Source organism: Pongo pygmaeus, chromosome 4, assembly GCF_028885625.2.
Source record: "Pongo pygmaeus isolate AG05252 chromosome 4, NHGRI_mPonPyg2-v2.0_pri, whole genome shotgun sequence".
Taxonomy (NCBI): domain Eukaryota; kingdom Metazoa; phylum Chordata; class Mammalia; order Primates; family Hominidae; genus Pongo; species Pongo pygmaeus.
In genome coordinates, this window is record NC_072377.2 from 83,636,824 (window position 1) to 83,708,912 (window position 72,089).

General features: G+C 39.8%; 1 protein-coding gene and 1 pseudogene across 5 annotated transcripts; one reads left to right on the top strand and one right to left on the bottom strand.

The window, feature by feature from the left end:
- Positions 1–16,731: 16,731 nt before the first annotated feature.
- On the bottom strand, positions 16,732–31,263 carry MTX3 (metaxin 3). 5 transcript variants are annotated; one of them, XM_054489064.1, is made up of 9 exons: positions 31,156–31,260; positions 30,592–30,661; positions 30,152–30,228; positions 29,142–29,234; positions 28,452–28,634; positions 28,219–28,295; positions 26,915–27,072; positions 25,547–25,635; positions 16,732–23,768 (listed from the first exon to the last, which is right to left on the bottom strand). In XM_054489064.1, exons 1-9 carry the CDS (start codon positions 31,234–31,236, stop codon positions 23,658–23,660), a joined length of 939 nt encoding a protein of 312 aa, XP_054345039.1. In that variant the 5' UTR covers positions 31,237–31,260; the 3' UTR covers positions 16,732–23,657. The 5 variants fall into 5 exon arrangements, 4 of the variants coding, with proteins under 4 accessions (XP_054345039.1, XP_054345040.1, XP_063521010.1 ...); XR_010126407.1 differs by lacking the exon at positions 16,732–23,768 and adding an exon at positions 26,433–26,529 and having other exon boundaries at positions 25,566–25,635; positions 31,156–31,250; XM_054489065.2 differs by lacking the exon at positions 25,547–25,635 and having other exon boundaries at positions 31,156–31,263.
- A 40,176-nt stretch (positions 31,264–71,439) lies between these two features.
- On the top strand, positions 71,440–71,823 carry LOC129036204 (RING-box protein 1-like; annotated as a pseudogene).
- The last annotated feature ends 266 nt before the right edge of the window (positions 71,824–72,089 follow it).

Here is a 72,089-nt window from a genome sequence, read left to right on the forward strand (position 1 = left end):
AGACCCTGGAATCCAGGAAACTGCAAGGGAAACTGTGACCACTTGAGGAATAAGCTTTGTTGCTGCCATCTGAGTGCCTTCCGGGCCTGGAATTTGTCTTTTATGAATGAAAGAGTTACAAATGGTGGTTTGTTGCAATTGGGATATCAGAAATAGTCAAGTACTTCAGGCAAAGTTGTGTGTTAAATAAGCATCTCTAAACTGACCTTGGAATTTGAACCACCATTTATACCATCATTTCTGCATGGAAGTGTAATGTGATTTCCAAGCAAATGACTTGGAGATGAATTGTGAGCTCAGTCTGATCAGAAGTTGGAGGCAGCCTAGATTCCTTTGGCCTCCTGGTCCCTTTGGCCTCACTGTGCATTGTTATCCTCATTCCTAATCCCCAGATGCAAATATTGATTGATGTTTAAATGGCAGCTTTTCATTAACGAGCTTAGGGCACTTTGTGAAAATGTGTGCTCTTGCCACCTCTGGGACATCTGCCCAAGTTGTGGTAAGGGTTCTGGCTAGGAGTTAAGAGCCCTGGTTCTAGTTCTGAAGCTGCCATACATTAGCTTAAAGCCTTTGGGCAAGAGAGAGGAGAAGAGCTATACCTTTGAGATCCTTGCATTGCCATTGTCTATGATTTATGATTTTATGGTGAGTAGATCATAGACAGTGACAAGATCTTTCCATAGCTCCCTTTTCTGGTCAAAATGCAGCAAGAATAGTCCAACCACTTTATTAGGATGTCTTTATTTTTATGGCTTTTCCACCAAATGCATTGCTTTCCTTAGCTGGCCTGGGTTTTGGGGACAGATATTTGGCTATTATGTCCACAAATGCCCTTGACAACAGGCAACGGAGGAGGTAGGAGCCAGAAGCTTTGTAAGTTTCATAACTTACAGTTCCTGCTGGGATTTTGATTTGATGAACCTGTGTCACCTTAATAAATTATGAAGGCTTCTCTTTTCCTTGAATCTTTCCTTGTGTCTTTGTTCCAAAACAGGCCAAAGAATGTGCTCTAGAAATCGGCCGTCTCCCTGTTTTGAAGGTGAAAGATTGCTGGGTGTCACCCCCAAAAGGAGACCTCTCTATTATATGTTTCTGTGGTTCCAAGCTCACTGTGAGCTGTGCCTTTGACTTGGCAAAGGAATTCATCGTTTGAAAAGCTATTTCTAGCCCAGCACAGCTGTTCACTGCTTAAGTTCAGCAAATGCCACCATTTTTGCAGACTGTCCTAATACCCCCAGAGAAATTATGGCAACCTAAGTGTGTGACTTTGATGAGTGAACAAAGAATGACCACTCGTCCAAGGTCTCGCAGAAGTCATCCATTGTACCTTTGATTATATTCTCTCTTCTCTTATCTGGTGCAATGTAGGCTCTTAAAAGCAAAACTCAAAGAGGTTTTTTGCACTAGGTTCTTTCCCTGATCTTTGTGAAATCAAGGAATCAGATGATAATAGTGATAAACTAATAACAGCAACAGCAATTCTGATTTATTTGATGCTTCTTATGTGGCAGGTAATATACTAGATACTTTATAAAAATTATCATGCTCATTTACAGATGAGAGAAAAGAGGCATAGCAAGATCACGTTATTTGCCAAAGAAACTTCTTAACTGGGAAATTTAAACCTGGGAATTTAAACCTGGGTTCACCTTGGTAAAAGGCTCATCGTATTCCACTATGGCATGTGGATTAAAATACGGATGTGGAGATATGGATGTGGATGGGGAGCTCTGTAACTGCCCTGGCTCCGTTTAGCTTACAGATCTTTGTTAAGGTTCTTTAGCAGTTTGCCCCTAATTCTGCTAAAATAAGAGCCACCTCTCTAGCCCGTTCCCCTCCTACACAATGACAGAACTTCTTCCCTCAGCCTTTCTTCTGTATCTCTGGGAATACCCCAGTGGCAGTGGCAGGAGGTTGCAGCACACATAACTCATGCCACTGCCTGCCCTTCCCTAGCCCGCTCTGCTGGCCTCCTGATCACCTAGATGATGCTGTCTGTAGCTCCCGCTCCAGAGCTCCCGTCAACCTGCTAAAGCTCTGGGATGGCGCTACACCACCTGTGACCTCTAGTTGACCTTGGGCCATCTCTCCTCCCTTCTCCAGCTGCTTACAAGCCCTTGATGTCCCTGCTCATCCCAGGTCTCTCTCTGGCTGGAGGGGAAAGAACTCAACCTTCTGTACCCTGCCCTTTTGTGTGTTTCATTTTGTGTGTGGATGGTGGAGGTGGGAAGGTGCAGGCCAGCAGCAGCCTTCCTTGGGCCCACTCTGGGGTTACAGTTTGTTCTGTTTCTCCCTATACTCCTCCCGTCCAGTGCATGTAAGCCCCAGGGGTGCTGGATCAGAATGGTTCACATGGTGGAGTGCTGTGCTCAGATGTGTGGCTCTTTTTTTGGTCCTGCTACTGAGTGACTCTCCAGGGCTCCTTCTCCTTTCTCAGTTAAAGGGAAGTTTCTCTCCCAGGGCTCCATGGTGTCCATGTCTGTATATGAAAACCCACAGACTCCTGGAACCACAGAATCAGGAAATGTGGCTCGAGGGGGGTGAGGTGGCATTTCCTCACAGACACTGGGTGTGCAAATTCCAGGGGTAGTCAGGGGAGGTGTATGTGTGTGGAGTGCTGGCTGGATAATATTTTGAGCTAGCTAGCTATTGTGATTTTATCCATTTTATCCCTGTTTTTTCTCTTGCCCTCCTGCACCGGCCCCCACCCCCCACCTCCCATTCAAGCAGATAATAGCTGACTCTGTGCTCAGGCCTCACAGGAGGTTTGTAGCAAGGCACAAAGCAAAGACTTTGCTTCTAAGCTTTGGAAACAAAAGCCTAAGCCCTTAGCAGAAGAGGATTCAATGGAAAAAAACAAAAAACAAAAAACAAAAAACAAAAGACAGATTATCCTGAAGAAACATGGAAGGAAAGAAGCAATTTCCCCAAACTAGAAAGAAATCCCATTTGGTTAACAGGAGGTGAAGGCAGAGGTGACAGAGAGACAGATGGGGCTCCAGGAGCACAGAACCAAGCACTGCTTCCGGGAGAGTGATGTCAGCATGACTCGAAGGCGGCCTCAGCAGAGATGCTTGGGGACCCGGGAGTCACAGCACAGAGTGACTAGGCCTGAGGGGTCAGGCCGGCCAGGCAAGGGCAAGGCTGTCTCAGGGATCTGTAGACAGAGAAGCGAGGACCAGGTGGGCCTCACCCCAGAGGCCTTGGCACTGCGTAAGCTCCAGAAACACTGGCATTAATAACCATGGGCAAGGGATTCCTAGGAAAACTGAGGTTATACATTTTTTGTTTATTTATTTTTTCTGCCAGCCAGAAGAAATAAGAGCTTGGCATTATAAATTAAGTTGTTACAGAAAACAAAAGAAAACTTGTAAACCTTGTGTTTGTGGACTGGGATTCATGCCCTCTGTCACCTGCCCTTGTACACCTTGTGTTCACCCAGAAGGGGAGAAGAGAGCCTGTGCTCATGCTCTATCCTGGGCATTTGGCTAGACTCAGGCCTTCTGTCCTGGACCCAGGAATAGGTAGCCTTGACCATGAATGCTTCGTATTACACTTTCTTTTCCGTTTCAATAATGATTCAACAAAACAGTTTTAAATGAAAAGCATTCGGTAAACATTGTTCAGTTTTTCCAGGACCTTAAACTTCAGAGGGATGCCACAAAATCATCTTCAGAGAAGTTTATGGTGCTTATAAGGCTGAGAAAACAAGAGTCCTTAAGAAAAGCTCTAATTAAACATTGTAGAGCATTGTATTTCCTGCCTTGTAATTGTGATAGATGGTATGGCTTTGTTTTTAAACAACACCTCATCTTTAAAATGACTCTGCTAAGAAACCTAGCATTTTCTTTTTCAGAATATGTCCACTGTGTATATTAAATTGACTAAACATTCAGAAGAAGGAGCACAAATCAGACCCAGGAGAGTCTGTTGCAAAGTGTAAGTAGGAGAGAGGAGATGTTACCAATACTGAAAATACACTAAAATTCTGATGAAAGTACCAGATTCAATCCCATGCAAGCCTCTTAGGAACACTCAAACTGTTGAAAATAAAATGGAAAAAAGTGATTACACACTGGCACCAGCATCTAATTGTTTAATGAACATTACATGGCCTGGATCCTATTACTAATGTTTCTCTTCTTTGACATATGTCCACTGATGAAGGAAAGTTCTTTTTGGGTTGCAAAGTGGCTTTCAGAATTTGGACGCTCTGAAAGATAACAAACAGGCAACATCTTTTACTTCTTGCTCACAAGTAAATTTCTGGCAGTTTTTGACAGGTCATAAACACACATGAAATGCTAAACTTAGTGGGTTGTTAGATGCTTTCCTTAAAGTTGAAAAACATTTTTAAAATAAATTTCCTTATGTCTACTTTTTTCCACATTCTCAACTCTGACATTCAAATGCACTTCACGAACCGACATGTAATAACATTTGAAAACCAAATTTGGAAAACCTTCACGAATTCAGACTTTACTCTTAGAGAATTTTCAAAGCATTCTTGAGACAAGTAAATCGAGGCTGTGAATAAGATTACTGAGAATAATGCTTACTTAAGAGAAATATTCATGTTTGTTAGATATTTCACAAGCAGTTAATTACATTTAGAGTTGTGCTTGTTTAGGTCCTTTTGTGAGAGCACTGACACTGGTTAGAACTTTCTAGAAAAGCTTTCATCCATTGGTTTCTGTGACTTCACTCTTCCTTGTATTTCCAATGGGCTCCCTGGACGCATCTTCTCAAGCTCTTTTGTGGGCTCTTCTTCCTCACCCAGCTACTTCAAAGGTGGAGTTACTTAGGGTTCCATCTATAAACCTCTTCTTTTCTCACTCCACAAACTCACCCAAAGGTTTGAATTAATTATATGCAGACAATGCTCACGTTTATGTCTCCAGCCTCAATCTCTTCCTTGAGCTCCCTCATGTGTATCCTGCCTTAGCAGGTGACTCCACTATCTATTGCTAGTCTAAGCCTTAAACCTGGAATTTATGCTTAATTCCTCTCTCCCTTCCCATCTTCATCCTAAATATCACTTTAACCATCCACCCTGTCTCTTCCCACTGTTGTCAACTTATTCCTGCCATCATCCTTTCTTGTCCAAATTTCTATAGCAAGCTCTTAACTGATCCATCTGCTTCTAAAACCTTTCTCCTGCTAAGACCACAGAAATTTTTCTAGAATGCAAATCTGAACGTGTCACTCCTGGGCTAAAAACCTTGTTCAGGGCTGGGCGTGATGGCTCATGCCTGTAATCTCTGCACTTTGGGAAGGTGAGACGGGTGGATCACCTGAGGTCAGGAGTTCGAGATCAGCCTGGCCAACATGGTGAAACCCTGTCTCTACTAAAAATACAAAAAAAAAAAAAAAAAATTAGCCGGGCATGGTGGTGGGTGCCTGTAATCCCAGCCACTTGGGAGGCTGAGGCAGGAGAACTGCTTGAACCCAGGAAGTGGAGGTTGCAGTGAGCCAAGATCGCACCATTGCACTCCAACCTAGGTGACAGAGTGAGACTCTGTCTCAACAACAACAACAAAAACAACAACAACAACAACAACAAAATTGTTCAGGACTCTCATTGCCCTCAAGATAAAGCCCACACTTCGCTTAGGCTGACAAGGGCCTTCATGATGGAGACCACATTCCACCCTCAGCATAACCCTTGCACACCAGACTGAATGCACTGTTTGCATTTTCTGTTCCATCTGCTTAGAATGCCATCCCCCTCACCTCCACTCTCCCCTGGATCTATAAAGCTTTCTTCCATCTAAGATATCACCTCCACTGGGAAGCTTCTCAGCCTTCCCAAGATTGAATAAGGGACCTCTCCTATGTGCTTCTATAGTACTTACATCCTATATTACCTATATCACAGCACTCACACTCTGAATTTCAGCAGCAGCTTTACTCATCAGTTTTCTCAGATGATTGTAAAAACCTTCAAGGAGAGATGTATCTTCCTCATCATATCTCCAATAATCAGCTCATTCTAGATTCTCAAAAAACATTTGACAGATAGATGAATGCAGTTACTTTAAAGATCTGTTTCTCAGTTTCCTGATTCTAAATTCTGAACAGGGAGAATCTAATTTGCCCAGCTTGGGTCAGTTTCCATCCCTGGTCCAATGAGCTGAGCTAGGGGTATGACAGTATGGATGGAATCTCTTAGAAAGGAGTGTGGGGTTAGAAGCAATGAGTGGCATGAATAACCGAATTATACAATGATCTTCATTGAAACAATAAAACTGCATTGTAGTTTTTAAAAGTCATATGTTATATATTTTTCATTAATTCATGAGCCTCCTTTCATTAGTTCATTATAAAAAGTTATCACTGTACCTTCATTTTAATACATAAAATAAAAATTATACAGTCACTTTTTACTTATTATTAGGGACTCATTCATCCAACTGTTCACAAATATTACTAAGTACTTACTATGTGTGAAGCTCTGTGCTAGGGACGCGGTAGATAGCAGAAAATAAAATCAAATCCCTGCTGTCATGGTGCTTACTTTAAAAAATGTAAAACACAGATGTAGCATTTTAAATTAGAAAACTTAATATGAAAGAAGACAATAGGATGCTCTGCAGAAAATAACTGGGGGGATGTGATTCAGTTATGACAGCCAAGGAAGGATTCCCAGTCGGGAGAAAGAATTACATCAAAGCCAAGATCTGGCTTCTCTGGGAAGAATGCCTGGGATTGGAGAGTTGGGGGAGGACAAGGACGGAACTGGGGATCCCTATGGAGTTATCTGATAGTTGCAGCAAAAGACTATGACGCCTACAACTGTTGATGAATTCAGGAGATTTTGGGAGCCGGAACTGATTGCATTTTGATTGTTTCTATGTAGGGTGAATTAAAGGTGCTAAGAATAACAGTTGGGGTAGAGGTTAAGCACATGAACTCTGAAGCTAGATTGTCTGAGTTTAAATCCCAGTTTCATTAGTAAGCTATGTGACCTTGGGCAAATTACTTAACCTCACTGTGCCTTGGTTTCCTCATCTAAAAAGTGGGTGATAATAATAGTAGCTACCTTGAAGATTTGTTGTGAGGATTAAACAAGTTAACATGCATAAAACATTTCAAACATTGCCTGCATGTCGGTTTACTTACAAATTGAAAAAGAGAGGTAAGTTTCCATGCTTCTGGCTTGAACAATGGAGCGATACAGGTGACATTTATTGAGATGGGAAAGACTAGCAGAAAAAGAGACTTTGATGGACTGAAGATAACAGTTTAGCCTTAGATACAGGCTTGAGATTGCTCAGACCTCTTGGACATCTCTCTTTGGGCAGGAGTCTGATCTCAGAAGAGATCCCTGGGCTAGAGATGTCAATCTGTAAGACTTTCAAATACAGGCAACATTTGAAGCCCAGGGAATGGAAAAGACAAGCAAGGAAGAGTGTGTAGAGTGAGCAAAGTGTGAATACAGGGCCAAGGACTGACCATGAGAGTTCCGAAAGCCAAGTAGAGAATGAGGGGCCAACTACTGGTTTATGTGCAGTGCTGTTATACACATGCATTAGACAAGTGGAAATAGAAACATCTGGTATAATTTGAATATAAGGAATATTAAAACAAAGGACATCTTTGTATTTCTATTTTAATGGGGCTTAAAACTCTAATTTTCTGTTTAGCCCTGTTACATTGATTTTGTGGCTTCTCCTATCCCTCATTGGAATCTCTGATCCAGAGATTTAAAAGAAAGTCTGGAGAATTTGGAGATATGAGTAGTTTCACGGCTGGATCTTCAATGGCAAAGACAGAAGGTGGGGCATAAACTAGAACCAGGTGATGAAATGTCTTATAAACTGTCATAGGAGTTTAAACTTGATAACAATAAGGAGCCACTCAAAGTGTTAAGGAACAGTGAAGCATGATTATTTCGTATTTGAGAAAGATCTCTGTTGAACAAGGTAGAAAATGCATTGAAAAGGAGCAAATCCAGAAGCTGAGAGGCCAATGGTGCATCTGTAACAGTAACCCAGGAAAGAAAAGGCAAGACAAAGGCAAAGAAAAGACAAACCAGGACTCTGGGGGAGGCCAATGGTTCCAATTTAAGTAATGACCACAGCAAGAAACAGATAGGACGAGGTGATTGACTAGTTAGAGAAGGTAAGAGACAGGATGACGCCATTGCCTCTGCTTTTGTTCAGACTATTCCGTGCCTTTAAAATATTACATTTTTCCTAATCCATCCTTATGCTCCATGCAGCACCCTCAATGTCTTCTGTAGGGATAACCCTTTAATTTTCAAATATGTTCTCATCCTGTCTCCTGATGAATGCATGCAGTCATTAATTAGCTCAAGTGGAAAATAAAGATGCGACTCACTTCATATGCACTCTAGGTCTCAGGCCTGGGTAGTAAAAAAAAATCTATTACCTAAACCACAGAAGCTAAAATCCTCCACAAAGAAGAAAATACCCCAGTGATTGACTTGGTCTCCACGTCATCTGGCTTAACTAAGTATAGAAGTATTAATATGCTAGACCCTATTTATTAAAATAATTTAGCTCATCATTGTGAGAGAAAGCCCATGTTTCAAACAGCAATATTTTTGTAATAATTTAGAAGTCCCTCGACAAACCTGGTTAAACCCCATGTGGATTTCTGTTAATGGGGAAGATTTCCCAGTGACCTAGCTTAACACTGCTGCTGCACATTAATTTGCTTTCCAGCTATACATAAATAAATAAGTGGCTGCCTCCTTGATGTGAGCCGGAGGACCCAGGGGAAGGCATTTTTACCTCTAGGTATCTTCCCCAGACTTCTTATGCCGTTTATAATTATCATATTCATCATTTTTTTCTTCTCTCTCTTCCCAATTTCTTTCTTCCTAGTCTCTCTTGAACCTATTCCTATCAGACTTATGCCCCCACCATTCCATCAAAACTGCTTGTCAAGGTCACCAATGACCTCCATTTTGTTAAATCCAATAGTCAGGCATCAGTCCTCATTTAACATGATCCATCAACTGCATTCAGTGCAGCAAATCACTACCTCATCCTTGACACACATTCTTCATTTGGCATCAAGAATAACACATTATTTCCATTTTTACCTACCTCATTGGGCTTAGCCTTCCTTGCTGGTGTTCTCCGTGGTCTCTTAGTGTTCAGAATACCCCAGGGCTCAGTTCCTAGTCCTCTTCTCTATAACTTAAACCCTTGATCATCTCATCCAGTCTTACGGTATTAAATAACACCTTTACCCTGACAACTCTTCAATTAGTACCTCCTGGTCTCCAGCCTTACTCAGCATCTCCACTTGGATGTTCAATAGACATCTCAAACTCAATGTCTCAAAAATGGAACTCCTCATCTCCCTTCAAAAACTGTTCTACTCATAGCCTTCCTTATCTCAGTTGATGGCAACTTGATTAAGCCAGTGCTCATGCCAAACATCTTGAAGTCATCTTTCTGTCTTTCTCTCACAATCCACATCTAATCTTGTTGACAGTGTCTGCAAGTTACACCCAGAATCCATTCTCTTCCTACCTTTCCACTGCTACCATCCTGATCCACCAACTCTCGGCTCAAAGTCACTGCAGTATACTCCCAGCTTCTCTTCCTGCTTATACACCCTTGTCTAGCACCAGCACCATAGCTCGAGTAATCCTTCTTAAAAAGTAATCAGTGGCATCACTTCTTTACTCAAAAACTGCAGTGACACAGGGTAAAAGCCAAAGCCTTACAAATGCCTTCAAGCTCCTACCTGGTCTGCTCCCTCCCCTGAGTTTCAACTTCATCTCATGCTCTCCCCTGCTCACTCTACTCCTGACCACTGGCCTCCTTGCCGTTTCTGAGACATTCCAGACAAGCTCTATGTGTGCCCTCTGCCTTGAATGCTGCTGGATACTAGAGGCCAGCCCCACACTTCTTTCATGGCTTTGTTCAAATGCCATCTTCCCAATGCCACCTATCCTGCCATATTTCATACTGTCACTTGCCCCAGCCCCAGTGGTCCCAGCCTCCTTGCCCTGCTTTACTTTTTTCTTTTTCCATAGCACATATCACTTCCTACTATGTGATGCAATCTGCTTATTTATTAGGTTCACTATCAACTGTCATCCCTGCTGGAGTGTAAGAATCACAAAGGCAGAGGTCTTTGTTTTGTTCACTGATGTATCCTGAGCACCAAGAACAGTGCCTGGAACATAGGAGGCACTCAGTAAATGCTTATTGAATTAATGGATAGATTGTTTTATGCTTCAATCACAAGGGGCTCCTAGTATACAGCAAATATTATTGGACAGGTGATACATTCAGCTTCAGGTTTCCAATCTGAGCCGTTAACATATCTTACCAGTTGAACGAACTACAAGTGAGATGTCTTTGATCCATTTCCTTTCTAGCTCACTCCTTCGACACATTTTTCATCCCAGTGCTCTGGTCCTCTCCTCAGGATGGGGAATGGATACAGTCAATAGTGTCTGCTCAGGGTTTATCCTCCCTAGAGTAATTTGGCCCTCTTTCTCCTTATCCCCATGAAATCCGAACTGCGATCCAATTTCTCAAGGCCTTAAAACTAAAAAAAATGAGAACTAGTGACTCCATTTTAAGAAATATTGCAGATTGTAAATTAAGCCAATGCTGCTGTTAAACCAGATTTAGCTCATTGACATCTAGAGGAAATACAAACAATCGCCAGAACTTTATGGCAAGAGAGAAGGACATGGTATAGTGGGAAACCCAAGCAAAGGGCTGGGTTGGGAGCTCTATGTTACTAGAGGCTAACATGAATGTCCCAGAGGAGCGAAAAAGAGGGGCATGACTGGAAGGAATAGATCATGGGGCACACATCTTATTTTTGCCTAAGCTGGACAACTGGGCTAACTCACCAAAGGTTTTGTGAGCCCCGCACTGTGCTGCTGGCACCTAGGATAGCCGGGTGGAGGCTTCTCCAAGAATTCTAAGAAATACCCATGGAATGAGAAACGCCCAGGCAGATATGTGGCAAGTGCTATCTCCCCTGGAGCTCTTCTGGAGACCCTGGGCCACTTCCACAATGCTTTCTACACTGAGAACACTCTACACTCTCACTCTACACTGAGAACACTCATTAGGATCAACTAGAGGCAGGTTGAGTTTTTATTTCACTAAGTACCCAAGCTCTTGTGCATAATTAATCCTCAAAACACTAATTTCTTTCCCAGCACTGAATTAACCTTGGTCAAAAAGAAATCAACATGATAAATACTAGGCACATAGTGGGCATTTGACATCCTTCTTCCCATGTCTCTCGTTTTCCTCTAGTACCCACCCTCCCAACCTCCTTTGAGATGACTATTTTCCATATTTGCTTCTTTCATGGCATATCTGTATTTCTTCGTATTTGGCCCCAGATGTCAGATTGGCTTGCATTACTCCAGGCTGAATCATTTGATTTCCTGTCCGTGTTTCTAACCTTTCCAGATCCTCTTGTATCATTTCTCAGTCATTCCCGCTGTTTACAATACCTCTCAATTTAAAGCCATCTGCAAATCTCATTAACAAACCACTGACTCCTTCTCCTTCACAATCATAGGACATGTTGAATGAAACAAGACCTGACAGCAATCCTCTCCTCTCCATTTGAGGCACCATTTCTCTGGGTTACTTTAACTTATTATCATTTTTATATTATATTGTTATTGCACATGTACTCCCAGTCTAGGCATATCTAATATGTGAAAATCAGGATTCATCATTTTTTGAAATTAAGTTATTCACAGGCTGGGCGCAGTGGCTCATGCCTGTAATCCCAGAACTTTGGGAGGCCGAGGAGGGTGGGTCATTTGAGGCCAGGAGTTCCAGACCAGCCTGGCCAACATGGTGAAATCCCATCTTTACTAAAAATACAAAAAGTAGCCAGGTGTGGTGGCCCACGCCTGTGGTCCCAGCTACTCAGAAGGCTGAGGCACGAGAATCGTTTGAACCTGGCTGGTGGAGGTTACAGTGAGCTGAGATCTTGCTGCTGCACTCTAGCCTGGGTGACAGAGCAAGACCCTGTCTCCAAAAAAAAAAGAAAAAAAAAAGTTATTCACCCTACAAAAACTTAATTATATTAATCCCTTTACTAGTGACTTTTCCTAGTATACTTACAATACTTTGCTTACAAAGTAATAATTACCCAACTTTTCAAGGCTGGTTACAGCCTTGAATATAGGTGTTTAATACCCTTTAGCTACATCTGTCTGTAAGAAATTTTTTCCTAGTAGAGTTTTTGAATAAGATTCAAATTCTTCCACATCAATATTAGTAAGCATCTGAGGAACACACCAGTTTTCTCACTGGCGATTCATTGGATCTTGGCTTCAACTTTTCTCACCCCTTTTCCTGATATGCTCAAAATATTTCCAAATCTCACTATTCTTCCTTCCTTAAAACTTTTTGTGTCCCTTCTATGTGCCAAGCACTGTGCTCAGTGCTGGGGTACAATAAAGAAAAGAGTCTCTATTCTCTGGAGCTGTTAATCCAAGAAAAAACTAAAGGGAAATAGTACTTTTGAGTACCTGCCATATTCTGGACCTGCAATGTGTATAATCCCTTTTACACCCCACAGAAACCCCATCTAATAGCTGAGAAAACAGGAGTTCAGAGAAGTTAATTAATTTGCCTGTGACACAGAATACAAGTAGACAATTTGCAGAAGAAATACAAGTGGACGATAGACATATGGAAAAAATACTCAACCATACAGTTATTAAGTAACTGGTTTATTAAGTAAATAAAATGCTACTTTTTTACCTATCAAGGTGGTAAAGAGAAAAATAATACTCTACGCGGGTGGGGTTGCAGTAATACAGGCTCTCTTGCATAAGGCTGCAGGGAACATAAAGGGGCATAATCCTCCTGAGAAACTGTATAATATGTAACAAGGACCATTATAAGAGGAACTCACCTTAGTGTCCATCGCAAGGGAATGAAATAAACAATGTTACATCCATCCAATGAAATTGTACATAGCCACTAAAAATCATATAGAATATGTAATGACCTAGAAAGATTTACCAAATATTAAATGAAAAAGGCATATTACAGAATAGTAGATACTATTGGATGACAATATATACAGGATTGTGTGTATGTGAGTGTGGAGAAAATAAAAGACTGGAAGAATGGATAATATGTTAACAGGGGTTATTCATAAAAGATAGGACAGAGTTCTTTCTATTGGTATCTTCTACATTTCAATCATTTAAAAAACCCAAACATAAAAATGTTCATACATTCAGATCTAGTTATGCAACTATATTGCAATAAACAGCAATGTAGACTAAGAGTCAAGTAACTTGCTCAGAACCACCCATCTGGTATATTATGTTAAGTCTCGCTTAAGTCTGAAATCCATTTTCTTTCTACAACCTACTCATTCAGCTCCATAATCCCAATTATATCCTAACTAGAGTAATCCCTTGATTACCTTTCTAGTTTCTAGGCTTTTTATCACGAGATTAAGTTCTCCCACCAAAATGGTTTGCTGTTCTAAAATCTCTAAGCTGGCACTCTTTCTGCATTAAGCAACTCTTTCTTTTTTCAAAGCCTGCTTGCTGGCAGGTCATCCCAATTTTCATCATCTACTTTTGTTCTGTGAAATCTGACAAGGGCTTACGAGGTCTTCAGCATCTCTCAACAGCAAACATTGGTATTTGGGTTTGAACAATTCTTTGTCGAGCAGGGCTTCGTTAGCCCTGGCCAGCTTAAATGGCTTCAAGGCTTCACTGTGACAACAGAACTGCCACCACACATTTCCAAACACATCCCAAGGGTGGGCAATTGAGAACCACCCTATGATCGGCCACAGCTAACCCTCTGACCTCATCTTTCTCTACTCCCTGGCTCTCTGGCTCCATTCCAGCCACACTGGGCTCCTTGCTGCCCTTCTCATAAGCCCACAAAGGCAGGGATTTGGTGGTGGGGAATGGGGTGGAGGGGTGTTCCTTTCATCTGTACAACCAGTTCCTGTATTCAATTCCCTCTCTTTTAAGCACTCGATTTGTTTTTGATCTCTTTTAAATTTGATTCGGCTTCCCCAACTGTAAATGAACTAACCAATGAAACTAATCACTGATTCCACATGTTCCCAAGCTGTGCACCTCTACCACAGGATCTTCCAAGGTCTGAACTGAAAACTGCGTCTGCATTTCCTTTTACCTTCTATGTTTTGGGAAGGTATCTCTAAACTATTTCTTTGGGACAGAAAAGAAAAACTACATGGATGCAAATCAGTCATACTGCATTTAAATTATGTGCATCTCTCTCTTATTTTTAGTTCCTTGAGGGCAGTCTTTGTAACCTTATATTCTCCCCAAATAAATGAGTGCCTGGAAATCATAGGTACTAAAGACCTCCACAGCAGCCTCCTCCCTGAGAGATTAGGTGGCTGGAATGTGATTAGACACGTGGGCATCTCCAGGCTTCCACACAGCAGCCATTACTGAGTGATAGATGTCAATCTTGGCATGAACGTGATTTGCAAGGCTCCAAAGCGGAGATTGGATTAAATTTGCTTAAATTTCCATTAGGCTGTGTGTGTGTTATTTTTTCCTTTCTTTTTGGTCTTTTTCCTCTTAATTTCTACATCTGCTATATACACTCCCCACCGTTTTCTAAACCATTTTAGCAGTAGTCAACCCTGTGAATTGGATGTCATATGCAATACAAAATGTAAATCATGTTCATTAGATGAAAAACGCAATTTCCCCCCTCATGGAGAAAACTGGGACAACACATATCAGAAGGGGCACAATATGACAGTCTTCAAATAAGTCAGTGTGCTTCCTGCATTTAAAGCTGAAATCTGTTTGGTCTTAATTGTGATATTTGTAAAGTGTCATGCTTTCTTCTACACTGAAAGATTTCTTAGCTTCTTCAAAATGTGAATTCGTGAGCAGACTACCTTCTCCAAACTAGGATCTGGGGAACCAATCCTAATTGTATTTATAGATGTTAAAGTTCCCCTGTTCTTTCCACTCACTCAAAACGCAGGATAAATATAATAGCTTCTCTTCCACTTGGAAAAGCACAAGTTTTGGAGCCTTGAGTTGGCTGCACTGGAAATTAGAAATGTCTTTGATGAGGCACAGCTGTCTTCATTTCTTAGTCACAAATGTCTAAAGCATTCCAGGAGGCTGACTCATATACCTGGAGAGGGACCATGGTTTCTCATTCTGTCTCCTGAAGCCTTTGTCTGGTCAAGAAGAGACCAGTTTCTCCTTTGTTCTACAGCTAGGAACTTAACTACAGCATGATCTTGAGTAAGATAAAACCTGACATTTCTTCACCACCATTTGCTTTTCATTCTCTTACATTTGTCTCAAACATAATGTGCAGCACTTAGTGATCTTTCTGCTATGCAGACTCACTGAAGACAAGATCCCAACATGGCAAAACTTAAGAGTTTTCCCACCAATAGCTGCTATCTGCAGCAAAGGAAAGAGAGTACCTTGTGTTGTAGCCTACCATCCACTGAAGGAGCTCAGTATGGACATCTAGGAGTTTCTGAGTTCCCCAGATAGTCTCAGATGAAAAGTCAAACCTCTGAGATGAGCACTTAAGAACCAAAATTTCTGAAGCTCTTTGTCATATGGTTCCTAGCTTTGTGACTCTAAATAGTTGTCTCTCCGCAAATAATTCCATTATTCCACAACAGCAACTCCTCTTTTCTGTTCTCTTGCAGCAAGCAATCATTACTCACCACCTCAATCCACCCAAGGGCTTTCACCTGGAACCCAAAGTGCATAAGTAATTAAGATTTGTGTTCTTTGGGGAAAGGAGTATCAACAAAGATGTAGCTGGCTTCTCATGTGAGAAAAGTACTTACATACCTACACAGTTCTACTTGGAAGGCCTATGCATTTTACTATAGGTAAATTACACCTCAATTTAAAAAAATTCTACTAGGGAAGACACCCATTCTCTCAGGGAACTTGCCCTTATTTAACTTACAGCTATAAATAACAGGGTTCTCTAGAACCATATACTTTGTCCCATAAACGAAGCAGTAAAAAAATCTGAATATCTTCCCTCCAACTAAAATTACATTATTTTTCTCAGTTAAATCTTCCATTCAATTACAATGGATTATCACCGTACTATCTGGGTGAGCAAAAGGTATAATTTACAAGAAACTTACAGAGCTGAAGGGATGAGAGAACTATAACCCTGCAAAGTTGTGTGAGCATCTGAGGTTCTACACAAACCAGTGGCCTAGAGAACAGGCCTCTAACCTCCCTTAGCCTGGAGTGGCAAGAGCACAAGTGGTCTCAATGCATAACAGAAAGAATGGACATTTTCTGGCCAGGCACGGTGACTCACGCCTGTAATCCCAGCACTCTGGGAGACCGAGACGGGTGGATCATCTGAGGTCAGGAGTTCAAGACCAGCCTGGCCAACATGGTGAAACCACGTCTCTACTAAAAAAAAAAAAAAATACAAAAAAAAAAAAAAATTAGCCGGGTAAGGTGGCAGGTACCTGTAATCCCAGCTACTTGGGAGGCTAAGGCAGGAGAATTGCTTAAACCTGGGTGGCGGAGGTTGCAGTGAGCCGAGCTCACACCATTGCACTCCAGCCTGGGTGATAAGAGCCAAACTCTGTCTCAAAAAAAAAAAGAATGGACATTTTTTAAAAACCTGCTATGTCTACAGCTCAGTCCCAGCCCTGAACAACTACATTCAATCACCAAAAAACTCTTCGCGATGAAAAGATTTACCTCAAAGAATAACATTAAATCGAGAATTAATAAGCAGTCAGGAGATTTGAGATTTTTATTGAGAAAATAGCTATTTTGACATTATATCCAGTTTCTCATTTATCAGAATAAATTCTTTACAATATTGATCACCATCACCACTTTAGTGTATTTATAGTCTCTGACTAAAATATATTCACACTCGGCAAGGCTAGAATATTGAAATTATGGCCAACATTGCTTACTTTAAGATTGTTTACTTTATAATGAAGCTAGAGTAGTTGTGCAACTAGAACAGATGTTTTTAAAATGTTTGCCATTCAAAGATAGGCTTGGTGGGACAAAACTAATATGCATACTACATACATATATTTCTTGTCTTCTTTACTGTCAATCTTTCAGAACAGTAACATGACATTACAAACACCTCAAATTCCCACTTCAAAATGAACAGAAAAATGGAAAAACATTATTTCCCATTTCATAAAATTAAAAATCAAATCAGAAGAGAAGTAAAACTCATTTTTATGCATTTAACTTAAAAGCTTGAGTACATGACTCCTCCTAGAGAGAAGGAAGCCAGCACTTCAGAAGTAGCCAACGGTCCAAAGAATAAATGGCCCCATGGCCTTCTCTATGGTTCATGACTTATTGAGGGCTGATGCAAACTCTGGCAAGTTATTTTTCATGATTTCCAAGGATCTGGGATATGAAAACGAAATGATTAAAAGACATTTCTCTGAATTTGCAAGAAGACGACTGAAGAATCAGAACAAAGATCCAATGGCCTTTCACGTGGCTACATGTTCACCATTACACCACAACTCAAAACCCACAGGCGAGCTTTCTCTCAAATACACACTCAAAATGGTGTTCCAAATTATGCAATTGTATACATTGCAAAGACACACAAAATGCTTCCTTACACATGATTAGTAATCTGGTTTTAGACTCTGAAGTGATATCAAACATATTTAGCTAACCCTCTCAAAATTGAAGGCCTAGTGAGGTTTAAATGTTTCAGGATATAGAATCTGCTTAGAATTTAGTGAAAACTATGAACCTTAGACTGTCTTCGGTAATGAACAAAACTGGAAAATATTAAACTTCCTTTGCTTTGTCACTGAGCAACTATAAGCTTTCTATGATGTATGTATCATACTAGCTTGTATGTGACTTTATTGTCATAAACATGCATTCCCTTTTTGGCACTTTTAAAGTACAGCCAGAAAAGGTTTGGAAAATTGTTCTGGAAATACAAGTTGATTCCCTCTATCTCATGGATGCTTAGGAACTGGGTAGTCTGCTGAAACCACCAGTTCAAACCCTTGTACAGCTGTTCCCAGCCAACTGGGATTCTAAGGAAACAGGCTGGAAGAGCCAGGGGCTCCCCTCACAAATGCCTAAATAACCAACATATCTATGCCAACAGCCATCCCTCTCTCAATGCCATGGTCCAAGGGAGTCTTGACCTGTCTCTTCCCATTTTACTACCACTGGCTAGAGGGGCACCCAACAATAAGAAACCTTTGTAATGAGTATAAACTAGCAAAAACACTGTAGGGCAGCATTTCCTTAGGTGTATCTCTCAGAACATAAATCCCAAAAGATACCTACTTTTAAAAAAATCCGGCCGGGGACAGTGGCTCATACCCATAATTCCAGCACTCTGGGAGGGTGAGGCAGGCAGAATCACCTGAGGTCAGGAGTTCAAAATCAGCCTGGTCAACATGGTGAAACCCCATCTCTACTAAAAATACAAAAATTAGCTGGGCGTGGTGGTGGGCGCCTGTAATCCCAGTAAATTGGGAGGCTGAGGCAGGAGAATCGCTTGAACCTGGGAGGCGGAGGTTGTAGTGAGCCGAGATCGTGCCACTGCACTCCAGCCTGGGTGACAAGACCAAGACTCCATCTCAAGAAAACAAAAACAAAAAATCCATATTAAAATAAATTAGGGAAATGATGTATAAAATAGAGGTGCTTCTTGGAGATTTAAAATGCACATTAGCGTATCAAAGGTCTGAAAGGCCAACAGTAACTCAACTTTGTCTAACTCACTATTTCCCAAACTTACTTGGCCACAGAACCCTCTATTCACCTAACAATATATTCTGACAAAACACTCCTTTAGGAACTGCTTCACCCGGAACCAAAAAGGTGAGGTTTAAAAAAAATTATAGCATAATTTCAAATGATTAATAAGGATACAAAGAGACTTATTTTCCTGTCTTTTGTTATTTTGTCTATTTATTTTGTTCTGAATAATCTTCTATCACATTTCCCTTTCTATTCACAAACCTTCAACTCGAGTTACCCTTTCTGATACCTTTGTTCAAGAATGTTAATTCTTATCAGAAATCCATGGCACACTAGTCTGGAAAAAAATAATTTTGTGTCTTTTTAAACTCCTAGAGTACCTCTCCACTTCAATCACAATTTAAGTCCAGGGCAGGTAACCTGGGCTCCTAGCAAACACTACACCCCAACAAGAGTTTGGGAGCCAAATTATTTTGCAAACCCTTAAAAACACAAACTAAAACTAATTTATCCTCATATCTCTGCAAAAATTAGCATTTTGAACATCCAATGAAACTTCAAGTTTGAGGATAATGGGATTACTAACTGACCTTTGATTTCATGTAACTAACAACAAATTTCTTTAAAATCTGGTTAAGAAATATGAAAATATTGAAAAGTAAACATAAATTCCACAAAGCTGAATGGCAGCAAAAAATATTTAACATCAAGAACATATACAAAAGATGATCATTACCACCCAAATTATCTCTGTTGCTCAGGATTTCAGTTATAAAAACAGCCAAATCAAGACAAAGACAATTACAGCTTAAAACGAAAAGCTACACCTTCTTCATTAAAGGTGAGCTTCTTGTCACACTGTGCATATGGAGAGAGAACAAGTACAAGGCACGGGAGAACTACCACATCAAGGGACAGAACTTTTTCAAAATATTTTATCCTCAGAAGTAAACCCCGCTACCACAGAAAGAAAAAAATATAATTAGATATTTTAAATCACAGCATTTTTGACATCCTAGGGAAAAGGCGTTTTTGGTTTTAGGGTTTTTCTTTCTTTTCTGGTAAGGCAAAATAGATCTTTAGATATCATTTGTTACAAACATGAGTTTTTCTTAAGAATGAAATAAAAATTGTATTTAACTTCTATCATATATTTATTCAACTAAGTTGAATACTATGTTTGGAAAAGTAAAGTTTTAAATCATAGTTTATATAGATAATGATACATTTAATCTATGAATTTACTTTAAAACCACTTTTATTTTGAAATACTTAGACTCACAAGAAGTTATAAAAATAGTCCAGAGAGATCCCAGGTACCCATTGCTTAGCTTCCTGTCTTTACATGTAAGCATTTATATCTAGGTTTTAAAAGGGTTAAAGTTTTTGACAGTTGATGAAAAACTGTCAAAAATTGTAACAAGGCTGGTAAATGCATATTTTTGGAAGAGGTTCTAAGGAAACACTACCAAGTTCAAATACCACTTTTATCACATGCAGCTGCCTTAACCAACAGGTTTTCTAAGATACTATCGCCATTACTTATTTCTGTCTCTTTCAATGGTGTTTTTCCATTTTTACAGACTTCTGAAAATTTTAGCTTTGATTGAAATAAGTTTCCCCGTTCCTTCATGTTAATATATCTAGCAATATTGAATAGAAATTATAAATGGAAATAAAAATGCTTGCTTTTATAAAATCTCCAGTCTTGCAGCACCCCCAATATAATACAAACAGACTTAAGTTGAAATTTGGTTTGTTAATGCCCACTTTTTGTGTGGTCAAAACACAGTTCTGAAGGAATGACCACCTTCAATGTTCTTTATAGCTTCTCTAGTGTTACTTAAAAAAAAAAAAAATCAATCTGATGGATGATTGATGGTAGTTTGTTCATGGAAGATCTTCATCTTATGGGAATTATCTAGTTTTTCTAATCATTAACTACCAACAAAAATAAACACAAGCATGTTCCCTTTAATCATATTATCCTCCACCATCACTTCCAAAAGGCATTGGCTCACAGTATTCTGTTTAAGATTGTGGACCATTTATCCCAATGAACTCAAACTTTATCCAAAACATATCATGACAGGCTGGTCCTGCAGTCTGTTCAGTCTGAAAAAATGTTCTGTGCTCTGTTCAGATTGACAAAATGTTCTTTTTGGCCGGGTGCAGTGGCTCACACCTGTAATCCCAGCACTTTGGGAGGCCAAGGCAGGTGAATCACTTGAGGTCAGGAGGTCAAGACCAGCCTGACCAACATGGTGAAACCCCGTCTCTACTAAAAAAAAATACAAAATTAGCTGGGCGTGGTGGCACATGCCTGTAATCCCAGCTACTTGGGAGGCTGAGACAGGAGACTTGCTTGAACCCAGGAGGTGGAGGTTGCAGTGAGCCGAGACTGCACCACTGCACTCCAGCCTGGGCAACAACAGCGAAACTGTCTCAAAAAAAAAAAAAAAAAAAAAAGTTCTTTTCTAAGAGCTTCCTATTTGTGTGGCTGGTCCCTAACGTACTTTGTGCTCAGTTACAGCTTCCTGTCATCTCATTTGCTTATACATAAATAGCTCAACTAAGTAACCCAACGTATAAACTCTCACTAAAATCACACGTTGCATCTTAGGCAAAGGTGATCTGGAAGCATTATGGACTACAGTGAGAATGTAAGGCTAACGGCAGTTTGAAGTAGGGATGACACAAAAACATATAAATCATATTGACAGTCATTCCCTCTACTAAAAAAGACAAATACTTGTTATTCTAAAATGACCTCTTTTGATTAAAATTTCAGTTCATAAAACATTACAGTATGCTTCTTTATCAAAGTCTACATATCAGAAGAACATGAGCTCCACGTTCCTGTAAAACTTTAAACACATTTTTCTTCCTAATAGACATTAGCAGTTTTATTGAAAGAAAAATTGACATAACCTAGCATTATCTTTTGACTTTGCCCATGGAGAAACTTGGAGTTAAATTTACTGCTTAATTTTAGAATCTGTCAGTGTTGATATGGTTCTACAAATTTTTAATTTTTTTAATTTAAATTTTTAAATTTTTTTAATTGTTTAAAATTTAAAAATTTTAAATTGTCCTGTTTTACATGTAACATACTTGTAATATACATGTAATGTACTTGTATGTTATAACTGTAATATATTTCAAATACTTTTTGGAGGGTCTAATATAAATCATAATTAAAAATGACTGGCCTTGACCAAAGCATAAGCAGATGTCTGATGAATATGCTAACCACCCTTCTCCAATATACATCCATCCTAGAGGACAATAAAGTCTCACAGTCTTGATTTCCAATATAAAATATTTAGGTTTCAGACTGCTGGAATAATAGATTTCAGATTGCTGGAATCTAACAATCTGCCTTTGAAGATCAATAACACAAACACACACAAACACACCCTGTTGTAGAAGTAATGTGCAACTCATGAGGTACTTTCCCTAATCCAAACAGATGACCAAGATTTTGAAGACTACCTTATTTCTTAGTTAAAACTTTCAAGAAGAAATATTTACAATGACTTAAAGACTCTTGTATAAATAACTACCTAAATACAGAACAAATTGGGAGGATGTGGGTCAAACACAGCTGAGCTCCACTCAGCTCAAATTAGATGAGTCTTTTGACTACAAAGCTCATTTTCTTAACATATGGGTTCCTGCACGACTTGATAAGATCTGCTGAGCACCACAGTAATCTTTTAAGACACTAATCAAAAACATGGTTCTACACTTTAAAAACCTCAGAAGTGGTTTTAGGACACCAGAAGCACCTCAGCCACTAAAATAAGCAAGTTTCTATTATAAGTAAAATTACCACACAGCAAATCCCTTAACAGTTCAGCAACCAATAAATAGAAAATATTTGTTAAAAGCTGCTATTTCTGATTGTTCCTTTGTATTCTTCGACTATAAGTGAAACGTATGAAAAATAATTGGTTGTCAGAAAGCTTTTGACTACATGATATGCATCTTATGAAAGAATATTAGCCTGAGCCAAGCATAGAAAACTTGGACCAGATGCACAGTATTTCTACTACCCTGGCCATGGGCTCCTCCTGAGTAGTCTAACAAGTGGGCAATTTCAGTAAGATTTTACAGCCTAGCATAGTAACGATAACCAGTACATTCACTTCTTCTGGAATTAATACAAGAAAGACAACTAAAGATGTACTACAAAGACATAGGTCTAAAACTGCCACATTCGCCCAAGTAAACTAAAAGAACCCTTCCTAACCTATATCAAAACACATCAGCAAAGACCAATGTTATATTGAAATGAGTATTATCAGATATTATACGTTAACCACCTTTAATATTTATCTATGTGCTACTAAACCCCCAAAAGATTAGACTTATGAGAGCATAATTAAAAAGCACATTCCTCATCACTTTTTAAAGTTAAATATGGTCTCCTCTAGTGAAGCAATTTATCTTTTTCTGGTTCCTAAAATAGGCATCAAATTTCTAAACAGAAGTAAAAAGCCTCAGCCAAAAAGCCACATATTAGGTATTCAGCCTGGTCTAAGAAAACTAAGTTAATAAATTGAATAAATTAACTCAAATAAATTAGGAGTGCACATTCAGAACGAATTGTAGCTTTTGGTCAGCAACATGTGAACCAAAGGCAAAAATCTGCCATGATTAAGGCAGTTCTTTGTATACAGTACCATGTGTTTTTCTTCCCCTCCCCCAACCAAGTTCATTTAGCATTCTCTTTGATGTTATTAAAAATGCAGTGCCAAGCTAGAATACAAGCTTCCTAATAATAACAGTAAAAATAGATGGCATAGAAAGTTCCTTTTGGTTTAGAGTCTTCCTTAACACCTATTATGGTATCTTCTTGTTGCCTTCACACACTTGGTGTAAGAGATTACTGCAACAATCATTTGACTTTGGCCACAAACCATGACTATTGTCAGGGTGAAAGCCGTTGGAAGGAATTATTTTCTTCTTCTGCTGGAGTCAATTTAAGTGTTGGCAGTTTCCGAGGAGGAAGCTGAGGGCTTTGGCGAAGATTGTCATCCATCTGTAGAAAGTACAAAAGATACATCTGACTAATGCTGTGGCACCGCTTATGTGGACTGTGGCCTCCCCATCCAAACTATAGCCTAGAAGAGAACAGAACCATACGTTTCCTGGGCTGCTAGAGAAACCTTTTTCTTACAAATAATCTCAAGAATTCTAAATGTCATACCTCAAATACCAGCTGACTCAGTTTCTGTAAAAAGCAATGTGGCTCATTCCTGATACCTTCACAGAATTAGAGTTAATTCCACAAAATAAATATTCTACTGAACTCAACCATAACTTAAAGAGGTCTTCTGATAGTAAGTGTAAAAGCAGTACTGTTACACTAAGCTCCAGTTTGCAAACTATGTTCACATACAGTATCTTATTTGATCTTCCCGATACGCTATGAAGAAAAGGCAGACACAGACCTTCCCTGTTGTACAGATGAGCAAAACGAGACTCTGTAAGGTTAAGTGATTTGCCCCACGTCACAAGCTAGTATGAGAGCTGAAACTTGAACCCTGGTCTTCTGATTCCAAAACTATTATTCTTTCAACTATACTTCTTTACCTCAATGAAAATGACCTGTACTCCAATCAAAAAAGACCAGCTTTTTAAAACTGAGAGTATGTAGACCAAAGGAAGCTAGGACATTAGACAAAAAGAAAGATAAATTCTTTAAATCTAATCCAGCGGTTTTCCAAACACTGGATCAGTTCTAAATGAGGTAACCCACATCAAGCTCAAATAACACAGTGGCGGACCTCAAAAACTGTTAGCCAGTGTCATCAGGCCTCATTGCCCTATGAGTTTGTAAAATAGTAAGTATTACTATTTGTATCAGGAAAAAAAAAAAAAGGCAAGCTTATCAGTCACTGGGGAAAAAATATGTAACCTCTTGGTATTTTTCCTACTAGAATCACACTTGAAATTTCCTTTGTTGGCTCTCTCCCCTACCCAGTTCCTCAATGTTTCTCTCATGAAAAGAACACCCCAAGTGGCAAAATACCTACACTGGTGAAAAACTATAAACTATATCTAGAGCAGAGAAGAACAAGAAGGAGAAAAAATAAAACTTTCATGTGGAAAGAAGAAAAGAACACGGTGCTGTTAATAAGAAAGGATAAGCCCAGTGCTTACTATCTTAAGAAACATTAAGAGACAGAGAGGCAGACACACAAGCAAGAAGTGTTTTTGCTTTGTTTTTTTTGTGTTTTTTTCAGATGGAGTCTCGCTCTGTCGCCCAGGCTGGAGTGCAGTAGCGCGATCTCAGCTCACTGCAAGCTCCGCCTCCTGGGTTCACGCCATTCTCCTGCCTCAGCCTCCTAAGTAGCTGGGACTACAGGCGCCCGCCACCACGCCCAGCTAATTTTTTGTATTTTTAGTAGAGGTGGGGTTTCACTGTATTAGCCAGGATGGTCTCGATCTCCTGACCTCATGATCTGCCCGCCTCGGCCTCCCAAAGTGCTGGGATTACAGGAGTGAGCCACTGCGCCCAGCCGCTTTGTTTTTTTTTTTAAAGCCAATCTTTTGGATTTCCTAGCTTAAAGGGTACTAATTGTGTGGCAAAAGTAAACCCAATACTCTTATCTGATCTTTCCCCAATCAGGCCACTATTGGCTTCAAAACACTATGTTACATACAACTTTAGTGAAAGTATATTTAAACAGTTTTCTGAAAAACAAACTCTATAAAAAAACTAAAAGGGTACAGTTAATGCGTGACCCAAATGACAATATTAGCTACAGAAAGGAAAATACTAAACTATGATAAAATGATTGAAGTAGACTTGACCTTTTCAATCAAGTTGGATTCCTTATTTACAAGTTGTGTGAGTTTCTGCAGATTTGCATCTACCGTTTCTTGTCCAGCTGGAGAGATGCCTAAGAAGCCAGGACAGAAATCAGAGAAAGACAGGAAATTTTTAAAGCCTTTAAAGCTATTTAGATTGAAAGAATTTTGAGTCTACCCACCCTGTCCAGTGCCCCACCCTCCCCAAAAAAGGCACAGAGGAAAACCATTCTGGGTTTAAAGGTGAAGAGAGGGATTCGAATGCTCCAAAACTAAACCCTGAGCAAAACGGACAAAAATTTATCCACTAAGTAGACACTGCTAACCAAGTGTTCTGCAATTGGCCACAATAATTAGTATTTAAAAAAAAAAAAGCACAGTAGTCCTCATTTCCTTCTCAAGTTTAAGCTATTCCTTTCTCGCACCCATTTCAAATAGGTCTTTGGTCACAACTATCTGGATAGTTTTCTAAGGCAGTAACTCCCAAAAAGCTGCCCACCAGACATCCAAAGTATTTAGAAGAACTTAAAAATACAAATTCCTAGGATTGATGCCTATAAGATTCTAATTTAATAAGTCTGGAATAGGACCTAAGATTTTTTATCTGTCAAATAATCAGGTTTGCTAACCACTTCTCCCAAGTTAACAAGGTTGAACATTAATTTCATGACTCCCAAACTACTAACCCCTTCCTGTATACAGAATACATAACCCACCATAAAATAATAAACTGTCCACCTAAGCCAGCTATCTTTATAACCTGTTTCTTAAAAGGACAATTTCAGCCAACCCTCCCAATAGAAATTTAGTATCTGAATCACTTAAGCACAAGGCCCCACTCTCTCAAAGAAGCACATCCTAAGTAACAGGTGCCCTCTATTTACTATACCTCCATTCTGATGCAATCAGTTTTCAAGTAGTGGAATCATGGGAGTGTACCTCACCAAAATCAATCTACTGCTGATTTCTGTTCATGCAGGAAAATGCTAGAAGCAGCAGGTAAAAATCATTTAAAGTAATTGCCCATTTGCATTAGGATAAATATTGTTTTTCAGCAAAGACTTAATACCTGTGGTTTTAACCTTTCAGAAGAAAATGACCCACTTCAAAGGGGTAATATTTAAAGAACAAGAAGCAAGAAATGTAAAAATCCAGACGAATAGATAAAAGGCAAATATCTATTTATCTATTTAAATAAGAACTAACATGAGAATAAAAATGAAGTCGGAAAAACACAAATCCTTGAAGTGCTATAAACCACTATTTAAAGACAATACGCAAACTTCTAAAATTAAAATAAGTAGTGAATTTTGCTTATACATACATAGGAGAATATGCAAACAAACATTAGCTGAAAAACAGCCAGCTTACCTCCAAGACTAAGCCTAAAATAACTGCTCAGGATGTCATCACAAAAGCGACAGAGGTTGGAGAGCTGTTTCAGATGTTCTTGTAGCTGAACTTTAGGAAACCGTACTTTGTAAAGAGGTGCAAGAAAACCAAAAACATAGGCATCCAAGGTAGAAGGCCTAGAAATAAATTAAGGATTTTTAAAGCACATAAGACAATATTAACTGAAGGCCGGGTGCAGTGGCTCACGCCTGTAATCCCTGCACTTTGGGAGATCAAGGGGGGCAGATCACTTGAGGTCAGGAGTTCGAGATAAGCCTGGCCAACATGGTGAAACCCTGTCTCTACTAAAAATACAAAAAAAGCCAGGCGTGGTGGCAGGCACCTGTAACCCAGCTACTTGGGAGGTTGAGGCAGGAGAATTGCTTGAACCCAGGAGGTGGAGGTTGCAATGAGCCAAGATCATGCCACTGCACTCTAGCCTGGGCGACAAAAGCGAGACTCCATCTCAAAAAAAAAAAAAAAGAAAAGAAAAGAAAATATTAAATTAAGGATTTTTTTAAGCACATAAGAAAACACTAACTTGGGATGGTGTTTAATTTTTTTTTCAAAATTCTCAATTCTGAATTACACGGTAAAATCTCTTAAAAGGTTTACTATCCATTTTAGTTCATAAAAATGATGCAACTAAGGTTTTACTCATTGAGTAGCTTAGACTCTAGAAGAAAATGAAATTGTCCTTATAGATTCATCTTTACTCACAAATGTTAAATAGGCTGGAGGCAGAGTGGGAACAGTCTTAGGTGTTTTAAATTCACATATGCAGCCTATTAAGTCAATGTTAGATTATCACTGGTAGAAAAAGTTTCCTATAATAAAAGCCCATTAAATTTTTTTCTTGTTTGTTTTGGTTTTTTGACATGGAGTTTCACTCTTGTCACCCAGGCTGGAGGGCAGTGGCGTGATCTCAGCTCACTGCAACCTCCACCTCCCAGGTTCAAGCGATTCTCCTGCCTCAGCCTCCCAAGTAGCTGGGATTACAGGTGCCCACCATCACGCCCAGCTAATTTTTTGTATTTTTAGTAGAGATGGGGTTTTGCCATGTTGGGCAGGCTGGTCTTGAACTCCTGGCCTCAGGTGATCCACCCAACTCGGCCTCCCAAAGTGCTGTGATTACAGGCATGAGCCACCGCACCGGCCTAAATCTTGTTTTTTTTTTAAGTGAAAAACTCATCTTTTGGGGAGATAAGAGGACTTGCTTTAAATAGCTGCTCACTGAATATATGTGCACAAAATATCAAAATGATTTTTAAGGGAATACTCACGTATCTCCAAAGAAAAACTGAGATGTTCCCAATCTGTTTGATAGAAGATTTAGGCACTCCTTGGCATCTCTGTATATCTAATAAGGATGAAATTATATCTCAAAAGTAGAAAAAAGTAGAAAAAATACTCTAAAACTACTTTTGAGGAAGGCATCTCTAGGTAAACTCATGTCTGCGTTTTATCTTGTCCTTTCTCTCTAGGGCCCTTGCTTGAAGAATAATCCATACTATACCTGCGCTTCCACTTCTCGGAGGTGGTAGAGGGGAGGCTGTCCTCTGGTCAGGAGAATCCTGTTCAGTGCTCCCTTAGACATTCTTCCAGGCAGGATCAAACTCAAAGGAAAAGGAATTTGTGAAGCAAACCATGGCTTTGTCACAGTAAAGTAATTGTCACTCTCAACCCAGAATGTGTGAAGCTGCAAAAGAAGAGAAAAAACACTACAAGGATGTTCTTTTATTAAATGAAAGATCACTCAATCAACATGAGAGTTTTTCATAAATATCTTTACATGAAGTGTCTTCATACAAATTTTCCAGTTAGAATGACTCAGGATAAAACAAGATTATTTTAAATGTGTGAGTTTTGTTGACTGCTATCTTCCAAACACCCAGAACAAGGCCTGACACACAGCAGGTGTTCAATAAACATTTGTTGAATGAATGAATTACACCCAATTCTATACATGGAGCAAAAAGATCCATCTCCCACAAAGAATTTCCAACATGACATTTTATTTTACTTTGTTGTTTCACATACGAGTTGAATGCCTAACAGAATCCAGTTTCACAGTAATATGAAGGAATTAAGATTAACATATAAGTAAAATTTTCTCTTAAGACTTTTCTCATTGGTTTTTTTCTAAACAGACTATGTACATCTGCAACTAGGCTACTAAAATACTGTAATATTTAAGAACACTTACCACTGCAGGGAGAAGCTTCTCTTCGAGGAGAGCAATATAAGCCAATGTATCTGCCCCTTGTTTTGCTGAGAGTTCATAATCAGCATTATATTTCTATTAAAAAAAATAAAACCAAAGAAACTCAGAAGTCAAAGAGTAGCCCAAAGACAGTAAAACTAATCAAATCAGGATTCATATTTTTCCTTACAAATAGCAAATGTGGTATTAAAATGGAAGAAAGAGAAATACAAATCCAGTGAAACCTATTGCTTAATGCACATAAAGTTCTTAGCACAGCATCACATACACAATATGGTCAATAAATGTTACAATATTAACTACTATTATTTTCATGCTTGTTAATGACCTAGTTCAGTGCATGGCATGTAGCACAAACTTAATAAAAGCAAATATTATTTTTAACAAGAAGGAAACAGTTCCAATTGGCTGTGTTTCTCTCCATGAAAAAAGAAAAAAACCTTCCAATTTATAAAAGTTCAAAATGTTATTGACACAATTTTTTTTAAGTACAGTATTGGCAAAACAAATAACTTATGCATTCATATAAATCTTTACATGTTTAAACATTTTGGATACATAACTCTCTACTGTTAAAACATTTAGATACAATATTCCATAAAACTGCTATAAGAGCTTTTTAAAAATAATATAGTTGCTAGCTGGTGAGAACTCAGGTGTCATGCCCAGCACAAAAAATGTACCAACTATGTGACAAAACAGACAATCCTATCAATAAGTGTAATAGTGAAAATGGCTAAATTAAATCTACTTACATATAAATTTCAATAAAATTCAAGCAAAGTTTATTAAAATATAAATTGACTACCTCTTCATATGACTTTCAAATCACACAACTCATGCTTTAGAGCAGTCAGTCTCAAATCTATTTTTAAATCTTGTCCCAGGTATCTCCAATTGTCTAATGAGTTGGCAAAAAAAAAAAAAAAAAAAAGCCCAACATGCAGGGATCAACAATCTACCAATCTACTTCTTCAAAGTGAACCACCCACCTGTTTTCTTAAAAAGTTTAGTATTTTTGCTGGCTGAGAAACCATGTCGTCTTCAGTTGTCAAAATTGGTACATCACCTATAATCAAAAAGCAGTTTACATACAAGGACACAGTGTGATTTCCTCTGAGAGATTCCAATATCCTAAAAACTATAGCAGTTGCACATCTAGAGGGGAAAAAATTAGTAAGCTTGTCTTGGTTTTTTTGCTGTTTCACAAAGAGCGATTCTAGAGAACATTTTCGTTTCTCATAATTTCCAGTGATTTCGCTTGCACTTTGAGATATTACTCAGAATGATCAAACCATAAACAACACAGAGCCAAGGTCACGGTAAGAAACTAAATCCTCAATATTATAGCTATATACCTCACAGCTTTAAATGCAAGAAGAAGAAAAAAAAAAAGATTGCAGAAAGGGGAGTGTAAAGGTTTACACTATACCTCTTGAACCTCTCCAGGTGTTATCTATCACATTGACTTTCAAGGGTGCACCAGAAAATTTGGCATAAGCCTGAAACAGAGTTTGCAATCAAACATTTTAGACCAAGTGCGTAATGCAAAGCTGCAGAGCAGCTTTACTTCACAGCCCCATCCCCCAAAGGCAGAAGGCGACTGATACTGAGGCCGCATCCCTCCCCGTGATCTCAAGTAGGGACGCGGGCGCCAGCCACCCGGCTTTCGGGGACTTTGTTCCCCAAAAGGTCCTGGGGATGCAGAGTAAGGAGGGCGCGCCCCTTGCTTCGGGGTTTCACTCCACCGCCCAGACAGCTTTGTGAGGCGGACAAAACTCGGAGCCAAGCGGAGAACCCTTGACGTTGCCGCCGGCCTTCGGCGGGGGTACAGGCCAGGTTGGGATTCGTCGGTGGGAGGGAACCCAGGGTAATGCAGCGTGCAGCGGCCCGTCCCTCCTGGACCCCGCAGCGCAGCGGGAAACTGGGGCAAGTCAGCCTCGCGCCTCCGGCCCCGCCCCTTCCTCCTGCGCCCTGGCCCGCGAGGCGGCCTCACCATCACCACCAGGGACTCGCTGTGAACCGATGGGAGCCCCCAGCCGCCTCCCCAGCAACTGAGTTCCAAGGGGGCCGCCATCTTGCGGGGGCCGACCTTTACTATCCCGGAAGTACTTTGCCTCCTAATTTCCGGCACGTGGAAACGCGGGGGCGTGGCGAAAGGAGGGAAGGGTAATTTGGGGGATCTTGAGAGATGAGGGAGAGAACGACTGGAGGGATTAAAAATAACTCTTAGGAGCAGCTTGGCCTGAAGGGTAAGAGTTCTGCGCCTTAAGTCAGACAGACCCACCAGTAATTCTTCAAATATTAATATTTATTAGATCCCTAGAGTGTTCCAAACCCTTTGAACATTAAATCTGTGTGATGCCTAAATTAACCTGTTTGTAAAATAGGAATGACCCAGTATGTACAAGATTGTGGTATTTAAAATGTCATGAAGAGAAAGAACTTGGCACACAGGAGGCACTCAGTAATTGTTCAACCCCTTCTCCCATATATGTGGCCTCTGCCTGCCTTTCCAGCCTCAATCTGTTCTCACCCTCATGTTCACTGGCACCACCCTGCTTAAAAGTTACAGTATTTCTGAACGTCAGGTAAATTGTGCCCACCTTCAGTGCTGGTCCTTCAATCTGGAATATCTTTCTTCCCTATGCAACTGCTCCTCAAAAATGAGCTTAACTCACCTTCCCTGTGATGTTTTTACAAAATTAGGAGCTCTGTGTTCTTGTAGCCTCTTGTGCATACTTGAATTGTAGCTTCTCTCCCTAGCTACAGACCTTTTGCCTTTCACAGAAGAGGGCTAGCTTCATAGGTGTGGGACCTGTGCAGCCACACAAGGCCCTGTGCTTAAAAAGGCTCCTCATTTGGCTGATGCTCTTCCGTCACTGTCTTGAAATTCTTAAGTTTTGAACAAGGGGCTCTGCATTTTTATTTTGGACTGGGCCCCTCAAATCATGTACCTAGTCATGTCTGTGGGCCTAATGAGCACAGACTAAATGTTTCTTGGCGTTAAACCTGACAATTTCTCAGAAAAACTATCGAAGAGGAAATTTTGGTCTTGGAAATGCTATGATCCAAACATATGACTGGGTCTCAGAGTTAGAACTTGGGTGCTGGGTCTTTTTTCTAGAAGGCACAGTAGTCTTTCTGGGATACCCTCCCAGTCATGCCTCTCTGAGTTCTTTCCTTTCCTCTATCCCACTGAGATGGTCAGATCTTCCTAACTAAAACTCAAAAGAAACCTCTGCAACTTTTCGTAAAATTACTATTCAACAAATATTTGCTAGGAACTCCCTTACTGTTTACATAATCATCTAAATTATAGTGCCAGCCTGCTAAAGTCTTTTTTACCTGTTTCAAAACCAAGAGTTCTAAGAAATGAAAAAGAGCTATGTCAGAAATGAGAATTTATTAATAATAACTGTATAATTGGAAAATGCGTAACATATGTACCATTAAAACTGTCGAAACATTTATTGAGCAGCTCCTATGTCTTAGACATCATAAGGCTCTGGAACAATACAGAAGTATATGAAACATGAATTCTGTCCTCAGGAGTTTACAGTGCACAAAGGAGATATACACACACCAAGGTGTAACAAGTCAGATAATCACGAGTAGGGTTAGAAATATAAGCAAAATACTACAGAAACACAAAGGAGGGACAATGCATCCTCTGTGTGAGCAGTGGAGACTATCTGTTGAGTCTTCAGTATAAAGAAAGTAAAGTAATTCAACTTTCAGATTGTAATGGAACCTCCCTGTTTTGAGGGTTAGAAATGCCAAGCCATAGACTGACAAAGGCAAGGCAGGGGGAAAAAAATCCTAAGCCATAAAGCTGAAGGTCCATATACTACAATCAGGCATTTAAAACAATCATACAGAAAGAATGTGGATTTCCTGAGCCTTGTTTGTAGCAGGACTGAGAGAAGTGAATGAACATACTTAGTGGACACATAACACAGTTACTCAGTTTGGCCTTCTTCCGTACTGCTGCTGCTACATACAGTGATTTCATTTGCATTGAAGAGAAATTAAATCTCTTCCCTTAGTGTTGAATTGAGACAGAATAGCATGTCATTGCATCTGATGAAAGAATCCTTACACACAGGTTTATTAGTGCATAGATAATAGCAATCTTTTATTGCTGCAGTTCCTCTTGAGAGTCTGTATCTGTTAGATGGAATTTAAAAACTCTAACATAGCTGATTGCACAAACAGGCTGAACACTGTTCCAGAGAACCACACAGAAAATTGAAACCTTCAGAAATTATGCCTGGTATGGTTAGTTGGCTCCTGTGCCTTTTCCTGGCTGTTTTAGAGTATTGTTCAGAGTTCATCTAAATCATAACTTCAGATTCCTACCAGGAAGAATACTGTCTGCAAAACATCCATGTTTGTGTGGGATGGCCTGAATCACAGCTTCATAATGAGTATCCCAGACAGTGTTTTCCCCGAAAAAGAAATCTTATTTTTCAAAAGATGATCATTAAGAATGGTTTCATCTGGTGATAGGCATCTGAACTCAGGCAACCTGACCTTGGCATCCATACCCATCCTTTGTGTGTTTCTTAACTTGGGAGCCACAGTGCAAGGTTTGTTAGGCTCTTTTTGTCTGGGTGATTAAGAATCTGGGAAATGGTGCTGTTGGGAAAGATGAAAGGTTTGTGACAAGTGATGGTGCAGTATATGGTCCCTTATGGGAAAATTAAATTGTAAAGTCTTAAATATCCCTTTGAACTTGAAGATTCTGTAATTTGTGTTCAGATATAAAATCCTTAAGGAGGGGAAAGAACAAACACTGAATAGAAATCAGGAGAGCTGAGTTCTTGACTTGGCCTCTGATTAGCCATATGCGCTTGAGCCAATCATTTTACATTGATACCTCTGCTCATTCATTTATAAAGCAAAAGTTCTTATATCTCTGAGATGCTATCATTTTATGTGTAATGAACATTTAATAATTTCTGACATTTATGGAGCAATTTCTACATGCCAGAAGTTGTTTCAAGTATCTAACATAACTTGCTTTATCTCCATAATGATTTCATGACACAGGTACCTTCCTAAGGTTAACTAACATCTTTGTGTCCCTCCTTGAAAATAGAAGAAAATATCAGTACCCATATAGCCAGTAGGTGGTAGAACCAAGATTTGAACCCAGGCAGTTTTGGCTTCAGAGTTTATACTCTTAACCACTGTGTCATACTGCCTCATGTAGCCTCCTGTGTAGTCCGTTAAAAAGCGCAGTTTCACCCAAAGTAGAGATATCAATGCCATATTATTGTTATTATTTATGTAAATAATATTTGCTTAGTATTACACCATTAAACAAATTCATTAAGCAGCTTCTGTATGCCTAGCACACTGCAAGGCTGTCAGGGAATAAAAATTTATGTTCGCCTGTAATCCTAGCACTTTGGGAGGAGGATCACTTGAACCCAGGAGTTCAAGACAAGCTTGGACAACATGATGAAACCTTGTCTCAACAGAAACACAAAAATTATAGCTGGGCATGATGGTGTGTGCCTATAGTCTCAGCTACTTGGGAGGCTGAGGCAGGAGGATCGCTTGAGCCCAGGAGGAGAAGATTGCAGTGAGCCGTGATTGTGCAAAAACTTATGTTCAAGCTTTTAGAGGCACTTTTAGAGGCAACTTTTAGAGTTGATGAAACAAGGCCCACATATTTGAACTGACTAGAGACTATTAGGAAGTACCATTTTTGTCAAGAAGACAAGTCTAATATGGTTTTAGACAAAGGCTTGAATGTACTGCAATGTTTGGCAAAGGCCTAATGAAAGAAGTAAGATGCTAGCTGATCTTGAAGGGTGGGTACGTTGCGTTTAGATTTGCACAGAGTAAGGCATTGCATGTGGTCTGTGCTATATGAGTGAAGGCGTAGAAACAGGACTGACTATGGCAAGGAATCTGAAGATGAGTAAACGAATGCTGGGTTTGGTTATAAGCTGGAGACTGCTCAGGGAGAGTATTGGTTGACTAACTTGAGAACCAGAATTGGAAGGCATGGGAATTTATAGTTTTGAGAAAATAAAGACAAGTAAAAGTCCAAATACAATATTAGTGGATTTACATAGTCAAGGATGGGAGGTAGACAGCTATTGTTACGTGGACATTATAAGAAGAAGCATTTTATAAACCCATGAATTGTATTAAATAAAGTAAAAGTGTGGTGGAAAATGCTGCTGAATATTATTGGAGGAAGGTCACTTGGCACCCTTCTGCTGAGCATTTTTGATAGAGGAGGTTGTTAGAAGTCCAGTGGCAAGGGATTACTGGAGAAAACGGTATAAACAATAAGGGCAGGTCCAAGAGCATGAGGAATATGACTGATAAAGGAAGAAGAGAAATGGGACGGGACTGAAAGACTCTAAAGTTTTTGAAAGAGATGACATGGTAAATCTACACACATATGAGGACAAAATTGGCTATTAGTGAGTAAAAGTCTGAAGATGCTGGAGAGAAGAAGGATGAGATCCTAGGAATTGCCCTAAGAGTTGTGGCTGAGGTCCGGAACTTGAGCAGCGGGGCTGGCATTGAAAATGAGAGACATGCTCTCTTTCTGACACTGGAGGAAGTTTCAAGGGGAACTCTGGGATGCTGAGTAGATAAATCAGTTACCTTCAAATTTCCTATTACATTAGAAAACAAAAGTGCCTGAGAGAAAGAGATTGGGGCTTTAAAAAGACAGCTGGGCACAGTGGTTCACACCTGTAATCCCAGCACTTTGGGAGGCCAAGGCAGGCAGACCACTTGAGGATCACTTGAGGTCAGGAGTTCCAGACCAGCCTGGCCAACATGGTAAAACACAATCTCTACTAAAAAAAAAAAAAAAAAAAAAAAAAAAAAAAATTAGCTGGATGTGGTGGCACACACCTGTAATTCCAGCTACTCAGGAGGCTGAGGCAAGACAGTCGCTTGAACCCAGGTGGCAGAGGTTGCAGTGAGCTGAGATCGTACCACTGCACTCCAGCCTGGGCGACACAGTGACTCTGTCACATACACACACAAAAGATGGAATAATTTAGACTGTATCAGGGGTTAGTAAAAAGTAAGTGGGAGCATTGCTGACAGTGGTAAAGGTCAAATGTAAATTAGTATTAAGGCGATAAATCAAGGGAGAGCCATGGGCAGGCTAATGATTAGGTGCCTCTTTAAACAGATATTCTTTAAATATTCATTCAGTTTTTTAAAATGGAAATGAAGTTGGCCCCAGAATGTAACAAGATCAATTTATATTTTACCAATTATTTTAAAAGTTTTATTTGGAAATCCAGATTTTAGTACCACTTAAAAGTTGGTCCTGAGGATGATAGAAGAGGGATGGTACCCTAGGAGTTGCCCCAGGAATTGAAAGAAGATGAACTCTGTAGCTTCAGCATGATGGGGGCTCAGCCATCCTGACGTCTAGCTAAATTTGTACAGTTGTGTGGCTTCCTCTAAAGGTACTTTGTTACCCAGAAGCATAAAAAGCCAAGTTCATGTATTTGGTGGCTATGTGAAGGTGATCAGGCAGTAATATATACTGATAGGGATTCATTTTGCTCCTCCAGCATAGTAGTAAACCTGCTGTCTTTTGTATGAAAAAGAATTAAATGAAACCAAAATGAGAATATTATAATCTGACATTGTGCTCAATTTATGTTGAGGAAATAGGACAATTATACTTAAAAAGTGAGGTTTGTAAAGGGTCCTAGGTGAAAATAAGGACCTTATAATGGAAGTAAATAATGGAAATAATGGAAGTCTTATTTCTATACTTCACTCGAAGTGGTAAAACCTAATATACCAATAGACTGTGATGTTAAATATGTGTATTGTAATACTGAGAGTAGCCACTAAGAGAACTATACAAGTGATATACTCAAAAATACTAAATAAATCAAAATAGTTTTGTTTTTTTTTAAGTCCAAGTAACCCACAAGAAGGCAAGGGGCCAGCAGGGGAGTGATAGGTTGGAGGTGGGGAGGTAGTCAGAGAGATGAGAAGTTGAGAATAAACAGAAAACAGGTAACAAAATGGCAGGCTTAAATCCTAAAATACCAAGACTTATTCTAAATGTAAAGTTGATCTCAGTACACCAATTAAAAGACGGAAATTGGCAGAGTGGATAAAAAAACCTAAGCCAAATATATGCTGTCCATCAGAAACTTCCTTCAAACATGACATTGGTAGATGGAACCTAAAAGGATGGAAAAGTTATACCATGCAAACATTGATCAGGAAAAAAAAGTAGTATGCATGTATGTGTGTGTGTGTGTGTGTGTGTGTGTGTCTCAGATGATATATATATGTGTGTATATATATATCAGATCAAGTAGACTTCAGAGAAAAGAAAATTACTAGGGACAAGAAGGACATTACATAATGATAAATGGATCAGTCCACAAGACGACATATTAATCCCAAATGTGTGCACCAAACAACATTGCTTCAAAATACATGAAACAGAACAGACCTGCAGCTGAGGGTTCTGTCTGTTAGAAGGAAAACTAACAGAAAGGACATCCACACCAAAAACCCATCTGTACATCACCATCATCAAAGACCAAAAGTAGATAAAACCACAAAGATGGGGAAAAAACAGAGCAGAAAAACTGGAAACTCTAAAAACCAGAGTACCTCTCCTCCTCCAAAGGAACGCAGTTCCTCACCAGCAACGGAACAAAGCTGGACGGAGAATGACTTTGACGAGCTGAGAGAAGAAGGCTTCAGACGATCAAATTACTCCGAGCTACGGGAGGATATTCAAACCAAAGGCAAAGAAGTTGAAAACTTTGAAAAAAATTTAGAAGAATGTATAACTAGAATAACCAATACAGAGAAGTGCTTAAAGGAGCTGATGGAGCTGAAAACCAAGGCTCGAGAACTACGTGAAGAATGCAGAAGCCTCAGGAGCCGATGCGATCAAATGGAAGAAAGGGTATCAGCCCTGGAAGATGAAATGAATGAAATGAAGCGAGAAGGGAAGTTTAGAGAAAAAAGAATAAAAAGAAACGAGCAAAGCCTCCAAGAAATGTGGGACTATGTGAAAAGACCAAATCTACGTCTGATTGGTGTACCTGAAAGTGACGGGGAGAATGGAACCAAGTTGGAAAACACTCTGCAGGATATTATCCAGGAGAACTTCCCCAATCTAGCAAGGCAGGCCAACATTCAGATTCAGGAAATACAGAGAACGCCACAAAGATACTCCTCGAGAAGAGCAACTCCAAGACACATAATTGTCAGATTCACCAAAGTTGAAATGAAGGAAAAAATGTTAAGGGCAGCCAGAGAGAAAGGTCGGGTTACCATCAAAGGGAAGCCCATCAGACTAACAGCGGATCTCTCGGCAGAAACCCTACAAGCCAGAAGAGAGTGGGGGCCAATATTCAACATTCTTAAAGAAAAGAATTTTCAACCCAGAATTTCATATCCTGCCAAACTAAGCTTCATAAGTGAAGGAGAAATAAAATACTTTACAGACAAAGCAAATGCTGAGAGATTTTGTCACCACCAGGCCTGCCCTAAAAGAGCTCCTGAAGGAAGCGCTAAACATGGAAAGGCACAACCGGTACCAGCCACTGCAAAATCATACCGAAATGTAAAGAACATCGAGACTAGGAAGAGACTGCATCAACTAACGAGCAAAATATCCAGCTAACATCATAATGACAGGATCAAATTCACACATAACAATATTAACTTTAAATGTAAATGGACTAAATGCTCCAATTAAAAGACACAGACTGGCAAACTGGATAAAGACTCAAGACCCATCAGTGTGCTGTATTCAGGAAACCCATCTCACGTGCAGAGACACACATAGGCTCAAAATAAAAGGATGGAGGAAGATCTACCAAGCAAATGGAAAACAAAAAAAGGCAGGGGTTGCAATCCTAGTCTCTGATAAAACAGACTTTAAACCAACAAAGATCAAAAGAGACAAAGAAGGCCATTACATAATGGTAAAGGGATTAATTCAACAAGAAGAGCTAACTATCCTAAATATATATGCACCCAATACAGGAGCACCCAGATTCATAAAGCAAGTCCTGAGTGACCTACAAAGAGACTTAGACTCCCACACATTAATAATGGGAGACTTTAACACCCCACTATCAACATTAGACAGACCAACGAGACAGAAAGTCAACAAGGATACCCAGGAATTGAACTCAGCTCTGCACCAAGCGGACCTAATAGACATCTACAGAACTCTCCACCCCAAATCAAAAGAATATACATTTTTTTCAGCACCACACCACACCTATTCCAAAATTGACCATATACTTGGAAGTAAAGCTCTCCTCAATAAATGTAAAAGAACAGAAATTGTAACAAACTGTCTCTCAGATCACAGTGCAATCAAGCTAGAACTCAGGATTAAGAATCTCACTGAAAACTGCTCAACTACGTGGAAACTGAACAACCTGCTCCTGAATGACTACTGGGTACATAGTGAAATGAAGGCAGAAATAAAGATGTTCTTTGAAACCAACGAGAACCAAGACACAACATACCAGAATCTCTGGGATGCATTCAAAGCAGTGTGTAGAGGGAAATTTATAGCACTAAATGCCCACAAGAGAAAGCAGGAAAGATCCAAAATTGACACCCTAACATCACAATTAAAAGAACTAGAAAAGCAAGAGCAAACACATTCAAAAGCTAGCAGAAGGCAAGAAATAACTAAAATCAGAGCAGAACTGAAGGAAATAGAGACACAAAAAACCCTTCAAAAAATAAATGAATCCAGGAGCTGGTTTTTTGAAAGGATCAACAAAATTGATAGACTGCTAGCAAGATTAATAAAGAAAAAAAGAGAGAAGAATCAAATAGATGCAATAAAAAATGATAAAGGGGATATCACCACCGATCCCACAGAAATACAAACTACCATCAGAGAATATTACAAACACCTCTATGCAAATAAACTAGAAAATCTAGAAGAAATGGATAAATTCCTCAACACATACACCCTCCCAAGACTAAACCAGGAAGAAGTTGAATCTCTGAATAGACCAATAACAGGAGCTGAAATTGTGGCAATAATCAATAGCTTACCAACCAAAAAAAGTCCAGAACCAGATGGATTCACAGCCGAATTCTACCAGAGGTACAAGGAGGAGCTGGTACCATTCCTTCTGAAACTATTCCAATCAATAGAAAAAGAGGGAATCCTCCCTAACTCATTTTATGAGGCCAGCATCATCCTGATACCAAAGCCTGGCAGAGACACAACAAAAAAAGAGAATTTTAGACCAATATCCTTGATGAACATTGATGCAAAAATCCTCAATAAAATACTGGCAAACCGAATCCAGCAGCACATCAAAAAGCTTATCCACCATGATCAAGTGGGCTTCATCCCTGGGATGCAAGGCTGGTTCAATATACGCAAATCAATAAATGTAATCCAGCATATAAACAGAACCAAAGACAAAAACCACATGATTATCTCAATAGATGCAGAAAAGGCCTTTGACAAAATTCAACAACCCTTCATGCTAAAAACTCTCAATAAATTAGGAATTGATGGGACGTATCTCAAAATAATAAGAGCTATTTATGACAAACCCACAGCCAATATCATACTGAATGGGCAAAAACTGGAAGCATTCCCTTTGAAAACTGGCACAAGACAGGGATGCCCTCTCTCACCACTTCTATTCAACATAGTGTTGGAAGTTCTGGCCAGGGCAATTAGGCAGGAGAAGGAAATCAAGGGTATTCAATTAGGAAAAGAGGAAGTCAAATTGTCCCTGTTTGCAGATGACATGATAGTATATCTAGAAAACCCCATTGTCTCAGCCCAAAATCTCCTTAAGCTGATAAGCAACTTCAGCAACGTCTCAGGATACAAAATCAATGTGCAAAAATCACAAGCATTCTTATACATCAATAACAGACAAACAGAGAGCCAAATCATGAGTGAACTCCCATTCACAATTGCTTCAAAGAGAATAAAATACCTAGGAATCCAACTTACAAGGGATGTGAAAGACCTCTTCAAGGAGAACTACAAACCACTGCTCAAGGAAATAAAAGAGGATACAAACAAATGGAAGAACATTCCATGCTCATGGGTAGGAAGAATCAATATCATGAAAATGGCCATCCTTCCCAAGGTAATTTACAGATTCAATGCCATCCCCATCAAGCTACCAATGACTTTCTTCACAGAATTGGAAAAAACTACTTTAAAGTTCATATGGAACCAAAAAAGAGCCCGCATCGCCAAGTCAATCCTAAGCCAAAAGAACAAAGCTGGAGGCATCACACTACCTGACTTCAAACTATACTACAAGGCTACAGTAACCAAAACAGCATGGTACTGGTACCAAAACAGAGATATAGATCAATGGAACAGAACAGAGCCGTCAGAAATAATGCCACATATCTACAAGTATCTGATCTTTGACAAACCTGACAAAAACAAGAAATGGGGAAAGGATTCCCTATTTAATAAATGGTGCTGGGAAAACTGGCTAGCCATATGTAGAAAGCTGAAACTGGATCCCTTCCTTACACCTTATACAAAAATCAATTCAAGATGGATTAAAGACTTAAATGTTAGACCTAAAACCATAAAAACCCTAGAAGAAAACCTAGGCATTACCATTCAGGACATAGGCATGGGCAAGGACTTCATGTCTAAAACACCAAAAGCAATGGCAACAAAAGCCAAAATTGACAAATGGGATCTAATTAAACTCAAGAGCTTCTGCACAGCAAAAGAAACTACCATCAGAGTGAACAGGCAACCTACAAAATGGGAGAAAATTTTCGCAACCTACTCATCTGACAAAGGGCTAATATCCAGAATCTACAATGAACTCCAACAAATTTACAAGAAAAAAACAAACAACCCCATCAAAAAGTGGGCAAAGGACATGAACAGACACTTCTCAAAAGAAGACATTTATGCAGCCAAAAAACACATGAAAAAATGCTCACCGTCACTGGCCATCAGAGAAATGCAAATCAAAACCACAATGAGATACCATCTCACACCAGTTAGAATGGCAATCATTAAAAAGTCAGGAAACAACAGGTGCTGGAGAGGATGTGGAGAAATAGGAACACTTTTACACTGTTGGTGGGACTGTAAACTAGTTCAACCCTTGTGGAAGTCAGTGTGGCGATTCCTCAGGGATCTAGAACTAGAAATTCCATTCGACCCAGCCATCCCATTACTGGGTATATACCCAAAGGACTATAAATCATGCTGCTATAAAGACACATGCACACGTATGTTTATTGCGGCATTATTCACAATAGCGAAGACTTGGAACCAACCCAAATGTCCAACAATGATAGACTGGATTAAGAAAATGTGGCACATATACACCATGGAATACTATGCAGCCATAAAAAATGATGAGTTCACGTCCTTTGTAGGGACATGGATGAAATTAGAAATCATCATTCTCAGTAAACTATCACAAGAACAAAAAACCAAACACCGCATATTCTCACTCATAGGTGGGAATTGAACAATGAGAACACATGGACACAGGAAGGGGAACATCACACTCTGGGGACTGTTGTGGGGTGGGGGGAGGGGGGAGGGATAGCATTGGGAGATATACCTAATGCTAGATGACGAGTTGGTGGGAGCAGCGCACCAGCATGGCACATGTATACATATGTAACTTACCTGCACATTGCGCACATGTACCATAAAACCTAAAGTATAATAATAATAATAATGATAATAAAAGAAAAAAAAAAAAAAAAAAAACAAAATACGTGAAACAAAAACTGATAGAGGTGAAAGAAGAAATAGACAAATCCATAATCTTAACTATAACATATAAGCTATAGTTATACCCGACAGCAATTGATAGAACTACTGGACAAAAAATAAGCAAAGATATAGATGAATTAAACAACAGGATCTAATAGACATTTATAGAATGCTCCACCCAGTGACAGCAGAACATACATTATTTTTAAGAGCTTATATAACATTCACCAAAGTAGGCTATTATGAGTCATAAAGCAAACCTCAACAGAAGTTTTTAATGAAATAATGCAGAATTTATTACTTGACTGCTGGAAGTAAACTAGAAGTCAATAACAGAAAGACAACAGTAAAATCTCCAAAAACTTGGAAATTAACATACTTCTACATAATTAGTGGGTCAGAGAGGAAGTGTCAACAGAAAAGAAATATATACAATTGATAATAAAAATACAACATTTCCTATTAAGAGAATGACAAGAAGCCACAGACTGGGAGAAAAAAATTTGCAAAACATATATCTGTTAAAGGACTTGGGTCCAAAACACACAAATAACTCTTAAAACTTACAACAAGAAAACAACCCAATCATACTGGATTAGGATAGACTCCAAATCTAATGATTGGTAACTGATATGGTTTGCATTTGTGTCCCTGCCCAAATCATATGTCAAACTGTAATCCCCACTGTTGGAGGAGGGGCCTGATGGGAGGTGATTGGATCAAGGAGGGATTCCCCCCTTGCTATTCTCATGATAATGAGTTCTCATGACCCCTGGTTGTTTGAACATGTGTAGCATCTCCCCTTTCTCTCTCTTCCTCCTGCTCCAGCTGTGTGGGACGTGCCTGCTTTCCCTTCGCCTTCCACCATGATTGTAAGTTTTCTGAGACCCCCCTCAGCCATGTTTCCTGTAGAGCCTGTGGAGTTGTGAGTCAATTAAACCTCTTTTCTTCATAAATTACCCAGTTTCAGGTATTCCTTTGTAGCAGTGCGACAACAGCCTAATAAAGGTGACCTTATAAGGAAAAAGAGACATAGCAACACAGACATAGACCCAGACCCAAAATTGGTGAAATCTGAACGAACTCTGTGGTTTGTACCAATGTCATTTTCCTGGTTTTAATATCGTACAATAGTTACAGTAGATGTTACAATTGGGGGAAACATCCCTGTACATTTATTTTACAACTTCCTGTGAGTCTATACTTAATTGAAACTAGATGTTTTTAAAAAGAATTAAAGGTAATGTAATGGCATGTGATGCAAAAAATGGGCACATGAAATATCCAGAGCATTCAACCAGATGGCAGCTAAAAATGTGGACCATCTGCCTTCATGGAACTTTGTATTTCGGACATCTTTTCATCAGCAAGACCATGCCATTTAAATGTTTTCCCAGAAGTGATGCTGAGCTATGTTCAGTGGCCACATGGCTCTCTAGAATCAGTAACAATGGATAAGGATGGACAGCCGGGAGTAAAGATGCTCTCCAGGAAATCATCTTAGGACTGGGTAACCCCACTACACCCCTGGGATTCAGTCAGCCTTGGAAATCACTTAATATAATCTACAAACAATCCAGCATTCTCTGTTTGGCTAAAGATACATTTCAAAGTTTTCTTTAAGAAAAAAAAGCAATGTATTAAAATGCTTTGTTTGAATATATATATATATATATATTTGCTGGATCAATAGTTCTTACAGCCATATTACTAAAATTAAGGGGCTATGGCATAATAAGAATTACTATAATTCTAAACCCATTAACAGTTTATAGCTTATCCATTTCTTACTATCCCTGTGAGGAATAATTATATCAAGCTTTATTTGTTTACACCAAACAGGAAAAAATAGATATATTTATTCATATTTCCTCCATTGGATTAGCCAAGTCTACTAGGGAGCAAAAATACTAAATTCACATGCTTCCTTTTTTATGGTAGTAATTGAAAAAGTTATGGATATGATCCCATTTTCTGAAATGTTTAAAAATGAGTGTATAAAATGATCTTAGTTATTTTCAGAACTTAAGTCATTATGTGTATTGTTTAGTTTATAGGGAGTTATATTACTTTTCCAGATTAATAGGCTGCCATCGATAATGAAGAACAAATAAATCCTGCCTTGTGAAATGCTGCCATTTTAAAATTTGCCTGAGGAAAGATTCATTATTGGAGGATTCTTTGCTTTATACATAAATTGCTTTAAACAGCAAACTCTCCTAGCATTTAAAAATAGTCCATATGTAAAAATTCTCTCAATCTGCAATCATGTCAGTTGTGTAAAATGAGATAGATCTGGTCTGATACCTCAATTTATGGAACTTCCTCTTGAAATGTCAGTCATTACTCACATCAGTGCTTTAAATGCCATCTTAGCAAACTAAAAGAAATTAGTGTACATTTTGAGTAATGGAAGTGACTTAGGAAGAGGAAAGAGCAGGGTCGAATGAGTTTGAAATGGTGTTTACATTTGGGTATTGTTCATAGCTTTTGGAACTGTCTTGCTTCCCCTGTTCATCAAGGTGCTGAGGCAACAACATTAAAATCAACCCAAGAAGTATACTGAGTAGGTATATGGGAGAATGGCATATTAACTTCTTGATAAAATGTCTCAGTATGTAAATATTTGTGAATTATTATTAATTTATATTACTGTACTTACACCATTTGATTACACCTGCATAAAGCTGCACACTCATTTTTACTTCAAATGCAGGGACTAACTCTTATATCCCCCACAGCATTTAGTAGGCACATAATGGATGCTTATAGTTGATGGACACAAAACAGATTCAACTTTTACAAGAATAGAACTTTTATTGCTTCTTCAGTTTCAAATGTCTCAAAGTTACCCTTTGCTTTTGACCACAAAGTCTACCCCTCCTTATGGTGGTTTCCTCAGGTGTCTGTGTCATCTCTTTCCATTGCATTTTCTTCTCCCACATCTACTCAGTAACTGGAGCCTTCCTCCTTTTGCTGCCCCTTGACTACAAGACATTTCCATCTTTTGGCTTCCTAATATGTCATGCCTTCTGTTATTGCCACCACAGCCTTCCATTCCCCAGCTCTCATTTCCATCCTAGAGATGGGACAATAAGGCTGTCATGAATAAGCATAATTTATATGCCTTTTTCTCCATTTGTTGGTATGGATAATTAAGTGACCTTCAACTTTCATTCAAGGTTAACCATAGCGCTAAAAACCAAAAGGATAAGATGAGAGTGAGCCAATCAAGTCCAGAGAGGTGTATTTCCAGTGTGGAACAGTGACTCAGTATAAATATCCAGGAGAGAGGCTTCCAAGAGAGAGTATGTGTGTGCACTGGTGAGGGGAGGAAGGGTTACGGGCGGGAATTGTGGTAGAAGCTTCCCGAGGCCAAAGAAAACATTCCCAGAGGGTCTCTATTTTAAAGAAAAGATTTTCTTTTCTCTGATTTTTTAAATATGTAGATGTCTTCATTATATAGTTGGACCTGTTTTTAAAACAGCTTAGTTTTAGATTTATTCTTTGACATAATTTGTACCTATGGACATCGCCAACAGCTTATAAAAATTAGACCAGCTGACTCTCAATAAAACTTCTCACCTGGTCCATGAGCATCATCTCTTTATTTGGATTTCATAAGCCAAATGATATCTTAAAATTGGCAAATATAATTACAACTCCATTGAACATATTTTTCTCCAGAAAATGTTTTGAGTACAAAAACGACATCTAGAGGTGACTGTCAATATATCTTTTCTTTGCACATACTACATATTTGTTGCCGTGTTTTAGAAATATTTTAGGAGAAGTTTGGGTAACAGAACCAGCAGTGGCATTTATTGAATTCTTCCTCACAATAACTGAAGGGATAGTATATACTCATTTTGCAGATATAACCCTTTCAATACAACTAATATTTATTGAGTTTACTAAATGCTGGCACCAATGATACCAAGATCAATCAGATGTAGCTCTTGTTACTGAATGGCGTACATGGAGGAGATAAACACAGTAACATCCACTCTGTTTGGTGAGTGCTATTGGAGATTAATTAAGTGTTACGAGGTTGTAGAAGAGGAATTATTCAACAATCTGCAGAGGGCTTGGGGATGAAACAGTGTCAGTAAAGCACTCCTGGAGGAGGTGTACCAGGGGAGGTGTTCCAGACAGAAAACAGCTGAAGTAAAAACATGGAATAGAGCAGTAATATATTGTGGTCTGAGAACTACGTATAATTCAACATTTCAGGAGGGTGAAGTGAGCGGTAGATAATGATGAGAAATAAGACTGCAGGCACAGTCAGAGGCCTATTTACCCACACTAAGGAATTTGGAGTTGGAGGCACCAAGGGTAAATATCTTGTTTCAAAAAGTGATTACATGAGGATTTTTACCCAGTTCTGTTTGTCTCCAAAGCCATGATTTTTACATTAAACCATATTTACTTCATAGACATTCTTCAAATTAACCATTTACCAAAGATTCAGCATTTCAGGAGGGTAAAGTGAGCGGTAGATAATGATGAGAAATAAGACTGCAGGCACAGTCAGAGGCCTATTTACCCACACTAAGGAATTTGGAGTTGGAGGCGCCAAGGGTAAATATCTTGTTTCAAAAAGTGGTTACATGAGGATTTTTACCCAGTTCTGTTTGTCTCCAAAGCCATGGTTTTTACATTAAACCATATTTACTTCATAGACATTCTTCAAATTAACCATTTACCAAAGATGTAAATAAGTTATAAGAAGAAAAACAATACTAATTTGGAAAATAATTAAAAGCATTATTTGGAAAAAGCCAGTGTAGTATCTCTATTTTCAATTTGAACTTTGAGTTCAATGATTAGACATTTTCTAGTCCCATATTTTATACCATACCACGCACTCTGCTTTTGTTAACTATCATTAATAGTGAAATGACAAACTGACCAGCATCACTGGGTTTACAGTGATGAGTTACACTGGTGGGTACCCTACAACAGGCGTTTTTTTCTTTGGTATCCAGCCACTACCTTCAGTAGCTGCCTGACAAAGATGTGAATCTGAGTCCGCACTACCTCAAGGGCACCTCTACCAAGACACATCTGCTGGGCCTAATGAAAACAGAGGTTTCTCCCAGCCCTAGCATTGGAGACTGACATACCCTCAATGGATGTCAGGGGAGACCCAGTCACTAAGGATGACTCTCCTGCCCCTAACCCATTAGCATGTCCCAAAAAGAAACAGGAGACCAAAGACCTTTTGCCTTGTATAACAGTCATGCTGCCTCGGAAAAGCTGGGAAGTCCCCTCTCAGTGACCCCATGCTCTATCCTAATGTGAACGATGTTCATGCTTTTTCATCAAATCTTTTAAACAGAAAGGGTGCAGAGAAAGTCAACTGTAATCACTTGGTGCAGAGCAGAGTGCAGGGAGAGAGAGCATTTCATATTCAAGAAGAAATTGTCCAAGCAGTAAATGTCACTGTGGTGAGTCCTGTAATTGGAGATAGTAGAGAAACACTGGACAGCTGAGGAAACTCCAGAAGGAAAAAAAAAAAAAAAGAAAAACCTAAGAACAAAATGAAAGAGCCTAAAATTTACACAGAATTAGAAAAAGACTTCTGAACAAAATAGCATTGATGGTGCTGGGAAACTTAATTAGTGCATACCCCTTACAGCACGAGGTAGGTAGAGGAACTGTTATTTTAATGAAAGATCATTTGAAAAAAAAAAAGCATTTTGTCTTTCTCTTTAAAATTTTAACTAAATTCCCTGATTCTTAACAGAATAGGGAATATACATTTTTCACTAAGAACAAGTGTGTTTTCTTAAAATTCCATGTTATGACTGTTACAGGTGAGTGGGTAGCAAGTAGAATATTGTGGTTAACTGCTAGGATGGAGAAGGGGTAGGGGAATCGATATTATTAAGACAGGGATATAGAAGAGGCTTCAGTAATTTGTGGTTTGAATACTGCAAACTTTAGTTAAGTAGTAGGAACTAATGTTTCTGGAGTTATTCCTTATACCTTTATAAATGCCTAAATACTACAAACATTTCATAAACTTTTAAAAGTGAATTGGAGATTCGGGCAATATTTAGGGAAATGAGAGGGAGCAAGAAAGAGATGAGAGGGAGCAAGAAAGAGATCAGAGGGGTAGAGGATGAGAGGAAGAGGAGAAGTAAGTAGGGAGAGAGAGAAAAAGGGAAGGAATGGTTTTGAACCTAGTGAGCTTTTGGAAGGGTTAGGTTAGAGGTCACATCATGCTGTTTGCCTTATCAATTCTTATCCTGATCGAGTAGCCCTCTACCTCTTTCTCACCAAATGGCTCAAGCAGCTGCCATGGTATTCTCATCTTTACAACCCAGCCACAAAACAGCTCCAGTCAACATAAAGCAGTTCTTCCAGTAGAAAAAAGAAAAAAAGAGCAACTGCAATTCCCTCAAGAAGAAAAGAACAAAAACAATGAGTATGTATGTAGGAATGAACCTAAAGCAGCTCTAAACTACTCCCCTTTAGGGACAGAAGCGAATGCCTTCGCCAAATTCAAAATGAAATCCCACATCTCTGAAGACCCCTTTCTTGTGTTACTGTATAATTTACATGCAAGTTGTCTGCATAATTAATCGTCCTCTATAGCATCTGGTATTTATCATCAAAAGCAGCTTGTTGAGAGGTTCTGGAGAAGCTCTTCATCTATCCTGGGTTTTAAACATTTTTCTACAAGTCTGTTTCTTTAAAATTAAAAGTGTAGCTGAGCACAGCGAGGATCTGGTAGTAAGTAGTAGGGAGGGCCATTCATACTTGGGATGCTGCTAATGTGGCCTGCATGATTCAGGGCCAGAGAGGTGAAGATAAAGGGAACTAAGCATTACAGCCAAAAGGGTTCTGAAAATCTCCTAGTCAGATTCCTCAGTTTCCACATTTGATAGTAGCTTTCGCAGGGAACCCCAGCCACCATGACTGAGCTGAAACTGGAAGCCAGGTTTTTCAAGTGTCATTCAGGGTTGATTTAGGGTTTTGGTTTTCTCCCGCAAAATGGAGAAAATGGGAAAATTTTAGATTATCCATGTTAGAGGGATGATGAATGTGTGTAAATGATATTGTTCAGATTCTGTGAGTGGGACCAGCACCACATTGGACTGGCCTAGGGAAGTCAGGATTCTGCCTTCCAGGTAGGTGCTCCCACGTGTTGGTGACCTGGAACATCTCTCTGTGTTCATTCTGGAGATGCAGATCTGGGCCCCACAGACTCAGACTTTTGCAGGACACTAGGGTGGCCCCTTGTTGCTTCTCATCTGCTATAGTCTTCCTGCCACTGTGGCCTGCGGGTTTGATTTAGAAATTCAGAAAAGACTAGAAGCAAGCAAACAGATAAGAGGTTAGAGAAGTGTTTATCCAGTAGAGCAAAGCCACAACTGTTCGTATTATTTAGCTCTTATTATTCTAAATTTTAAATTGTTTTTTATTGTTTCACTTACCATGTGTAACTTTCACTTTTCAATTACACATGGCAAGTGAAAGAATAAAAAGCAATTTATTTATTTTTTATTTTTATTTTATTTTTTGAGACAGAGTCACGCTCTGTCACCCAGGGTGGAGTGCAGTGGCATGATCTTGGCTCACTGCAACCTCCGCCTCCCGGGTTCAAGTGATTTTCCTGCCTCAGCCTCCTGAGTAGCTGGGATTACAGGTGCCCACCACCACACCCGGCTAATTTTTGTATTTTTAGTAGAGAGGGGGTTTCACCATGTTACCCAGGCTGGTCTCAAACTGTTGACCTCAGGTGATCCACCCTCCTCGGCCTCCCAAAGTCTTGGGGTTATAGGCATGAGCCACCACCTCCAGCCAAACAAAACAAAACAAAACAAAAAACTAAAATTTAGAATAATAATAAGAGCTCAGAAAATGACAGTAATTAAAGTTCACATGGAAAAGTTGCCCTTGATATATCTTGGGACAGGGTGGGTTTTCCTTATTGTTCTTAGCTCCTTTTGTTAATATTTATTTTAGTGCCTTACTGCTACTAAACAGAAAATTCAGAAAACATTGTAGATGTCTTCCTTTTATGCTAATATTCTCCAGCTTTTCATACATTTTCAAAAAGAAATAGATTATGGATTTCTCAAGGTTTAGCCGCTTGTTATTTCCATGTGTAATACAAATAAGCATAGTTAAAGGTTAATTTAATTAGCAAATTTGCAGTTATCTGAATTAAGTGTACTTCAAATTTAATTTACAAGACCTGACAAGTTTGTGAATAAGTTAATTCATTTCTAATGTATTTTAATATAGCCAAACCACAAAGCATCTTAAACTTTGTAAAAGGAGTGTGCACGGAGGAATGATCACTAGATGTGAATTCTAGAGAACTGAGGTCCAGGCTCTGCTGTATATTGGCCCAAGCAGTTCATTTAGCTTCCCTGAGTCTTAGTGTCCTGTTTTGTATAAAGGGGAACCTGATCCCTTTTCTGCCTGGCTGGCAGAGCACCGTGAGACTCTGGAGAAATGACATACGTTAGAGATGTTTATAACCTGGAACATGGTACACAGTATGTTTTGTTTGTGGCTTTTTTTTTTTTTTTTTTTTGAGACAGAGTCTCACTCTGTTGCCCAGGCTGGAGTGCAGTGGCGCGATCTTGGCTTACTGCAACCTCCGCCTCTCAGGTTCAAGCAATTCTCCTGCCTCAGCCTCCCAAGTAGCTGGGACTACAGGCATGCACCATCACGCCCAGCTAATTTTTGTATCTTTAGTAGACACGGTGTTTCACCATGTTGGCCAGGATGGTCTCAATCTCTTGACCTCGTGATCCACTTACCTCAGCCTCCCAAAGTGCTGGAATTATAGACGTGAACCACCATGCCCGGCCTGTGGCATTGTTTTTAAACTAAAGCATGTATTATAGTTTTCCTGAAAAGTAAAGATTTCCAGAAAAGGAATTGGGAAACTCTTTTACCCTCATAGTTATAAAATATGGAGGTTTCCTTCCTCCAGGTTGGTCAACTTCCCTCTTGATATGGTTTGGCTTTGTGTCCCCACCCAAATCTCATTTGAATTGTACTCCCATAATTCCCACGTGTTGTGGGAGGGACCTGGTGGGAGATAATTGAATCATGGGGGTGCTTTCCCCTGTACTGTTCTCGTGGTAGTGAATAAGTTTCACAAGATCTGATAGTTTTATCAGGGATTTCCGCTTTTGTGACTTCTTCATTCTCTCTTTGCCTGCTGCCATCCATGTAAGAGGAGAGTTGCTCCTTTTTGCCTTCTGCCATGATTGTGAGGCTTCCCCAGCCACATGGAACTGTAAGTCCAATTAAACCTCTTTATTTTGTAAATTGCCCATCAGCAGCGTGAAAATGGACTAATACACCTCTGCTCTAGTTCTTTTTGGAACTAGGCCTCTTCCCTTTGGTTGTCTTGCCACTCACTGTCAGATTGGACACTTCTCCACACTGGACCTCACCATCATCCTGCTGGCAGTCCCACAGGAGTTAAAATGTCTGAAGAGGGAATGGCCCAAAAAGGAGTCTCACTGCCATTGCAAGAGCTGGTTTAGAATAAAGGGGGCAGGGTGGATGATGAAGGGTTACTTAATGGGTACAACATATGTTATTTGAGTGATGGATACTCTAAAAGCCCTGACTTCACCAATATGCAATCTGTGCATGTAACAAAATTACACTTATACCCCATGTATTTATACAAATAAAAAGGAATTTTTAAAAAGAATAAACGGGTATGCTGTTCATTCATTTAATAAACATGTATTGAGCACCAACTATGTGCCAGGCACTCTTCTAGATGCCTGGGGTGCATAAATGAACAAAGTGGGCAAAAATTCCTTCCCTTGTTCAGCTTACACTCAAGAATATGAGACCAAGGAGATAAAGTCTCAGAAGGAGCAGAGAGAAGGAAGAGTGGATGATGCCCAGTGAACAATAGGATAAAGCTTAGGAGTGTTCATCCTCATTCATAATTCCATAGCCCATAAACGTGCAGACCCAGACTTGACCAAAATGTGACTAGATACTAACAGGGAGTTATTAAGCTTATTTTTTTCATATGAATTTCACAGACATATACAATAGCATGGTTAAAAGAACTAAATTAATTTTATGGTAGTAATTTTTTCCAACTCTCTGATATTTTGTGTCAGCTCCTACTTGTCCCAGCCATGCTTATCTGTGGTCTGCGGGCCTTCAAAGGGCAGCCTTTGTGTTACCCAGAGCTATCGCAGTGGTGCTTTGTGCAGGGGCATCCCTGTGCCTCCTGGAATTCGTCTGCCCCATGAAGCTAGGTGGCTGGTGTTCATGGCCAGTCCTCTAGGAAGCAGGCATCCCCACTACCGTCCACCATGTGTGTCCTGTCTGCAGAACGTGGCTACTACTCAGATCCTGTTTCTCACTCAAGTTCTACCCCAAGGCTCGCGCTCTGTCAAGTGATGTACTTCTTGGGGTCCATCTGCCTCAGGGGTGAAAACTGTGAATAAAACTGTAGCCCAGAGAATCATTGAGAGACTAGGTATAAGCCAGTGGCAGAACCTCAACCAAAATGCCGGGCTTGTGAACCCTAGCCCTGGGCTCGTGTACATACCACACAGTGCTCTGAAATATCATTGTTTGGGGTGTTATTGTCACTTTTCTTCTACTGATGTGGATGGCATGTAATTCAGATTCTTCTCAAATAGTAATTAGTTGGTTTTGAGAGTAATTAAGGCAATAGATGCTCCTACAAGAAAAGAGAATGAAAGACCCTGATTTATGTATTTGGTGTAAGATCTTACAACAAACTCGGCCCAGGTCTGGAATACATATGGACAACTTCTAGCAGAGCATAAAGCATTAAAAAGTTTATTAACACATCATATCGGTGTCAATGAAAATCAAATTGGTATAATTTTCAAAGAAGAAACTAATGATACTTTAGGGGGAGGAGCCAAGGTGGCCAAATAGGAACAGCTCCAGTCTACAGCTCCCAGCGTGAGCGACGCAGAAGATGGGTGATTTCTGCATTTCCATCTGAGGTACTGGGTTCATCTCACTAGGGAGTGCCAGACAGTGGGTGCAGGACAGTGGGTGCAGCACACCGTGCACCAGCTGAAGCAGAGTGAGGCATTGCCTCACTCGGGAAGCGCAAGGGGTCAGGGAGTTCCCCTTCCTGGTCAAGGAAAGGGGTGACAGATGGCACCTGGAAAATCGGGCCACTCCCACCCGAATACTGCGCTTTTCCGACGGGCTTAGGAAAGGGCGCACCAGGAGATTGTATCCCGCACGTGGCTTGGAGGGTCCTACGCCCACGGAGTCTCGCTGATTGCTAGCACAGCAGTCTGAGATCAAACTGCAAGGCAGCAGTGAGGCTGGGGGAGGGGCGCCCGCCATTGCCCAGGCTCGCTTAGGTAAACAAAGCAGCCAGAAATCTCCAACTGGGTGGAGCCCAGCACAGCTCAAGGAGGCCTGCCTGCCTCTGTAGGCTCCACCTCTGGGGGCAGGGCACAGACAAACAAAAAGACAGCAGTAACCTCTGCAGACTTAAATGTCCCTGTCTGACAGCTTTGAGGAGAGTAGTGGTTCTCCCAGCACGCAGCTGGAGATCTGAGAATAGGCAGACTGCCTCCTCAAGTGGGTCCCTGACCCCTGACCCCTGACCAGCCTAACTGGGAGGCACCCCCCAGTAGGGGCAGACTGACACCTCACAAGGCCGGGTACTCCTCTGAGACAAAACTTCCAGAGGAACAATCAGACAGCACCATTCGCAGATCACGAAAATCCGCGGTTCGACAGACACCGCTGCTGATACCCAGGCAAACAGGGTCTGGAATGGACCTCTAGCAAACTCCAACAGACCTGCAGCTGAGGGTCCTGTCTGTTAGAAGGAAAACTAACAAACAGAAAGGACATCCACACCAAAAACCCATCTGTACAACACCATCATCAAAGACCAAAAGTAGATAAAACCACAAAGATGGGGAAAAAACAGAGCAGAAAAACTGGAAACTCTAAAAAGCAGAGCGCCTCTCCTTCTCCAAAGGAACGCAGTTCCTCACCAGCAATGGAACAAAGCTGGACGGAGAATGACTTTGACGAGTTGAGAGAAGAAGGCTTCAGACGATCAAACTACTCCGAGCTACAGGAGGAAATTCAAACCAAAGGCAAAGAAGTTGAAAACTTTGAAAAAACTTTAGAAGAATGTATAACTAGAATAACCAATACAGAGAAGTGCTTAAAGGAGCTGATGGAGCTGGAAGCCAAGGATTAAGAACTACGTGAAGAATGCAGAAGCCTCATGAGCCAATGCGACCAACTGGAAGAAAGGGTATCAGTGATGGAAGATGAATGAAATGAAGTGAGAAGGGAAGTTTAGAGAAAAAAGAATAAAAAGAAACGAACAAAGCCTCCAAGAAATGTGGGACTATGTGAAAAGACCAAATCTACGGCTGATTGGTGTACCTCAAAGTGACGGGGAGAATGGAACCAAGTTACAAAACACTCTGCAGGATATTATCCAGGAGAACTTCCCCAATCTAGCAAGGCAGGCCAACATTCAGATTCAGGAAATACAGAGAACACCACAAAGATACTTCTGGAGAAGAGCAACTCCAAGACACATAATTGTCAGATTCGCCAAAGTTGAAATGAAGGAAAAAATGTTAAGGGCAGCCAGAGAGAAAGGTCGGGTTACCCACAAAGGGAAGCCCATCAGACTAACAGCGGATCTCTCAGAAGAAACTCTACAAGCCAGAAGAGAGTGGGGGCCAATATCCAACATTTGTAAAGAAAAGAATTTTCAACCCAGAATTTCATATCCAGCCAAACTAAGCTTCATACGTGAAGGAGAAATAAAATACTTTACAGACAAGCAAATGTTTATCACCACCAGGCCTGCCCTAAAAGAGCTCCTGAAGGAAGCACTAAACATGGAAAGGCATAACTGGTACCAGCCGCTGCAAAATCATGCCAAAATTTAAAGACTATCGAGACTAGGAAGAAACTGCATCAACTAACGAGCAAAATAACCAGCTAACATCATAATGACAGGATCAAATTCACACATAACAATATTAACTTTAAATGTAAATGGACTAAATGCTCCAATTAAAAGACACAGACTGGCAAATTGGATAAAGAGTCAAGACCCGTCAGTGTGCTGTATTCAGGAATCCCATCTCATGTGCAGACACACACATAGGCTCAAAATAAAAGGATGGAGGAAGATCTACCAAGCAAATGGAAAACAAAAAAAGGCAGGGGTTGCAATCCTAGTCTCTGATAAAACAGACTTTAAACCAACGAAGATCAAAAGAGACAAAGAAGGCCATTATGTAATGGTAAAGGGATCAATTCAACAAGAAGAGCTAACTATCCTAAATATATATGCACCCAATACAGGAGCACCCAGATTCATAAAGCAAGTCCTGAGTGACCTACAAAGAGACTTAGACTCCCACACAATAATAATGGGAGACTTTGACACCCCACTGTCAACATTAGACAGATCAACGAGACAGAAAGTTAACAAGGATACCCAGGAATTGAACTCGGCTCTGCACCAAGCTGACCTAATAGACATCTACAGAGCTCTCCACCCCAAATCAACAGAATATATATTTTTTTTCAGCACCACACCACACCTATTCCAAAATTGACCACATAGTTGGAAGTAAAGCTCTCCTCAGCAAATGTAAAAGAACAGAAATTATAACAAACTGTCTCTCAGACCACAGTGCAATCAAACTAGAACTCAGGATTAAGAAACTCACTCAAAACCACTCAACTACGTGGAAACTGAACAACCTGCTCCTGAATGACTACTGGGTACATAACGAAATGAAGGCAGAAATAAAGATGTTCTTTGAAACCAACGAAAACAAAGATACAACGTACCAGAATCTCTGGGACACATTCAAAGCAGTGTGTAGAGGGAAATTTATAGCACTAAATGCCCACAAGAGAAAGCAGGAAAGATCCAAAATTGACACCCTAACATCACAATTAAAAGAACTAGAAAAGCAAGAGCAAACACATTCAAAAGCTAGCAGAAGGCAAGAAATAACTAAAATCAGAGCAGAACTGAAGGAAATAGAGACCAAAAAAACCCTTCAAAAAATTAATGAATCCAGGAGCTGGTTTTTTGAAAGGATCAACAAAATTGATGGACTGCTAGCAAGACTAATAAAGAAAAAAAGAGAGAAGAATCAAATAGATGCAATAAAAAATGATAAAGGGGATATCACCACAGATCCCACAGAAATACAAACTACCATCAGAGAATACTACAAACACCTCTATGCAAATAAACTAGAAAATCTAGAAGAAATGGATAAATTCCTGGACACATACACTCTCCCAAGACTAAACCAGGAAGAAGTTGAATCTCTGAATAGACCAATAACAGGCTCTGAAATTGTGGCAATAATCAATAGCTTACCAACCAAAAAGAGTCCAGAACCAGATGGATTCACAGCCAAATTCTACCAGAGGTACAAGGAGGAACTGGTACCATTCCTTCTGAAACTATTCCAATCAATAGAAAAAGAGGGAATCCTCCCTAACTCATTTTATGAGGCCAGCATCATCCTGATACCAAAGCCTGGCAGAGACACAACCAAAAAAGAGAATTTTAGACCAATATCTTTGATGAACATTGATGCAAAAATCCTCAATAAAATACTAGCAAACAGAATCCAGCAGCACATCAAAAAGCTTATCCACCATGATCAAGTGGGCTTCATCCCTGGGATGCAAGGCTGGTTCAATATACGCAAATCAATAAATGTAATCCAGCATATAAACAGAACCAAAGACAAAAACCACATGATTATCTCAATAGATGCAGAAAAGGCCTTTGACAAAATTCAACAACCTTCATGCTAAAAACTCCCAATAAATTAGGTATTGATGGGATGTATCTCAAAATAATAAGAGCTATTTATGACAGACCCACAGCCAATATCATACTGAATGGGCAAAAACTGGAAGCATTCCCTTTGAAAACTGGCACAAGACAGGGATGCCCTCTCTCACCACTCCTATTCAACATAGTGTTGGAAGTTCTGGCCAGGGCAATTAGGCAGGAGAAGGAAATAAAGGGTATTCAATTAGGAAAAGAGAAGTCAAATTGTCCCTGTTTGCAGATGACATGATTGTACATCTAGAAAACCCCATCGTCTCAGCCCAAAATCTCCTTAAGCTGATAAGCAACTTCAGCAAAGTCTCAGGATACAAAATCAATATACAAAAATCACAAGCATTCTTATACACCAATAACAGACAAACAGAGAGCCAAATCATGAGTGAACTCCCATTCACAATTGCTTCAAAGAGAATAAAATACTTAGGAATCCAACTTACAAGGGACATGAAGGACCTCTTCAAGGAGAACTACAAAATACTGCTCAATGAAATAAAAGAGGATACAAACAAATGGAAGAACATTCCATGCTCATGGGTAGGAAGAATCAATATCGTGAAAATGGCCATACTGCCCAAGGTAATTTATAGATTCAATACCATCCCCATCAAGCTACCAATGACTTTCTTCACAGAATTGGAAAAAAGTAACTTAAAGTTCATATGGAACCAAAAAAGAGCCCGCATCGCCAAGTTAATCCTAAATCAAAAGAACAAAGCTGGAGACATCACGCTACCTGACTTCAAACTATACTACAAGGCTACAGTAACCAAAACAGCATGGTACTGGTACCAAAACAGAGATATAGATCAATGGAACAGAACAGAGCCCTCAGAAATAACGCCACATATCTACAACTATCTGATCTTTGACAAACCTGAGAAAAACAAGCAATGGGGAAAGGATTCCCTATTTAATAAATGGTGCTGGGAAAACTGGCTAGCCATATGTAGAAAGCTGAAACTGGATCCCTTCCTTACACCTTATACAAAAATTAATTCAAGATGGATTAAAGACTTAAACGTTAGACCTAAAACCATAAAAACCCTAGAAGAAAACCTAGGCATTACCATTCAGGACATAGGCATGGGCAAGGACTTCAAGTCTAAAACACCAAAAGCAATGGCAACAAAAGCCAAAATTGACAAATGGGATCTAATTAAACTAAAGAGCTTCTGCACAGCAAAAGAAACTACCATCAAAGTGAACAGGCAACCCACAAAATGGGAGAAAATTTTCGCAACCTACTCATCTGACAAAGGGCTAATATCCAGAATCTACAATGAACTCCAACAAATTTACAAGAAAAAAACAAACAACCCCATCAAAAAGTGGGCAAAGGATATGAACAGACACTTCTCAAAAGAAGACATTTATGCAGCTAAAAGACAGATGAAAAAATGCTCATCATCACTGGCCGTCAGAGAAATGCAAATCAAAACCACAATGAGATACCATCTCACACCAGTTAGAATGGCAATCATTAAAAAGTCAGGAAACAACAGGTGCTGGAGAGGATGTGGAGAAATATGAACACTTTTACACTGTTGGTGGGACTGTAAACTAGTTCAACCATTGTGGAAGTCAGCGTGGTGATTCCTCAGGGATCTAGAACTAGAAATACCATTTGACCCAGCCATCCCATTACTGGGTATATACCCAAAGGACTATAAATCATGCTGCTATAAAGACACATGCACACGTATGTTTATTGCGGCACTATTCACAATAGCAAAGACTTGGAACCAACCCAAATGTCCAACAATGATAGACTGGATTAAGAAAATGTGGCACATATACACCATGGAATACTATGCAGCCATAAAAAATGATGAGTTCATGTCCTTTGTAGGGACATGGATGAAACTGGAAATCATCATTCTCAGTAAACTATCGCAGGGACAAAAAACCAAACACCGCATGTTCTCACTCATAGATGGGAATTGAACAATGAGAACACATGGACACAGAAAGAGGAACATCACACTCTGGGAACTGTTGTGGGGTGGGAGGAGGGGGGAGGGATAGCATTAGGAGATATACCTAATGCTAAATGGCAAATTAATGGGTGCAGCACGCCAGCATGGCACATGTATACATATGTAACTAACCTGCACATTGTGCACATGTACCCTAAAACTTAAAGTATAATAATAATAAAAAAAATTAAAAAAAAGAAGAAACTAATGATACTTTAAGGCTGTGTTTATAGTAATATTGTCTTTCTGAAAGATACTTTGTTTATGTACTATATTAACATAGAAAATTAGTAAGCAGTTTCCAGCTACAATCAGTGGTTTAAATTAAGCTATAAATGTGGGTCTACCAGTGAGAAACTAAGGCAAATGTCTCCATCTAAGACAGAGTTGCCAGATAAAATATAAGATGATGCCCACTTAAATTTGAATTTCATATGAATAACAGGTTATTTTTTCTTATAAGTAAAAATTTCAAGCTTAACCGGGCCTCCCACATTATTTTTTTTATTATTATTTTTTTGAGATGGAGTCCCGCTCTGTCGCCCAGGCTGGAGTGCAGTGGCACGATCTCGACTCACTGGCTTCCCACATTTTTATTTGTTAAGTGTGGCAACTATGATCTAAAGGACAAAATTTGCTTCCAAACACTGCCCCTGAATAAGATCCAAAGTACATATGATAGCCAATTAATTTGGAAAATACCTCAATACAATTTCAAATCTCACAGAGGCAGGGTTTCTCAACATTGGCACTATTGATTTTGGGGCAGTTAATTCTTTGTTGTGAGGGGCTCTCGTACATTGTTCAATGCTTAACAGCACCCCTCGCCTCTACCACCAGATGCCAGTAGCATACCCTAGCTGTGACAACCAAAAATGTCTAGACATTGTCAGATGTCTGGTGGGGAGGGGGTCACAAAATCATCCCTGGGTGAGGACCCCTGTTCTGAAGGAAGAAGCTTATTTATAAGTATAGTATATGTATTAATATCTTAGTAGAAAACTAGCTTGTCCTGATCTTGAAGAAAGAAGAGGAAAGCCATATTTTATGTAGCCTTTATTTTAAAATATCATGGGAGAAGCACCAATGGAAATGGTTGAGGAACTAGAGAGCTGGTAGACGTGAGATTGTTTTGCAGTCTGAGGCTCTATGACAAAAGCTTCTGTTTGCTCCAGCAGCGTTGAGAGAAAAAGGCAGTAGAAAGTACTCATGACACGGCTCAGGTTCCCAATATAGACTTCATCCAAGGCTTTTGAAAGAACAGTTAGTACAGAGTCTGCTGATTTCTGGAAAAGGGGTGTTTTATTTGGATAGCAATAACTGAAATTCCAACCTAGACCACCTAGCTGAATAATTATATGTGTGTGTCCAGAAAACAAATTGCCAAGAGACGCATTGAGAATCAGAATAGGAAAACTGTTTACTGTTTGATTTTTCAGAAAATAATTCGACAGGGAATTTTGCTAAAGTGTTGTTCCTTCTATTTTACCCAAGAAAACATATGAATTTATTTTGCTGTCTAAACCAAGAAACTAATGTGGTTATACATATTATGGGGAAGTTTTTAAGGAATTAACCTTTAGAGTCTTTGTGGCTCTAATTACTGCTCTTTGGTTGTATAGTGAGAGTCACTAAGCATTCCTTCCTCCAAGGACTTTTCAGCATAATCCTATTTTCCACTCAAATTCTTTGTGATTGCCAGATTGGAGTGAAAAATCACATCTACTTCCAATGAAGAAAAACTCAAAAAAACGGTGATTCAAAGAAGTTTCCAAAGAGAATACATGAACTTCTTATTCTGCCTTTATTAATTGACATCTACAATTTTGTATTTTTCTCAGGATACTGCAAAAAACATTCTTTTGAATCATTCTCACTAAATTTAGGGGCCAAGTGTCCTAGCTATATTGCTTTTTTAAAAAAGTTATGTTAAAGCAGCCAGCCTTGGTGGCTCAAGCCTGTAATCCCAGCACTTTGGGAGGAGGAAGCAAGAGGATTGCTTGAAGCCAGGAGTTCAAGACCAACCCAGGCAACATAGTGAGACCCTGTCTCTACCCACACCCTACCCCCTAAAAAAAATTAGCCGGATGTGCCTGTAGTCCCCGCTACTCAAGAGGCTGAAGCAGGATGATTGCTTAAGCCCAGAAGTTGAAGGCTGCAAATGAACCATGATTGGACCACTGCACTGACAAAGCAACTCAGTTCTGACCTACAGTTCATTCTTTGGATAAACATAATACACAACACCTAGAGATACAGCAAAAACCCATTACCCTTAAGACAAAGTCCAGAATCCTTACTGCAGTCTACAAGGTCCTAAATTATCTGATTGGAGCAGACTGCACTTTCCCCAACTCCAAGGTATAGGCTAAGCTGCTCTAAGTTAGAGATCAAAAAAATAGAGTGGCTCAAATGAGATCAAAGTTGATAATTCTCTCACCTACCAGGGTAGAAGTATGCAGTGGTCAGTGGTTCAGAGTTTGTGGAAAGTTTGATCCATGAGGTCATCTAAATAAGGTGCTTTGACCCAAGTACTTTCTGTCTTGTTGCTCCCCACCCTTTAAGACATTCTCCTCATCCACATGGTCAAAGCTCACTCACCACTACCCTCACTCTGTCCCAGTCTGTAGAAAGGTAGACAGAGAGGCCAGCAAATAGCTTTCTTTTAAATTTGTGTTGCCGGGTGGGTCTCCCAGGAAACAGACTCTGAGATGGAGATTAGTGTACAGGAAGTTCATTATGGGGTGCTCCATGAATTATCACGCAGTGGAGGAAAGGAAGGAAGCAGAACTGGGAAGATGGAAAAGTTAAGCTGCAGTACAGTCACGACAAGATCTCAACCCAACTGATATGGGCCGTTGAAGCTGAGCTGGTCCTTCACAGCTGGGATGAGACCAGATATTGGCTGCAAGCCGTTCCAGGAAAGGGATGCGACCTTGAATGAGATGACTTTTCTTAGCTGAGGCAATTCTCAAAGGGAGCTGTCAGCCAGTAGCCTTGCAGTTGGACAGATGGCAGCACAGCAGAGCATCTGGTACAGGATGTGACCTGGAAATAGCATTGATATGGTTTGGCTGTGTCCCCACCCAAATCTCATCTTGAATTCCCATGTGTTGTGGGAGAGATCCAGTAGGAGGTAATTGAATCATGGAGGAAGGTCTTTCCCATGCTATTCTTGTGGTAGTGAATAAGTCTCATGAGACCTGACAGTTTTAGAAGGGGGAATTTCCCTGCACAATTTCTCTCTTTGCCTGCTACCATCCATGTAAGACGTGACTTGCTTCTCCTTGCCTTCTGCCAAGATGGTGAGGCCTCCCCAGCCATGTGGGACTGCAAGTCCATTAAACGTCTTTCTTTTGTAAATTACCCAGTCTCATGTATGTCTTTATCAGCAGCATGAGAACAGACTAATACAAGGGTAAACCACTTCCATTCACCCCTCATTATCTAGAATGTCTAGAACAGCCACCATAGTTGCCATAGAGGCTGGGAAATACAGTCTCTAGCTAGGAGGCCCTATGCCTAACTAGCACTAAAAGGAAGAAGGGAGAAGGGAGAAGGGATACTGGGGAGCAATCACAAGAGGGAAGGAAAATCATTGTTTGAATTTGTTCAGCTTATTGACTGTTTTAGATCAAAAACCACTTCATTGAGGAAAGCAACCCACCAAACACAGAAGCAGAAAGAGAGCTAAAAGTGGGATAAGAACAGCTGAGAAACTGCTCATCCAGTAATATATTTTAAATAGTGAGGACTACACCAAACTTAGGTAGGCTTCAGAATGAGCCAGGGACAACTCCCCAGAACTCTGCAGGAAGGGGATCCTGAGGACACACTTCCAACCTGCACCTGAAACCCCAAGTCACAAGGACAACTGATATTTAGATGCTTTTCTTCCTAAGACCTGCTACATATCAGAAAAAGTCACTTAAGGTAAAAGATAAAATATGCTGAGACATGATTCTGTTTCTTAAAAAAAAAGAAAGAAACTCAAACAGTAATTGTATTGACCCAAGATAGCACTATTAAAATGTATCACTTCTGTTAGTGTTGCTTGGATTTTCACATAATAATGTTCTGTTTAAAAGAAGGAGACCAAAGTATGCTTATTACCTGAATGACAGAATATTCTGTGCACCAAACCCCCATGACATGCGATTTCCCTTTATATAACAAACCTGCATGTGTACCCCTGAACCTAAAATAAAAATTAATAAATAAAATTTAAAAGTAAAAATAAAAATTAAGGAGACCAAGAAATAATTAAGGGCCCACTCCCCTTCTTTCCGAACAAAATATCCGGACCAGCCTCTGCCACTGATTGAACCAGGGATTGGAAACTAACATAAAGCAGCCACCACCTCTAGGATGAGCATAAGATTATCAGTAGCCTATGAGGAAACTTGGTAATAAAACTCTGACTGGTAGTGACACTGTATGAGGTAGTGGGGGCATCTAACTGACCAATGTGGTCCTCCTCTTGTGGACAGGGAGAGGGGTATGTGGTGTGTACAACAGGAAAAACATTAAAACTCTAGAAACCCAAACAGAGGGAGTAGGAGGGACCATAAAATGTCTGACTTCTCAAATGGCTGATAAGCTCCTGGAGGTGTCCTTGGTCTCTTCCCCAGAGGCAAATTTCAACTAGAGGTTGGAGCTAAGAAGCTTCTCAAGACTCAGGGCTTCTCACTTTCCCCTCACAGGCCCACTCCAAGGCTGTGATTTCCTGGGCTCTCTTTGCCTTGGCTTCCTGGCCATCAGTGTCCATCACTTGAGATAATCTGAGTGTCCCCACAACAAACACCTGAAATACACCTAATAAGAAAGCCTCATCCCATCTGCAAAGTATGCTGGAACCAAGATCCAGATTCACAACTCAGGAAATTTCACTCTACTTAAGCAGTGGCATTCTATCTTCAGATTAAAGTGTGTTTGAAAATGTCTACCCCTACTGACTGGGGCTGTCACACGAGGTCCCACTTGGCCCCGTCTTGGGACTCTCCTACGCAGCACTTGACTCTGCTAGACATCCTCTCTCCTCTCCCCTGTGCCCTCATCCCCATCATCTCCCAGAAACTCAGTGCTGGAACACATGAGACTTCTCAGCTGCATATCGGCAGGGCCAAGGGATCCTCAAAACAAGGCAAGTTTCTGCCCTCTCCCCCCATCAAAAGTGTGTAATTTCTTTGTTTTTTGTTTTGTTTTGTTTTTTGTTTGGTTTGGTTTTTGTTTGGTTTTTTGACACAGAGTCTCACTCTGTCACCCAGGCTGGAGTGCAATGGCGCGATCTTGGCTCACTGCAACCTCTGCCTCCTGTTTTCAAGTGATTCTCCTGCCTCAGCCTCCCAAGTAGCTGGGATTACAGGTGCCCGCCACTACGCCTGCCTTATTTTTGTATTTTTAGTAGAAACAGGTTTCACCATGTTGGTCAGGCTGGTCTTGAACTCCTGACCTCAGGTGATCTGCCTGCCTCAGCCTCCCAAAGTGCTGGGATTACAGGCATGAGCCACCACGCCTGGCCAAACGTGTGTAATTTCTTAAACCCAAAAGGGTCTAGCCAGGATCCTGCATTGTCATATTTTAAGAATAAAGTGATATCTCCATGAAGGGCCCCACTTTGAGCCCTATTTATGTTTGCCTCTGGGATTTAGCTGTAGCTGGACATGTGTGATAGTGGGTAGGTGACAGCCTGCCCAGGGTATATTTGCACCCTGGCCGTGTAGCATGGGGTTGAGAAAGCACGCTCCAGTATTCCACAGGTCTGGGTTTAAACCCCAGCTCTACCATTTATTAGGTTTGTGGCCCTGGAAGAGTCTGTATCCCCTCTAAGCCTTCATCTCCTCATTTGTAAAATAGAGACATAATAATAGTTTCACAAGGCTGTTGTGAGAATTAAATGATGTATAATTCGTTCTTGGCATAGGGCCTAGAACGTAGTAAGCACTGATAAATGACAGTTCTAATAATAGATACCCCATAAGTAAGCCTCTTTGAAGGAAGTTTACCATAAGGTAAGAAGAAAGTCAACTTGATCCAGTAACAAAACCCCAGAAGGAGAGATTCCAGACATAGCTTGGAGCCCAGCTCTTGGCTATGTCTCCTTACCCAGCTTCCCTGTAATTCATCACTGAGTCCCATGTAGAGATGGGATTGTAAGTAAATTGTGAAAAGAACGATTTCAGTAAAAACTCCTTAAGGCTTTTGGGTACAGCACAGTGTTGTCTTGATACCACCACCACCACTTCCTACAATACGTATGTCCCACCTAACCAGGAAAGAGATAACGTCTCAAACTTTGCTTCAAATGCTGCCCAGCTTTGGAATCTCACAGTGTCCAAAGCATCAGAGGATGCTCAATGGATGTAACAGTGGCCACCAACAGATATGACCATGGTCTTCAGGTGATATGCCAATGGTATGTAGTAGACACAGCTCTGGTTCCCAACAGAGGTACTGATGATTCCAGCAGTCATGACAGTGGTCCCTCGCAGATGTGGTGGGATCTCTGGAACAAGCAGAATGATGTTCTGTGGATACAGCAGGGCCCTTGGAAGCATCAACATTCTCAGACTGATTGAGATGTTAAGGAGTTCAGATATCTCTTAGGCTCAGCAAGAGTGGTACTCGAGCCCAAGGATGTGGTGTTAGCCAGTACTTGGGGGAAGAGAGGGAGAAAGTGTCTGATACCATGGAGTAACTGCTGGTATTTATTTATGACCATGTGTGGGTTATAGCCCAAGGCACAGACATTTGGGGTATGAGGAATGTGAAGAAGAGACTTTGAATTGGACAAGAGTGAGGAAAATAGCCAAGGAACTATGGAATATACATCTATTACCTGGGGTCACCATAAGCATAAAACTAAGAGCTTCATTTGCAGCCCTGTATTTCAATGAGAAAGTGGAAAGAGCACTGGACCAGCAGTCTGGAGAACCAGGTGTTAATCCAAGTCTGTCACTTAATCTCTTCAAACCTTATAATGTATAGAAAGGAGGAAAAAGAGTAGCACTCAATAATTGACATCTTTTCTTTGATAATTTTATTTCATCACTACCAGATTCAGATAAAGCCAAAGTCTCGCTAACACTCCTTGCCAGTTGAAATGTGGTGACTCTTAAAAACTTGGAAATGTCACCATTCTGGTAAGAAATCTTTTAATGGAAACTTTACATCTTCTAAAATAATTAACATTCAGTACTCAACCTTAGAACATTTTCCAAATTTAGATGAGAAGAGATAAAGCAAGAAAAAAAGATGTAACCCTATCATACTTTTCCTTTTGGCGTTGAAATAAATATCCAATTAGGGGATGGGGAAAGTTTTGGTTTCTTTAGTACTGAGTTGGTGGCAGCGAGAGCTAAGTAGGGGCTGAGCATCTCAGGTGTGGACTTCCCCTAGATGATCCAGCTATCAAGTTCTGCCAAGGTGAGTATGCCCTTGTGGGGCTTGCATGGCCTAGTCACAGTGGGAGACCCTCTATAAAGGCCTACAAGTACTTAGGGAGGTAAGAGGACACCCCCTCAAGGGCTGAAGCCTGTCTCACCTTTGAGGGGAGTGAGATCACAAGTATCCCTGTGAGCTGTATAACAGGAGGGATAAGTCCATGCCCTGGTGCCGATCCCTATGCCTTTTGGAACATTTCTCCCTCTGATAAGAAACCTCCTGATAATACTGTGTTTCACTGGAACAACATCATCCTCATCATTAGTAAAATGATTGCTGGTTGTCAACATTCATGGAGAAGGTCCCTGGGGAAGGTCAGCTGTTGCAGGGAAGACTGGCATGCTGGTTCCCAAGGCAAGTGTTCCTTTCCATGATGAAGGCACCAGGGACCAGGGTCAGGCCTTCAGTCTCAGAGATGCAGAAACTCTTGTCAGTGCCTGAAAGAAGCTGAAGAATAATAAGCAGACTGCCAATGTTGTCATTAAAAGGCAAGATGTCTTTTATGAGGTGAGCATTAGCATCAGCCTGGCAAGTACATTCTTAGACAAACTGCAAGGAAGCCAATTTAACAGAAAGCTGCTTGGCAAGTAACAAGGGTGATGTTTAATGGGGTCAGCCTATAATTACATGATGCATCCATTTCCACCATGTGGTTCTGTCTGCCTGTTGGACCAGAAGGGCTGTCTTTGGGGCCAGGAAGACCCTTCCCTGGACAGTATTCACGCATCCACTGCCAGACTTTGCCTCACTGACTCTTCCTGTGTCACACATTTCCAAACCTCAGTGACTCACCGATTCCCTTTCTGATTGACATGGTCTTGCCTTAAACGTGTTGATGTCTTTAATCAAGACAGATTAAAGTGAAGTTTCTTTTTTCTGGAAGATGTGACTGCATACTGTTTTGACCCATTATATGTGCTCAGCTGGCAAAGGGCTATGTCCCTTCATAGCCTAATTCTTGGGGTCACCCCATTGTTGCCTTCCTCCCATGTAACACCTACACTGTAGTGTTGAAATGTCATCAAGTTTTATTTCATTTCATTTTTATTTTCTGTGTTCTTTTTCTGTGTTCCACTGATTTTTTTGAGTGGGATTGGTCTGCGAAATGGTATTATTTTTAACACAGAATGAATCCAGTGAGACAAAATCTTATAACAAATTCAACTGTTTCATTGTATGAAAGCAGGGCAGGTTCTTTACTGATGACAATTTCTGTTTGAGAAACCAAACTGAGTTCTTCATAAATGATGAACAAATAATATACACATATTATTGTATTTAGGATTATAGTACTGCTAGCCCTAAAAAATGATCAGTGAAGTATTGGCAATGTGAGGTGATAAGTTTCTGTTTCTCCTTTTCATAATAGATTTTGCCTGTCCTGTTAGTGATTTGCACTGCCCGCAGCTACCCAAAACCTCAAGCATAGACAAACTGCTTAAAATTCCAACCTTGGATGAACTGTTTCAAAATGGATAGATTAACCCATACCACACTCCCTGTGCTGACACTAATGAAAAAACAAAAGAGCAAAAGAGTTTCTACTTCCCAGATGTCAATCTTCTATTTGCTTTAATCATTTTATATTTATTTATTGATCCATTCAATTATGTTGGTTTATTCCTACTTAAGTTGTTCCAAAGCATTTAAGACAGATGATAAGAACACAAGATAAAAATCAGGATCAAGAAAAATAAAAATAAATGCTAGATGACAAAGATGGGAGGAGGAATTAGAATTAGATGTATAAAATGCTAGTTCCTACGTAATTATTAAAATGGAGGCCAATGTTCAAGCTGGGCTTCCTGGTGGCAAAAGCATACATGAAATTATAATAGGTACAAAATAATACCATAAAGAAAACCTCCCCAAATAAAGAAAGCTTTTTCTTGGCACTCGAATCTGAAAGAACTTTTTTTTTTAGATAAGAAAATCTCAGTGATATGGATAACACAATACCACAATACAATCTAACAACATGCAACCCAACAAAATGTGTTTTTTTAAAGGAATTTTGTTCTTTGCTCAATTTCTTCCATCTACTAATTTTTAAATAATGCATCCTCTGTCTATTCATTTCAGGTTAACCCAAATATTTTAATATTTAATAAAACCAAAGTTTAAATCTTTTTACCTGCTTCTGAAAAATACAAGGGGAATATAAGACTAATCAAATTGCTTCCCATGCCACTTTATTTGTTGTTTTAGTTGAGTGTTTTAGTTCTATTTTGCTTTTTAATTCTACAAATTAAACACTATTATTATTGTCATCACCATTGTTTTATATGGCCAGTGTTGAAGTGTATTTATTTATAAATGTCTTTGCTCACCATTTCTTCTTGAATTTCAGACTTTCAATTTGGATTCATTTTCTGTGAGCCTCAAGTATATCCTTCAAAATTTTCTTTTGTGAGGATCTATACTCAGTTTTGTTTGTCTTAAATGTCTTTTATTTTACTCTTAAACGATCTTTTTACTAATTGTGTGATTTGGGATTGATCATTTTTTTTCTTTGACACATTGAAAATAATATTCTGGCTTCCATTAATGATGTTGGAAACACTGCTATACCTCTAATTTTTATTCCTTTGTGGTGATTTGTTATCTTTGGCTACTTTTAAGATAGATCCTCTCTTTGACCTTGTTGTTCTGAACTTCCACTATAATGTGCCAAGGAATTATTTTATTTGTATTTATCTGCTTGTGATTTGGCTTATCATCTTTCAGCAATTCTGAAAAACTCTCAGCCATTTTTCCTTGGAATATTGTCTCTTTTCCATTCTTTCTACTATGTCTTTCCAGAGCTCCAATTAGGTGTATGGACTTTTTCAAAAACTCTTTCTTTTTCTCTTATTATATTTTGAAATCTCATTTCTCTGTACTATATTGTATATGATTTCTTTAGATGTATCTTATACTTCACTAGTTATCTCTTTGTATCCAGTCTGCTGTTTAATTCATACATTGATGTTAATTTAAATTATATTTTCCACTTACAGACGTTCCAGTTCAAATATACTTTTTTTTTTTTTTTTTTTAGACAGAGTTTTGCTCTTGTCGCCCAGGCTGGAGTGCAATGGCGTGATCTCGGCTCACTGCAACCTCTGCTTCCTGGGTTCAATTGATTCTCCTGCTTCAGCCTCCCTAGTAGGTGAGATTAGAGGCACCTGCCACCACACCCGGCTAATTTTTATATTTTTAGTAGAGATGGGGTTTCATCATGTTGGCCAGGCTGGTCTCAAACTCCTGACTTTAGGTGATCTGCCCACCTCGGCCTTCCAAAGTGCTAGGATTACAGGTGTGAGCCACCGTGCCCAGCCCAAATATACTTATTTTTTAAACATTTTTTATTTCTTGTCATTATTTTCAAATGTCTGTTTTATTTCTTAAAGCATATTAAATATATTTATTGTATAGTTTACTTCTGATATTTCTAATATCTGCAAGTCTGTGAAAGTGTGATGTTGTTGTCTGCTATTTCCTCTGGCTCTTACTTGGTGTGCCTTTTGCCTAGTATACTTTGTCTTTGTGTGTTGGGAGGGGAGTTCATATTCTTTAGAATGTTATCTGTAGGATTTTTTGAGAACTGGTTAAAGTTGGTGTCCTTCAGAAAGGATTTTCTTTTACTTCGATTGCCTGGGAGGACTACCAGTTCTCTCTGTGATTTTTTTTTTTTTTTTTTCTGGTCATGCTTTCCACTTCCACTGCGTTTCTCACTGTCTCAACTATAGTAGCATGAATTTGGAACTGCAAAACCACAAGAAGCAACATCAACTATGAAGTATCATTGATAAAAATATTTAACTTGAATCTAATCATGAGAAATAATTGACCAAATCAAGACTATAGGACAGAATCTAGGACATTCTATAGAGCCTGGATTCTTCAAAAAAGTCATACACACACACACATACATACATTTCAATTTATAAGATAACTTAGAAATCAAAAGAAACTACAGAGATGAACAGCCCAATGCAAGCCATGCCCTTCATTGATTTCTGGATTTTTTAAGTCATAAAAGATATTTGGGAGTCACTTAAGAAAAGTAGAATGCAAACTGTATATTAAATGGAATTATGGAATTATCATTACTTTTCTTAGGTGAGATAAGGATATTGTAATTATACAAGAGATGTCCTTCATCTAGGAGATGGCTGCTGAAGTATTGAAGGGTAAAGTGTCCTGTGCATATAACTGGCTTTCAAACAGACAAACAAAAAAAGCTGGTCCAAAATGGCAGTGGCAATGGATGTGGATACCCGAAGCAGTACCAACAGCAGTGCTTTGAAGTAAAAAAGTGAAATGCAGTAGCTAGCCCTCTGGGCTTGGGATGTTGTGGTTAATAACTGTGCCATCTGCAGGAATCACAGCATGGATCTGCATAGAATGTCAAGCTAACCAAGAGTCTGCCACTTCAGAAGCGTGTACCGTTGCACGGGAAGCCTGTAACCGTGCTTTTCACTTCACTGTCTCTCTCACTGGCTCAAAACACAACAGCTGTGTCTGTTGGACAACAGACAATAGGAATTCCAAAAATATGGGCACCAGAAAAAGAATTCTTCCATCAAGCTTAACTGTTTTGTGATTCATTTAATGACTTGCCCTTCTGTCACTTAATTATAAATTAGATAGAACTGTGTCTATTCTGCTTTGTCTTTGCCATTTGCTGTTCTCGCAGCCACATTGTATTCTGTGTCAAAGAAAGTCCAGTTGGATTCTAGAGCGAATGCTGTCTCTTGTGTATGTGAAAAAAAGTGAACGTAAATGAAGGGTCCCCTCTTCCAAGGCTGAAAAGCCACCTTTTAAAAGTGAAATGTGCCGGGCGCGGTGGCTCACGCCTGTAATCCCAGCACTTTGGGAGCCGAGACAGGCGGATCACGAGG

What these genes read in the sequence shown, in the direction of transcription:
- MTX3 (XM_054489064.1), bottom strand. Translation starts at nt 31,236, where the DNA reads ATGGCGGCCCCCTTGGAACTCAGTTGCTGGGGAGGCGGCTGGGGGCTC. An exon ending in CACCTGGAGAGGTTCAAGAG is followed by an intron (nt 30,229 to 30,591) that starts GTATAGTGTAAA and finishes TTTTGATTATAG; the next exon opens with GTGATGTACCAATTTTGACA. An exon ending in TTTTAGGCTTAGTCTTGGAG is followed by an intron (nt 25,636 to 26,914) that starts GTAAGCTGGCTG and finishes CTGGCTTCTTAG; the next exon opens with GCATCTCTCCAGCTGGACAA.